This window comes from Muscardinus avellanarius, assembly GCF_963383645.1.
Source record: "Muscardinus avellanarius genome assembly, chromosome: 6".
Taxonomy (NCBI): domain Eukaryota; kingdom Metazoa; phylum Chordata; class Mammalia; order Rodentia; family Gliridae; genus Muscardinus; species Muscardinus avellanarius.
In genome coordinates this window covers 47,116,678-47,188,766 of record NC_137791.1, presented here as the reverse complement: position 1 = coordinate 47,188,766, position 72,089 = coordinate 47,116,678, and the positions used below count along the sequence as shown (strand labels likewise).

The following is a 72,089-nucleotide window of genomic DNA, read 5'->3' as shown; positions in this document are numbered from 1 at the left end:
AGGTCTGGGGATGGAACCCAGGGTCATTCTACCTCCGAGCTACACCCCCTGCCCTATTTTTTATTCTTTATTTTGAAACTGAGTCTCACCGAGTTGCAGAGGGCCTCACTAAGTAGCTGAAGCTGTCCGTGAACCACGATCCTCAGGTCTCAGCTTCCCAAATGCTGGGATTACAAGCGTGCGCCACTAGGCCCGGCTCCAAGATTTTATAAAATAATGGCTGTATTTATAACTTTAAGTCTCAAGGGAATGAATAAATATATCAATTGTTAATCAAGAATTATAAATAGTGCTGATAGACATTAAGCTTATTTATTTATTTATTTATTTATTTATTTATTTATTTATTTTTGTGGGGCTTGGGATGGAACCCAGGGGCATTCTACCTCTGAGCTACACCCCCAGCCCTATTTTTTAATATTTTGAAACAGGGTCTCACTGAGTTACACCAAGCCTCACTAAGTAGCTGAGGCTGTCTGCAAACCATGATCCTCTGGTCTTAGCCTCCCAAATGCTGGAATTATAAGAGTGAGCCACCATGACTGGCTAAACTATTTTATTAGAAAGGGACTGGGTGCAGATAATCAAAAGTTAACAATGTTTCAAAGGTCAGTGGGTCTGATTCACAAGCTCTAATCCCAATACTTGGGAGGCTCAACAGGAGGATTGCAGGTTCAGCAGCAGCCTCAGTAATTTAATGAGGCCTTTAGCAATTGAGTGGAACCATATTTCAAAATAAACCATAAAAAGGACTGAGGATGCATCTCAGTGGTCGAGCATGTGCCTAGCTTGTAGGAGGCCATAAGTTTGCTCCTATCACTACAAAAGAAAAGTTTTCAGCTAGGTGTGGTCATGCATGCCTATAATCCCAGTGCCTGAGAGGCTGAGAGGATTGCAGAGCTAAGCCTGTCAGCAATATGAAAGCTTTCTTTAGCAGGATAAGACACATAAAGTTCAAGATATATATCCAGAAACCATTTCTAAAACATGTTCTTCTAGCGTTGAATAATATGATTATTTTCTTATTTTAGTTGGAGTCTCCTACATAGTTACAATGATATATATATAATTTTTTTTTTTTGATGGTGGTGGTAATGGGGATGAAACCCAGGGAAATTCTACTTCTCAGCTACACCCCCAGCCTTATCTTATTATTTTATATTGAAACAGGGTCTCACTAAGTTGCAGTGGGCTGTTGCTGAGGCTGGCCATGAATCTGTGATTCTCTTGTCTCAGCCTCCCAAGTACTGGGATTACAAGCATGTACCACCATGCCTGGCTCAGTTTTCTGGTTTTATTCTGGGTCTTTTCCCTTAAGCAGGGTCCCTCCTCAAGGCAGGCCAGAAACCAAAATTACTTCACCAAGTTGGCTCTTAGATATTCCCACTTCAAGCATGGGGATGCAGGCTTGTAATCTCAGCATTTGGGAGGCTGAGACAGGAGGATCACTGTTCGCAGACAGCCTCGGCTACTTAGTGAGGCCCTTTGCAACTTAGCAAGACCCTGTTTCAAAAGAAAAAAAATAAAAAATAGGGCTGGGGGTGTAGCTCAGAGGTAGAATGACCCTGGGTTCCAACCTCAGTACTGGAAAAAAAAAAAAAAAGAAAGAAAGAAATTCCCACTTCCCTGGGGGAGGAATGTTGCATCCTGAGGTCTAGAAAAATGCTGAAGCTGATAGGCCTTTGGGCGCTCCCGCCTCCTAGTTCCCCTCCCACACTATCAGCATTAGATCTGCTCCAAAGTGTCCATAAACCACCACCCCCAAAGGACAGGGTTCTAGTCTAACCCGAGCTGACCATGAGGAGGTCCTTGGAGTGTGGCTCCCCAAGCAGGTAGGAAAGCCCAAGCCTCTTTCTCACACCTTCCTTATGCATCTCTTCCCGGGTCCTTCGTGATACCTTCAGGACAATAATGGCGGACTCAAGGAAGTGTTTCCCTGAATTCTGTGTGTTGGTACAGAGAGTCACAGGACCCACAGGAAGGGTAGTGGAACCCTGGCTTGTAGCAGGTCCATTGGAATCACAGTTGGGGTGGAGAGAGAGAGAAGCCCTGGCTGGTCACCCAGACCCTGGGATTGAATGCATTTTACAGGAATGGATGAGGTCAGGATTGTGCTTGCTGGCCAGTAGGGAAAAATTTGCACACCTTTGAGGTCACAGAAGCTTGTTGGTTGTGGTGTGAGCAGTAGTAAAGTAGACTGTTTTTGCAGTACAGATAATATTGTAGATTTGTTTAGTTATTTGCATTTCATTGAAGGAGGGCTAATTCACCTATGCCCACAAAGTGTAGCGTGATCTTAGAATGTTCTGAGCATTTTTTTACTGGGGGCATTTGGAACACTAGCACTGGGAAACTTGTAACTTATCTATTCAGAAGATTGCTTCAAAGCTGGGCGTGATGGCACATGTTTGTAATCCCAGCATTTGGGAGGCTGAGACCAGAGGATGGCAGTTTGTGGATAGCCTCAGCTACTACTTAATGAGGCCCTTCGCAACTCAGTGAGACCCGGTTTCAAAATAAAGAATAAAAAATAGGGCTGGGGGTATAGCTCAGAGGTAGAATGCCCCTGGGTTTTATCCCCAGGACCGCATAAAAAAAAGATTGCTTTAGAGATCAGTTTCTCTCTCTCTCCCTGCCCCTTTTTCTTCTCTTTCGTGTGTGTGTGTGTGTGTGTGTGTGTGTGTGTGTGTGTGTGTGTTTTACTGGGGATTGAACTTCGATCTATTTTATTTATTTTGAATCACTTTTTTGGTGGGGGACTGAGCCCAGAGGCATTCTACATCCAAGCTAACACCCCTAGCCTGATTTTATATCTTTGGAAACGGTCTCTCACTAGGTTGCTGCGAGCATTGCTAGATTGCTGAGGCTGGCTTTGGACCTATACTCCTAGTCTCAGTCCCCCCAAGTACTGGGATTACAAGCGTGCACCACCATGCCTGGCTTCTTTGCCCCCCTTCGATCTGTTTTACGTATTCTGGCCTCTGGAGTCCAACTAGGTTCATAATTTGGTGACACAAGATACTCTTTGTGCCTTAGCCTATCAAGCTGAGGAAGACCTCTCTGTCTCATTGAGACTTCTCCCTTTTTCCATGAGCCTACCTATGAAAAAAAAATTGGGTACACTTGTGAAAGTAAACCCACTGGGAATGAAGCTTCTGCAGCCACAGGCATGGGAGTCAGGTTTGTAGGAACTCATGTTCTTTCCCCACCACCGCTGCCCCAGGCTGCTCTGGTGGGATGAGACCTGCCTGTGTCTCCACAGCCTCTCCACCTTTGGCCCTTGTGGCTACACAGTAGGAGGGACCCTTTGGTTGGGCAAATAGCTCCCCAGTGGCTCGGCAAATGTGCCCCAAGAGCATGCCACCCAGAGATACACAGCAAGTGGTTGAGTGTCTCTATTTCCTCAGCACTGGTTCAGAGCTACTAGAGGGCTTTGACTGCACCCTCTGCTGTTTGTCAGTATCAGCTCCATATAAGAGATGATGGAGCTATCTGCCAGATTGTGTGTGTGTGTGTGTGTGTGTGTGTGAGAGAGAGAGCCCAGGGGCATTCTACCTCCAAGTTATACCCCCAGCCCTGCTTTTTATTTTTATTCTTTCTTTCTTTCTTTCTTTCTTTCTTTCTTTATTTATTTATTTATTTATTTATTTTTTGGTGGTACTGGGGTTCCTGGAAGCCCTTCTACCTCCGGACTATACTCCCAGACCTACTTTTACATTTTTATTTGGAAACAGGGTCTCCTAAGCTAGCGCGTGGCTGGCTTCGAACCTGCGAGATCCTCCTGTCTCTGCCTCCCAAGCGCGGGGATTACAAGCCTGCGCCACCACGCCCAGCTATTTGAAATTTTGAAACCTGGTCTCACTGAGTTGCAAAGGACCTCACTAAGTAGCTGAGGCTGTCCGGAACCACAATCCTCCAGTTTCAGCCTCCCAAATGCTGGGATTACCAGCAAGCCTCTCCAAGCCCGCCCTGCTTTTATTCTTTGTTTTCAAACAGGGGCTCACTGAGTTGCAAAGGCCTCACTAAGTACCTGAGGCTGTCCTCCACCCAGATCCTCCTGTCTCAGCCTCCCAAATGCTGGGATTACAAGCATGTGCTGCCACGCCCGGCTTTTTCTTGAAGTTCTTTAAACTTTCTCCCCCACAGCATTATTCCCTGGTATTGTATTGCTAATGTAGGATGCTTCTCAATTTTTGTTTTTCTTAGATTGCTTTATTTTTATTTATTTTGTGGTACTGGGAGTGGGTGGAACCACCTCCAGGCTATACCCCCAGCCCTATTTTATTTTTTATTTGGAAACAGCCTTGCTAATTTGCTGAGAGTACTGGAATTACAGGTATGCTTCACCATGTGGAGTTTGGATTGCTTTAATCTTTTCCTGGAAAGAGGGCCTTAATGCTCCCACTTCTCCCCAAGTCTTAATTTTATTAACATGATAAAAATTAGCTTAACTGAATTTAATATTGGATATTGATTGCTTTTAAGAAAATTTAAAATAGAAAGCAGGCTTTCAGGAAGAATATATTATCAGCCAGTCTCACTAAGACAAAAGCCAGGTCTTATTTAAAAATGAGATTAGAAAGCTGGACATGGTGTTGCACACTTGTAATCCCAGCATTTGGGAGGCTGAGACAGGAGGATCGCGGTTCGCGGACAGCCTCAGCTACTTAGTGAGGCCTTTTGCAACTTAGTGAGAGCCTGTTTCAAAATAAAGAATGAAAAATAGTGTAGGGGTTATAGCTGGAAGGTAGAATTTCCCTCGGTTTCATCCCCAGTACCACAAAAAAAAAAAAAAAAATAGGTTTGGAGCAAACTTCTAACCTTTCAAATTCAAGTTGAAATTCTAAAATAACACTGCAGAGGTATTTTTGTTTTGTTTTTGTTTTTGCGGGTCTGGGGATGGAACCCAGGAACATTCGACCTCCAAGCTACACCCCCTGCCCTATTTTTTATTCTCTGTTTTGAAACAAAGTCTCACTAAGTTGCAGAGGGCCTCACTAAGTAGCTGAGGCTATCCTCGAACTGGGATCCTCCAGTCTTAGCCTCCTGAATGCTAGGATTACAAGTGTGTACCACTATACCCAGCTGAGTTTTAAAATTTTTAACAGATAAAGGTTCCATTGAAATTTATAAATTTACTAGAAATTTTATATAAATTTTTCTAGAAGAGGACCAGTTTATTTCAAAAGATTCACAAAGAGTTCTCAAAGCTTAGGAACTATAAATAATGCAGAAGTTATGGGAAAAGTTTGTCATTTAGTTTTGAGTTTGGATAATTTATAAAAAATTGCTTCTTATAAATTATCCAAATATGAAAATTGTCTTTTTTTTTTTGCGGTACTGTGGATGGAACCAAGGGGCATTCTACCTCCAAGCTATACCCCCAGCCCTATTTTTTATTATCAGGTTTATTTTATTTTTGAAACAGGGTCTATTTTTTAATTTTATTTTTGAAACAGGGTCTCCGAGAACCCAGATCCTTTCGAATAATGGGATTACAAGCATGTGCCACCACACCTGGCCTCAAAAACTGTACTTTTAAAATAGAAAAGGAGAGTAAGGTGAAGAATTGAAACTGGAGGTTCAGAAAACTGGATTTGCTGTGGCATGAAGTACATTTAGAAAAGCTAACAGATAAAAAAAAAAAAAAAAAAGAAAAGCTAACAGATTTTTTTTTTTACTACTTTTTTTTTTTTTTTGAGGTATTGTGAATGGAACCCAGGGGCAATGTACCTCCGAGCTACACCCCAGCCCTATTTTATTTTTTTTTTTATATTTTTTTTTTTTTTTTTTTTTTGTGGGTCTGGGGATGAAACCCAGGGGCATTTGACCCCTGGTCTACAACCCCTGTCCTATTTTTTTATTCTTTATTTTGAAACAGGGCCTCACTAAGTAGCTGACACTGTGAACCACGATCATCTAGTCTCAGCCCCTGAATGCTGGGATTACAGGCGTGCACCACCACGTCTGGCTATTTTTTTGAAACAGGGTCTCACTAAGTTGCAGAGGGCCTCACTAAGTAGCTGAGGCTGTCTGCGAACCTCAATCCTCCTTTCTCAGCCTCCCAAATGCTGGGATTACAAGCAGGTACCACCATGCCTGGCCCTCCAACGGATTTTAAATAAGATTGCTTATTGCATGGTTACTTGGCACGCTGAGGGGGGCTTGTCTAAGTATTGCCTTCAGTATATTTAGGTTTTGGCCTCGGTCAGTGTCTGTATTAAGGAACCATATCGGGGAGCTGGAAGGGCTGGTGCTACTGGTGTCCAAGGTTCGGGAGCCCAGCTATTTGCCTCCCCCCCCCCCCATAATACTAGGGATTAAACCCAGGGATATTCTACCTTTTTGAGATATACCCCCAGCCCTATTTTTTTTTTCTCTATTTTGATACAGGGTTTCACTTAGTTGTGGAGGCTTCACTAGTACTGAAGTTGTACGTGAACCTGTGATCCTTCTGTCTCAGCCTCCCAAATTACAAGTGTGTGCCACCACACCAGGCTGTTAGGTCCCTCTTAACCAGCTTTGCTGTGGAAGTTGCTGTGAATACCTTGATTTATACAGTTAGGTTTTAGAAAAAAAAATTAAAAAGTCTAGGAATAATTTTTTTGTGTGTGTGTGGGTCTGGGAATGGGACCCAGAGGCATTTGACCTCCAAGTTATACCTCCCGCCCAATTTTTTTTTTTTTTTTTTTTTTTTGCGGGTCTTGAGATGGAACCCGGGGCATTTAACCTCCGAGCTACACCCCCTGCCCAATTTTTTATTCCTTATTTTGAAACAGAGTCTCACTGAGTTGCAGAGGGCCTCACTAAGTAGCTGAGGCTGTCCGCGAACCGCAATCGTGCGCCACCACGCCTGGCTCCGCCCAATTTTTTATACTCGAAACAGGGTCTCACCAAGTTTCAGAGGGCCTCACTAAGTAGTTGAGGCTGTCCGCAAACTGTGATTCTCCGGTCTCAGCCTCCTGAATGCTGGGATTACAAGCTTGTGCCACCACGCCCAGCAAAAAATTTTAATTCTCTTCTGATTTACTAAAATATTTTCATATGCTTTTTTTGTTTGGGTGGAAACTAGCAAAAGTCCATTTGTGAACAACCCCAGTGGCCAGCACTGAGCAAGACTTCCCAGAAATTTCCTCTAAACTACATTTTGAGTCCTGAAGAATCAGTGCCCCATGTTGGAAATCTCCAGGACTTTTTGTTTTGTTTTCATCCATTTTTATCTTCCAATTCTTGCCTTTCAGTGAAGTATAAGGGGACACAGAAGCTTGATTTTTTTTTTTAATGGACAATAAATTTAAAAACCTGATTAAGACATCTGTATTTTATTTATTTATTTTTTGGTGGTACTGGGGGTGGAACCCAGAGGCTTTCTACCTCCAGGCTATACTCCCAGACCTATTTTATACTTTATTTGGAAACAGGGTCTCACTAAGTTGCTGAGAGCCTCACTAAGTAGCTGAGGCTGGCTTCGAACCTGTGCCGATTCTCCTGTCTCAGCCTCCCAAGCGCGGGGATTACAAGCGTGCGCCACACACCCTCCTTTATGTTTCTTAAAACTTTTCCAATCATAGAAATTTGCTGAGCCTGTCTGACTCTCTACCAGTTTACAGTATCAAGAGTAAAACAGGAGTAGATAGGTAGTGTTTCCAATTAATCTCAAAGTTTGGGAGTAATTAGGCATGAATTCTAGACTTTGGTTTCTTGTACTTTTCGAACATGGTGACCCACCATAACAGGAAGCAGCAGGAAGCTTGGTGCCAATTAAATCTGTTTCCTTCCACCCAGGAAATGAACCTCAGTGATATAATCTCAGATTCCAAGAGTGACATGTTAAGAGTGGAATGGGAATGACAGGACAAAGCTATTAAATTTTAACATCTGCTAGGAAACAAAGTACACGCCAGTTTAAGTTTGGTATTTAATAAGTTACAACTTGCACAGCAGAAATACAAATAAATACCCTATGAGGTATATGTTTGGGTGAGGGTTTCTTCCAACTGAACTGAACACACGAGGGTAAGTGTCTACATGAGTTTTTCTTTGTTTTATTTTTACATTTGGTCTATTTACCATTGGTGTTTATTCCAGCTAGAAGTTTATTCCAGCTAGAAGTTATTCACTCAGGGTCATTAAGTTTTTAGTCTGATTAGCAATATTTAAAGTTTAAATTTGATCCAGGATGAGTCAAGTATAATAGGTTTCTGTATCCAAATGAGTCACCAGATAGGGAAGAAATCTAACGTTTCTGTTCCTAGGTTATCTGACTACTCTGAATGAGCCTAGGCAAGGAGTGAGCTAGGTTGGCTGCCAGGGCTAAGAGCGCCACATGGCCCATGCTTATTGATTCAAGTCTAGTGCTGACATGCAGTACATTTCTAACAACTTTCCTATATATAGTATAGGAACTTTCCATATATGCCACATAGGTTTGCCACAAAGGGAACCCAACAGAAATGGGACAGATCCCTCCCCTCTCTTTGGTTCATTTATTTCCCAGTGCACATTTTAAAAGGATAGAAATCCATGCTAAATTAATCCTAAACCTTGAGATTAATTAGAAATATGGTCTACTCATTGTGCCTGTGGGTCCCAGAGACAGTAAGAAGTAAAACCTATAGTATGTGGTGATTGATGGGGTGTTTTTGTAAGAGAGAAGAATTAAATATTCAAGAATTGAATCTTTTTTTTGGGGGGGGTGGTACTGGGGGTGGAACTCAGGGGCTTTCTACCTCTGGGCTATACTCCCAGACCTATTTTATATTTTATTTGAAAACAGGGTCTCACTAAATAGCTGAACCTGTGCGATCCTGTCTCAGCCTCCAAAGCACTAGGATTACAAGTGTGCCCCACCACGCCCAGCTCCCTTCTTAATTTTGAAACAGGGTTTCACTGGATTGTTTAGAGTCCTGCTAAATTGCCAAAGCTAGCTTAGAACCTGCCATCCTCCTGTCTTAGCCCCCCAAGTTCTGAGTTAAGATCTCCAATTTAAGTCATTTTTTCTGTGAAATTTTAAGCATTTTTTTTTTCACTTAGAGCCCTCTCCCGCTCTCTTGCTCTCTCTTTCTCTCTGTCTCTCCCTCTCCCTCCCTTCTCTCCCTCCCTTCCTCTCCCTCTCCCTTTCTCTCTCAATCTCTCTCTCTCCCTCTCTCCAGTACTGGGGATGAAATCCAAGGGCTTTCTACCTCTGAGTTACACCCTAGCCCTGTTTTTATTCTTTATTTGGAAATAGGGTCTCACTGAGTTGCAAAGGGTCTCTCTAAGTAGCTGAGGCTGTTCACAAACCATGCGCTATCCTCCGGTCTCAGCTTCGCAAATGCTCGGTTTACAAGCCTGTGCTGCCGTTGCCATGCCTAAGAATGGGTTACTTCAGTGTCATTTTGTCTATGATCACTTGCCAAACCATGAAATACATGTATTAGAGAATACATAAAAGAGCTGTTTTAATGTTGTGATATTTGACCTGCATTTATTGCTGAAAAGCCTGAATTCTTACTCTTTTTTTTTTTCTTTTTGTGGGTCTGGGGATGGAACCCAGGGGCATTCAACCTCCAAGCAAAACCCCTGCCCTATTTTTGTATTCTTTATTTTGAAACACGGTCTCACTAAGTTGCAGAGGGCCTCACTAAGTAGCTGAGGCTGTCCGAGAACCACGATATTCTGGTCTCAGCCTCCTAAATGCTGGGATTACAAGTGTGCACCACCACACCCAGCTGAGATTTCAATTCCTTAAAATTTAAACTATCAAGCTGGGCGTGGTGGTGCACGCTTGTAATCCCAGCATTTGGGAGGCTGAGACTGGAGGATCACGGTTCACAGACAGCCTCAGCTACTTAGGCCCTCTGCAACTCAGTGAGACTCTGTTTCAAAATAAAGAATAAAAAAAATGGGCAGGGGGAGTAGCTCAGAGGTCAAATGCCTCTGGGTTCCATCCCCAAGCCCGCAAAAAAAAAAAAAAGGGTCTGGGAGTATAGCCCGGAGGTAGAAAGCCTCTGGGTTCCACCCCCAGTACCACCAAAAAAAAAATAAAAAAATTTAAACTACCTAGAAGGTACTGTTAAATGTTTGTAAGAAGCCAGGCAGACACTTGTAATCCCAGCATTATAGAAGCAGAGACCTGGATTGCAGTTTGCAGACAGCTTCAGATACTTAGCCAGGCCCTTTGCAATTCAGTGAGTTGCTTGTTTCAAAAATTAAAGACTAAAATATAGGGCTGAGGAGGGGAACTTGGAGGTAGCCGTTCCCTGGGTTCCATCCCCAGTACTGCAAAAAAAAAAAAAAAAAAAAACACACACACACACATTTGTAAGATTGGTAGTTGTTGGCAGCATCCCATAGTAGGTTCTAAGAAAAGACTAGGAGTTTCAAAAGTGTTTTGAATGGAGAATACAGAGTTCCCCTAGCCCTGCTTCACCTCAGCGCTCCTGCCATGCAGATGAATGAGATCAGCCTGTCTTGATTTTCTTCAGCTGCAGTGACCTCACTGCATCTTGCCGCAAAAAAAACGAGCATTTAGACCTAAGGAATGAGTGTTAGTGCTTTTGTTTTTCTTTTTAATTGGGACTGGAATGCCAACTCAGTTCTGGGATTCCAACCCACAACCCCTTTTGGCTGAGCAGTGCTGAATTTTCATGCAGCACCATAAATGGGTGGCCTGAACTACACTGTAATGCGATACCTTTAACTAGAGATAGCTGAAAATTCAGACTTCTGTTTTCACTTGCTGAAGCTGAAGTTTCCCATTCAGAGATGAGCCATTTCTTTCTACTCTTTTTTTCTTCTCCAATGAAGTTCATTTAGCTTCAAAATTGTTTGTCTTTTTTTGTGTGTGTGGGTCTGGGGATGAAACCCAGGGGCATACTACCTCTGAGCTACCCCCCCCCCCCAGCCCTCATTTTTATTCTTTATTTTAAAACAGGGTCTCATTAAGTTGCAAATGGCCTCACTAAGTAACTGAGGCTGTCTGTGAACCATGATACTCCTATCTCAGCCTCCCAAATGCTGGGATTGCAAGCCTCACTAAGTAGCTGAGGCTGGCTTTGAACCTGTGTGATCCTCCTGTCTCAGCCTCCCAATCGCGGGGATTACAAGCGTGCACCACCACTCCCGGCTTGGAATTGGTAGTGATCTTGATGTGGTATGTGAGTCTATAGAGATCACAAAGACTATGTTTGTATGATAAAATTATAAAACTAAATTCTTAGCTGGGTGTGGTGGTGCACACTTGTAATCCAGTACTTGGGAGGCTGAGACAGGAGGATAGCAGGTTCAAAGCCAGCCTTGGCAATATATAGCAAGGGCTCTCAGCAATGTAGTAACACTTGGATTCCAAATAAGAAATAAAATCAGGCTGAGGATGTAGCTTGAAGGTAGAATGCCTCTGGATTCAATCCCCAATACCACAATATATAAACAAACAAACTTGGGAGGCTGAGACAGGAGAATCACACAGGTTTGAAGCCAGCCTCAGCTGCTACTTAGTGAGGCTCTCAGCAACTTAGTAGACCGACCCTGTTTCCAAATAAAGTATAAAATAGGTCTGGGGGTATAGCCTGGAGGTAGAAAAGCCCCTGGGTTCCACCCCCAGTACCACCACCAAAAAAAAAAAATAAGTCTCAGTCTCTTAAAATATATATAATGAAAATCACATTTGGAGGTAACCAAACAATTGGTACGTGTGTGTGTGTTGTGTGTGTGTGTGTTTGTGTGTGTGTGTGTGTGTGTGTGTGTGTGTGATATTGCGGATTGAACCCAGGGGCCTTCTATCTCTGAGCTATACCTCTACTTTTCTTTTTTTTTTTTTTTTTTTTTTTTGCGAGTCTGGGGATGAAACCCCATTCGATCTCTGAGCTACACTCCCTGCCCTATTTTTTATTCTTTATTTTGAAACCGGGTCTCACTGAGTTGCAGAGGGCCTCACTAAGTAGCTGAGTCTGGCTGCAAACTGTGATCCTCTGGTCTCAGCCTCCCTAATGCTGGGATTACAGGTATGTCACCACACCCGGCTCTATCTTTTTTTTGTTTTTTGTTCTTAAATAGGATTTCTAGGTTGCTTACATTGTTGAGACTGGTCTCAAACTTGGTATCCTCATATTTCCTGGAATTATGGGTGTGTGCTACCAGGCCTGGCTATGTTTAAGGTTTTCTAATCACTTTATTTTATTTTTGTAGCCCCGAGGATGGAACCCAGGGGCATTCTAACTCTGAGCTATACTCCTAGCCCTTTTTTTTTATTCTTTATTTTGAAACAGGGTCTCATTGAGTTGCAAAGGGCTTCACTAAGTAGCTAAGGCTGTCTGCGAACCGCGATTCTCCTGAGATTATAAACTTGTGCCACCATACCCAGCTTATAATCACTTTAAATATTTTCATCAAGACAGAGGAAACATTGGGCTAAAGGCAAGACACTTTGCTAAGGAAAAGTATGAATAGTTAGAACAGCAATACAATTGAAAGAAATAAGACAAGGAAGGAGTCCAGTTTTGAACAGTTTATTTTGAAGTTAAAGGGAGACTTGCATATGTACATGTCCATGTAGGTTCCAAGTAGAGATAAGAATTTCTCTTATAGTGCACTGGATCTTCTTGATACCCCAGGATTGATGCACTGTGAGAAATGCATATATCACTGCGTTCGTGTGGGTTGGGGTCTTCTAAGGTATCCACCACAAATCAAGTAGAATATTGATGTTGCTGAATACTTTATAACAGTGATTCTCTGCCCAACTATGTCTGAAAAAATGTCACAATTTATAGCACCTTTTTCTTGTTTCTTTCTCTCTCTCTCTCTCTCCTCTCTCTCTCTCTCTCTCTCTCTCTCTCTCTCTCTCTCTCTCTCTCTCTCTCTCTCTCTCTCTCGGTGGTACTGGGGATTGAAGCCAGAGATATTTTACCTCAGCTATATCCTCAATCTTAGTTTTTATTTATTTTGAAACAGGGTCTCATTAAGTCATGGAGGGCCTCACTAAGTAGCTGAGGCTGGCCACAAACATGTGATCCTCCTGTTTCAGCTTCCCAAATACTGGGATTAGAGGTGTGTGCCACCATTCCCGCCTTTCATGGCATGTTTTGGTAGACCCAATCATATTTAAGACTTTGAGAGCATTCATGCAAGAAAGCATTAAAAGCTGGGTGTGGTGGTGCACACTTGTAATCCCAGCATTTGGGAAGCTGAGACAGGAGGATTGTGGTTTGCAGACAGCCTCCGCTACTTAGGCCCTTTGCAAGTCAGTGAGACTGTTTCAAATAAAAAATAAAAGATAGGGCTGGGGATGTAGCTCAGAGGTAGAATGCCCCTGTGTTCCATCCTGAGTACTGTAAAAAATAAGCTTTAAATTTATTAATAAACAAAGTTTTTTTTTTACTTGAATGCTGAGCTTTATTGTACTTATTTTTATTTATACATATTTTTTTTTTGTGGTACCAGTAATTGAAACAGGCATTCTGCCTTTGAGCTACTATGTTGATGAGTCTATTTGCTGAGGCTGTCCTAGAACCTGCGATTCTCCTGTCTCAGCAATCCCAAATACAGGGATTGCAGGCATGCACCACCTAACATTGAACTTTTCTCCTTCAGTCTATCCTATCTCTTTTTATATTTTTCATGATTATGTATTTTTGTGGTACTGGGAATAGAACTCAGGGGAATTTATCTCTGAGCTATACTCTCAGCTCTATTTTTTATTCTTTTACTTAAATAGGGTCTGAGTTGCAAAGGACCTCACTAAGTAGCTGAGGCTGGCCGTGAACCATGAGCCTCCCAAATGTTGGGATTACAAGCATGCGCCACCACGCCTGGCTTGCTATTAATTAATTAATTAATTAATTAATTTACTTACTTTTGTACTGAGTCTTGAACCAAGGGTATTCTACCTCTGAGCTATACCCCCAGCCCTATTTATTATTTTGAAATAAGGTCTCAGTAAGTTGCTGAGCCTGGCTACAAACCTTCAATTCTGTCTTAGTCTCCTAAGTACTGGGATCACAGGCATGCATAACCACACCCCTGGATAATCAGAATTGTAGAAGTCAGATCTGAGATGTACTCCTGTTCACATCCCTCAGCGTACATCATTGGGAGGCTATGACTCACTATGCCCTATTTAGAACTAGAATTCAGGTGTGTATTTCAACTAGCTGTTCTTACATATGTATTTCTTTTCCCACTCCAATAAATAAAATGTTAGGCCATATTTTATACTACATCTGGATGCCATAGATTGTTACAGGAGAAAATTTGGTATATAAAAGGCTTTTATAGTCTTTTTGAAAGTTTCTATTTTGATACCAGCTAAAGTATGTACTATACTTTTGGACAATCTTAAAATGTTTGTCAGATATTTTAAGATAAAAACATGAGTAATCTTTATAATGAATATGAACTTTTTGACAAATATGTGGTTACATCATGTTCTGATGTGGTTAATGTTTATTTTCCTAGGATTTTACCCAGTAGAGAATTTTCTTTTTTCTTTTTTTTTTTTTTTTTTTGTACCTGGGATGGAACCCAGGGACCTTCTACCTCCAGGCTACACCTCCAGACCTACTTTATATTTTATTTGGAAACAGGGTCTCACCAAGTTGCTGAGAGCCTCATTAAGCTATTGAGGCTGGCTTCCAACCTAGATCCTCCTATCTCAGCCTCCCAAGTACTGGATTACAAGTGTGTGCTACCACACCAGGCTCTAGTGGAGAATTTTCTAAATGGACTAGAATAATTTTATTTGTATTATGAAATGTTGGCATTTTTCTTTAATATCTTACATTGACAGCCTGTTGATAGGCAACAAGTTTAGTGAATGTCCATTTTTAATCCTTAAAAATTAAGATGTTAGATTAACCCTTTTTTTTTTTTGCGGTTCTGGGGATGGATGGAACCCAGGGGCATTTGACCTCCGAGCTACACCCCCTGCCCTATTTTTTATTATTTATTTTGAAACCAGGTCTCACTGAGTTGCAGAGGGCCTCACTAAATAGCTGAGGCTGTCCGCGAACCGCGATCCTCCAGGTCTCAGCCTCCCGAATGCTGGGATTACAAGCGTGTGCCACCACGCCCGGCTTAACCCTTATTTTTGTGTGTGGTACTGGGGATTGAACCCAAGAAATTCTACCTCTGAGCTACATCTCCAGCCCTATTTTATTTTTGTTTTGAAACAGGGTCTTACTAGGTTAATGAAAGTCTCATCCAGCCAGGAGTGGTGGTGTACACTTGTAATCCCAGAATTAGGGAGGCTGAGACAGGAGGAAAAGTCTCATCTAGTGGTTGAGGCTGTCATCCTGTCTCAACCTCTGAGGTCCTGGGATTACTGGCCTGTGCCATCATGTCTGACTTAAAGATGAACCGTTAAGAATGCCTTTGTAACACCATACACGTTAATCAAAACATGATCAGTAATTGTTCCAAAATAAGAAAAATTACTAGGTTGTCATGGTAACTAGTTGATTAAAACTAGTTCAGTATAAAGATGGAGCTTTTCAAGTTTGCTCAACTTCTGGGAAACACAGATGGGGTGACTTGAGGCAGTGGTAGGGAACAAAACATCTTTGAGAAAAGAGCAGATTTTTTTTTTTTGTGGTACTGGGGGTGGAACTTGGGCTTTTCTACCTCTAGGCTATACTCTCAGACCTATTTTATACTTTGTTTGAAACAGGGTCTCATTAAATTGCTGAGAGTCTCACTAAGTAGCTGAGGCTGGCTTCGAACCTGTGCGATCCTCCTGTCTCAGCCTCACAAGTGTGCGCCATCACGCCCGGCTGCCCTTTCATTTCCTAATGTTTTCACTCAACATCTTACCGCACCACAATCATTTCCTCACTGCCTTTGTTTCCTCACTAGAATGTCAGATGCAAGCCTGGCGATGCTTGTTTATTTTGTTCAGTGCTGTATTATGGGCAGCCACACTAGTGTCCAACATAAAGGATCTGTTCAATAAGTACTTGTTGAATGGAAGAGTGAATGCCTTGGAAGACTGTTTATTGATAATTGCACTGTCATTGAATAAAGAATTTAAGTAATTGTGAACTCTCAAAATGATATGAAGCTCTAAATTATTACTAGAGACCATTTTATTTGACTTATATAATAGCCGGACATGGTGGCACACACCCATAATCTCAGGTGTGATTATAACTTGGGAGGCTGAGAAAGGAAGATTGCAAGTTGGAGTACAACTTGATGAAAGCTATAAAACAGAAAATAAAGCAGGGTTGGGGGTGTAGCTCAAAAGTAGAATGCCCTTGGGTTCTATCCCCAGTGCCAGACACACACACACACACACACACACACACACACACACACACACACACACTTAGAAAAAATCATACAAGGTAAAAAAGGTATATACCATCATCAAAATATTAGAACATATAATCAATTTTTTTCCTGTGGTACTGAGGGTGGAACCCAGGGGCTTTTCTACCTCCGGGCTATACTCCCAGACTCATTTTATACTTTATTTGGAAACAGGGTCTCACTAAGTTGCTGAGAGCCTCACTAGATAGCTGAGGCTGGCTTCGAACCTGCACGATCCTCCTGTCTCAGCCTCCCAAGCGCTGGGTTTACAAGCGTGCAACACCACGCCTGGCTTATAATCAATTTTAAGTAGAAAAGGTTACTACCTTTTAGTGTAACAACTCTACAATTTTTGTAAGTTGAGTCTTTTGTCCCTTAAAAAACAAACACAAGATTGAAATGTGTATTTTTTTTTTTTTTACTCTTAGAGCAGGAAAAGGCATACCAACTACAAAACGAAGGGGAAGATTCCTCTTCACAAATTTTGAGCGTCATGGAGAGCTTTATGTGATGAAAGATGCAGCTACCATCTGAGTGATTCAGAAAGAGTCAAATGGTGTTGAGCTAAATTACTACCCTAAATGCATATTGGTGAAATGAGATGCTGATCCATTTGCACACTAATGTGCTATTTTTAAGTCATGCATCATAGTTTCTTCAAAGAGGACTGTCATAATTATGATGGATTAGACTGCAGAGTCGGTCCTAGATGCAGTAATTGTTTCGCAGATGCTGCAGATGCGACTTGAATTTATAATAAATTATTGTCAGAGAGGCGGGAGAAGGCACAATTAAGTATTAGAGGAAAACTGCTGTGGCTAAAGCCTGGTTTGGTCTTAGGGAAACAAAATGTGAGCTACTAGTCAAATACCAGCATTTTCAGCTGCGATGAACATGCTTCATAAATCTGTACCTCTGACCCAGAAGATAAAGGTTGACATAATTGGCCTCTTCTCTCCCCCATCCCATGAAAAATTATTGTGGCATTAGCTGGAATGATGGAGCAGCCCTAAGATAATCATTGCACATTACGATTTATGTTAAATTATCTGGTTATAATTTGATCTTTATAATTTTTAAAACATGATGTTATTTTTATCATTCTTTTCTGCGGTATTGGGGATTGAACCTGGGGGCATTCTACCTCCAAGCTACACTCCAACCCTAGTTTTTATTCTTTCTTTTGAAATGGTCTCACTGAGTTGCAAAAGGGCCTCACTAAGTAGCTGAGGCTGGCTGGGAACCCAGATCTTCCTGTCTCAGCCTCCCAAATGCTGGGATTACAAGTATGTACTACCATGCCCGGCTTAAAACATGGTGTTTTTTGTTTGTTTGTTTGTTTGTTTGTTTTGTTTTGGCGGTTCTAGGGGTGGAACCCAGGGGCATTCGACCTCTGAGCTACACCCCCTGCTCTATTTTTTATTCTTTATTTTGAAATAGGGTCTCAGTAAGTTGCAGAGTGCCTCACTAAGTAGCAGAGGCTGTCCGAACTGCGATCCTCACATCTCAGCCTCCCAAATGCTAGGATTACGAACTAGTGTGCCACGACGCCCGGTTTACATGGTGTTATTAATAATAGAACTACTCTTTGGTGGCTTTATGAGGAATAGCAGATGATAAGAATAAAATGGTAAACAGAAATATGATAAATAGTATTTATCATCATAAATGATATTTATCATATTTTTCTCCAGTTTAATTAACATCAGTAATTTAAGTGAATAATAGTTATAAAACTGTCTTTTTAGCCTTTAAAAGAATGCCAAGTCCAGTTTTAGAATTTAAAGTTTATATTTCATTCTTAAATTTTAATTTACGTTGTTGCACTTTGGGAAAAGCTATAAAGAAACCTCATGCGGTGCCACATAATCCAAAACTGTATGTGTGTGTTATATATGAATGAGCTAATACATTTTGATTAGTAAAGGTAAATTTAACAGTAAAGCAAAAAAAAAATGCCATGTCTTTTTCTAGATTAAGTATTCATTAATCAAAAAAGTTTCCTTAAGTCATTTGTTAAATACTAGTACCTTTTTTTGAAATTACACTCCACTGAGTTTTTTATCTGGCACTTTCTGTCCCTGGTGATCACTACTGATACACTTTTCTACTCAGGTTACTGGTTCTTCTGCCTCAGGAATGTAAATAGATATCTTTGACTTGATTGGCAGCCTTACTTGTGTGTGTGTGGTACCTTGGGATTGAGCCCAGAGGCTTTCTACCTCTGATTTATACCTCCAGCCCTATTTTTTTTTATTATTTTTTAATTTTTTTCTTTTGGTGGTACCGGGGAGCTACACCTCAGCTATGTATGTATGTATGTATGTATGTATGTATGTATGTATATAATGTATGCATGCATGAATTGTGGTACTAGGGATTGATCCAGAGGAATTCTACTTCTGAGATACACTGGAACCTTATTTTTATTTATTTTATATTTGGGTACTAGGGATTGAACCCAGAGGCATTTACCTCCAAGTTAACACCCCTACCCCAATTTTATTTATTTGATCTTTGATTTAATTTATTTTATTTATTTGGACAGAGTCTCTTAAGTTGCTGAGAGCCTCGCTAAGTTGCCCAGGCTGGCTTTGTTTTTTGTTTTGTGGTACTGGGGGTGGACGCAAGGGTTTCTACCTCTGGGCTATACTCCCAGACCCATTTTATATTTTATTTGGAAACAGGGTCTCACTAAGTTGCTGAGAGCCTAAGTAGCTGAGGCTGGCTTCGAACCTGCGCGATTCTCCTGCCTCAGCCTTCCAAGTGCTGGGATTACAAGTGTGCGCCACCACGCCCTGCTCCCCAGGCTGGCTTTGAACCTGTGTGATCTGTCTCAGCCTCCCAAGTACTGGGATTACAGATGTGCACCACCATACCTCACCTGGCTTTATTTTCTTTATTTCTTCTTTTTTTTTAAATAGGATCTTAAGTTGTGGAGGGCCTCATTGAATTGCTGAGGCTGGTCTCGAACCTTCAATCCTCTTATCTCAAAATTCCAAGTACTAGGATTATAAGGATGCCAGTATGCCTGGCTACTTGGTTTTCTCAAGTATTAATTCTAAGCTTGGTGAAAAGCTTTAATGTTGGCAAAGTGTAAGTTTAATTACAAAATAAAACCACAGTTATGCATTTTTATTTTTATTACTTGATGGGAACACCTTTTTTCTTTTTATATTAGTGCATTATAATTATCTTTCAAGGGCTGCCAAAGAGCTTCGGCTTAGACCCATGGGAACTGCTATTTTTGTGCCTCCTAGCCTTAGGCAAATTCCTCAGTTTTCCCACATATAAAGTGGAAAATAAAACTTGATCCTTTCCAATACTTTGAAATGTTTGATATATTGTCAAACTCCTTTATTTGACTGTCATTTAAAAATTCCATAGCCTTTCAAAGGATTAAATGCTATCCCAATGATTCTATGAGCAAGAGCTCTTTGTCCAATAGAATCCTGAAAATAAGAAAGCCTACCAAAACTATATGGCGTGTATTTGATCCCATGGAATTTGCTTCCTATTTCAAAGAAGAAACAAAAAAGGAAAGACTGAAATGATTTGATAATATTTTAGTAGCCCTAACAGTGCTGTGGTCAGAACCAGCTTATAGTTCTCAGGATCACACTGTGACCTTTGCAAAAATTTTACGAGTTGGAATTTGGTATCTTGACATAGATTCTTAAAAGCTTCTTTTAAAGAATGTTTACAACCAGCTACTCATTTTTATATTGTAAGTAAGCATTCTAATGCCATGAAGAACGTCCCCTGGATGCTGAACTAATCAGCAAGCCCTTCCCCAACCCCAGCTTGTATATAAACATCACTGCAACTTTAAGAAAAACAGTAGCCCCCAGCTTTGATTAGCCAGCAGCCTCTTATGTGAGTCACAAGTCATTTAAAAGTTTCTTATTCTAAAATGAAATTTTTGGCTTTGTCTAGAGAACGTTTATTGTAGATATGACATAAGCTATTTTATAATGAATTACCAGCTACAAACCTCTGACGAGTATTAAAGTGTTTGAGGCAGGCATGGTGGTACACACCTGTAATCCCAGCTACTGGGGAAAGCTGGGGCAGAAGAAGCTAAAGTTAGAGGCCACCCAGCCTGGTAGCACATGCCTGTAACTCCAGTATTCAGAAGGCTGAGGCAGAAGAATTGCAGGTTTGAAGCCAGCCTTAGCAATTTAACCCCAGTTTCAAATAAAATATAAGATAGGGCTGGGGTGTAGCCCAGAGGTAGAACACCCCATGGGTTCCATCCCCATTACCATACACACACACACACACACACACACACACACACACACGCACGCGCACGCACACGCACACACACATGCATGCATACATACACAGTATTAAAAAAAAAACTAATTCCATTATCACAGTTGATCAGGTGAATGTCTACCAAACAACACCAGGAGATGTTTTTGTCTTATACAATGACTGACTTTGCATCAGCTTAAAATAACTAAGTCTGTAAAAAACAGTAGCATGTGATAGCTTTTTCATTATTTCTACAACGAGTGAAATGGAAGTTTCATTTTTTATTAAATTCTTTTGTCAGTTTAAAAGCACAAGGTACTAGAATGGATTATGGTATCATAATATCAGGGCATGCATACAAAAAGTGGCTTAGCTGGGCGTGGTGGTGCATGCTTGTAATCTCAGTACTTGGGAGGCTGAAGCTGGAGGATCACAGATTGTGGCCAGCCTCAACAACTTGTGAGGCTCTTCAATTTATCAGGACCCTGTTTCAAAAAGAATAAAATAGGGTTGGGGGTGTAGCTCAGAGGTAGAATGCCCCTGGGTTCAATTCATAGTACAAAGAAAAAAAAAGTGTGGCTTAGGACATATTGAAGCCATAGGAAGTATTTCCTTTTTCACTCTCAAAAATGACAGTTTACTTGTTAAATTTCCTGAATCAGATGAATAGACTTATGACAAACACCCCTCAATGACAAATTATCTTTATTCTAAAGTGAAAAATACAACGTGTAATTTTTGTGCCCTTCCTGAAAGTTAACCACTAACCTTTTGCATCCAATGACTTTACTCAGGAAAGAAATGGATGTCATAGACAGAATAGTTCTCTAGATAAGTTTAAATTGGTGTTTTAGAATGGCTATTGTGCTTAAAACTCCATATTAAAATAAGTTTCATCGAAGTCACCTTCATTTCTTATGAGCTATTATGCTCATAAAAGATTTGCAGATTTGCAAGCCCCATCTATTGTAACTTTGCCCTTGGCACTTTAAAGATGTCCAAAATTATGTGGACTGAGTCATACTAGAGATTAATGTATTAAATGCTTAGAATATTTTATATCTAGAAAATTAAGTAGGATGGTATGTATTGTATACTGAGCCTGCAAGTTTTATTTGTGTGACTTATCATAAATGTACACGTGTGTGTAGATATAAATACCTTTTGGTTTGGTTTGTGTATGAATAGTTGCCAAAATAACTTTTTTTGGTAGTTGGAAAGCTAAACAACCTAGTCTCAGGATTTATCTAGCCTTGTTTCTTTTCTTTCTTTTTTTGGGGGGGGTTACTGGGAATTGAGGGGCAGTCTACCTTTGACCTCTACACCCCAGCCTATTTTATTTTTGTTTTGAAACAGTTTCACCAAGTTGCTGACTGTCTCACTAAATTCCTGAGGCTGCCCTAGAACTGTGATCCTTATGTCTCAGCCTCCCAAGCAGTGGGATTACAGGCATGTACCACCACATCTGGCAGTGGCTATTTTATTTTACTTTTTTTAAGGTTTGCAGGTACTTATTTATAAATAAGTACACATTTAACACAATGAAATAAACACTGATATATCTGGTTAAGTATAGTGTAACAATATGCTTCATTTTGATGATTACATTATTTTAAACAAGAAACTACACTGAAGATTAATGCCAATAAAATTCTTGATCATATTTGAACATGAAAGTGAACTAATTTTGACACAGTTAGACTTTAACATAATCTGAAGAGGGATTGGGCTCTGACCCAAATGATATCTTTCACACCAACAGAAGAAAAAAGAAGCAGTTTATCTTAAAGAGTGATGGGCAGTTTGCTTCTTTAGGTAGAACAGACCCCAGTGCTCTCAGGTTCTGCAGCAGAAGTATTACATTACTGAGCAACAATGCCTATTTATTTATTTGTTTGTTTGTTTATTTATTATTTTTGTGGTACTAGGGATGGAACCCAGAAGCATTCTAACTTTGAACTATACGCCCAGGCCTATTTTTTTATTCTTTACTTGGAAACAGGGTCACACTAAGTTGTGAAGGGCTTCACTAAGTACCTGAGGCTGGCTGTGAACCTCGATTCTCCTGTCTCAGCCTCACAAATACAGGGATTACAAGCATGGGCCACCACATCTATCTTAACAATGGCTATTTTTGGGGGGGCGTGGTACTGGGGTTCCTGGAAGCCCTTCTACCTCCAGGCTACACTCCCATACCTTTTTTTTTTATATTTGGAAACAGGGTCTCTTAAGCCAGTGCAGCTGGCTTCGAACCTGCGTGATCCTCCTGTCATCATGCCCCCTCTGTTTACATTTTTAATTAATCTAATGAAAAAGACTTGGGAAATAAAAGCCACATCATGAACAGGGAAACAGGCAACTTTTATAGTGGATTCAGTTTTTAAATGCCCATTTCACCTATCTTTCACTATTATTTGGACTTTGGAATCATCAGTCTCAAATGTTTGAAGAACTTACAATGATCCTAAGTTAAACATGTCTTGTAAGACCACATTAGATTTTAACTCTATGTATTTATTTATTTAATTTTTTTTGTGTGTGTGTGTGTGTGGTACTGGGGGTAGAACCCAGGGGTTTTCTACCTCTGGGGTATATTCCCAGACCTATTTTATATTTTATTTGGAAATAGGGTCTCACTAAGAGAGCCTCCCTAAGTAGCTGAGGCTGGCTTCGAACCTGTGCAATCCTCCTGTCTCAGCCTCCCAAGAGCAGGGATTACAAGTGTGCGCCACCACGCCCAGCTTATCACTCTATTTAAACACACACACAAATGAATAAAGTAGCTCTAGTCCAGTGAGAGAAGCCAAGGAGCACTGACAAGGAAGCCCAGGGGAGAGAGCTGAGGTAGTGGCAAGAGCTACACAGAAGCCATTCGGCAAACAGTGTGACCAAGGAAGTCTCTAGACAGACAGCAGCACAGAAGCATGGGGGCCTGAAACCACTTTCCATGTTTGGGGTTTTGCAAACTTAATGTTGGACTATGAACTGTGAGTGGGATTAGGAAGACAGAAATCTGCATATTAAAAGTCATGTAGTATGTAGTGCCAACCCTTGGGAAAGAACTCACTCAGAAAGGGCATGTTTTTATTTTGATGCCACAGATTTAACTCCCATGTGCTAAGCAGCCATCTACCACTGAGCTACATCTCTCGCCTTCAAAGTGCATTTTATTAAGCAGTTATTTCCATCAGTCTGCTAAGATAATAACAGCTAAAGTAGTGGGCCTTATCAGTGTGTTTAAGATTGTGGAAGCCGGGGCGTGGTGGCACACACTTGTAATTCAGCATTTGGGAGGCTGAGACAGGCGGTTTGCAGGCAGCCTTATTTACTTGGTGAGGCTCTTTGCAACTCAGTGAGACCTTGTTTCAAAGTAATGAATAAAAAATAGGGCTGGGGGTGTGTCTTGGAGGTAGAATGTCCCTGGGTTCCATCCCCAGTACCACAAAAAATAAAAAGTTTGGAAACCACTGAAATGTGCAAAGTGGAGCCAGGAAAGTGGGACAAGCAGGTTAAGACACCAGAGACAGACAGACAGACAGACAGACAGACAGACAGACAGACAGAGACAGAGAGAGACAGAGATAGAGACAGACACTGGGGATTGAAACAGTCTCACTGAGCTTCTGAGTGTCTTGCTAAGTTGATAAGGCAGTCCTGGAACCTGCCATCTTTCTCAGCCTCCTAAGTACTGGAATCATAGGCAGGTACCACCCCACTCAGCTCCTGAACTGTATTTTAGAACATTCACTTTTTAACAAATTGAAAGGAGGCTTGGCATGCTCTGTATGTGGGTGGGGTAGAGGGTACGGCAGAAACCAAGGAAAAAACCATTAAAAAAAACTTATACATCACATGACAGATTGGAGCTGTGAACTGGCAGTAAACATTCAAGAGCATATAGAAACCAGGCATGATAGCACTCAGCAAATCATTGTATAAATGAAATGCTAGGGAAAAAGAAAGGTTATCTTTCTCTATTAGCATTTTGACCAGAAAGAATTACTTCAGATATGCCTATAATTCCAGCTACTTAGAAGGCTGAGGTAGGAGAAATGAAGTTTGAGGCCAGCCTGGGCAACCGGGCAAGATACCCTGCCTCATACAAACAAGGCTGGAGACCGCACAGCGGTAGAGTACCTTTACTACAGAAGAGCAAAAGTCCTGGTTTTTTTAATTTTTATTTTTATTTATTTATTGTGTGTGTGTGTGTGTGTGTGTGTGTGTGTGTGTGTGTGTGTTACTGAGAATGGAACCCAGGGACATTCTACCTCTGATCTACAGCCCCAGCCCTATTTTTTATTCTTTACTTTGAAACAGGGTCTCAGTGAATTGCAGAGGGCCTCTCTAAGTAGCTGTGGCTGTCTGTGAACCACGACCCTCCTGTCTCAGCCTCCCTAATGCTGGGATTACAAGCATACGCCACCACGCCTGACTAGATTCCTCAATTATTTATGCAACAATATTCCTGTAAGATAATATTGGTGTTAAATACATATACTAATACATTTTAATTTTTGTCTTTGTGCTCCTTAGAATTCACTCAAAGGGCAGCCTTGTGGATGGCCCCGAAGCAAGCCAGATGGAACAGGACAGAACCAACCATGCTGATGGCAACACACTAAGTCCATTCCTAATACCACCACCTTCTCCCACCTGCCAGACAGAACCTCTGGCTACAAAGCTCCAGAATGGAAGCCCAGAAGTAAATGGAGACACCAAGTGTCAGTCCTTTAAAAGTTGCTATGGAATCCCCCCTATGAAGGGGAACCAGAGCAGTCGTGTGAGTCCAGACTTGACACAAGAAGACAGAGGGGATTCCAAGAACTTGCAGAATGGAGGAATAAAACGCACATTAAGCGAACCATCTCTATCCGGGCTCCATCAAAACAAAATACGTAAACTAGACCAAAACACAAAGGGAGAAGGAGAAAGCTTCGGGGAAAGCCAAGAAAGACATCCAGGTGAAAGCAGCAGTCAACCAAATGTCTCCGATTTCAGTGATAAGAGGGAATCTGCAAGCTCAGTGGCCCAGGAGAATGCAGTGAAAGATAACATCAGTTTTACCCCACAGCACTGCAATGGGTCTGAAAATTCAGAGCTTCAGATTCCAAATGAGCAGAAGGGGAAAAGTGCTAACTACCATGAAGAGAACATTGTATTGCTTCTTAAAAACAAGGCAGCGCTAATGCCTAATGGTGCTACAGTTTCTGCCTCTTCCATGGAAAACACACATGGTGAACTCCTGGAAAAGACGCTGTCTCAATACTATCCAGATTGTGTTTCCATTGCGGTGCAGAAAACCACATCTCACATAAATGCCATTAACAGTCAGGCTACTAATGAGTTGTCCTGTGAAATCACTCACCCATCACATACCTCAGGGCAGATCAATTCCCCACAGTCCTCCTGCTCCCAGCGGCCTCCAGAGCCAGCTGCAGCGGTGCCCGAGGCCTGTGAGGCTGATAATGCCAGTGGACCAGTTGCAGTGCGAGGTACCTGTCCCTTCCAGAAGCCAGAACAACCACAGCCACAAAAACCAGGCTTTGAGATATGCCCATCTCCTGCAGAGGACAGTACCGTCCAAGGAAACACGGAGCTAGTATCTGAAGAATTCTGTTCAGGTTCCAGCAACAGTTTGCAAGCTCCTAGTGGCAGCTCTGAACAGTATTTAAAGCAAAATGAAATGAATGGTGCTTACTTCAAGCGAAGCTCAGTGTTCACTAAGAATTCCTTTCCTGCCTCTACCACACCACCACCACCATCACAGTTGCTTCTTTCTCCCCCTCCTGCTCTTTCTCCTCCTCAGCTTCCTTCAGAAGGAAGAAGCACTCTGAATGATGGAGTTACAGAAGAACAGCATCACCACCCCAACCAGAATAACACAGCTCTTCTAAAGGAGGTGAAAATAGAGGGTCGATCTGAGACACCAACATCCCAGAGTCCTAATCTGTCTATACATGTATCCAACCCTTCCCTGATGCTTCCAGAAGGGCCTCAAAATAATTGTGTTAATAATATGCATGGCTTACAGATGCAAGAGCCAATGGCTGCCCCATTGTGTCCTGAGAAAACAAGACCAGTATCAGAACATCTCAAGCATGACCTGCCAGTGCTTCGAAGCAGTGGAGATTCACAGGACCATCAGTTGATGGGGCACAATGAGCAAGGGGTCCTGCATGAGGGCAACAAGGAACAAACACAGGACCTGGTGCTCCCAGCGCAGCACTACCCCAAACCAGGCTGGATCGAATTGAAGGCCCCTCATTTCCGTCAAGCAGGATCCCATCCAAAGTGCATTGAGGCCTCACTGCGCTCAATTCTGCAGTATCAGTCCAATCCCTCCAAACAGTACACTGGAAATTCCAACATGCCTGGAGGGCTCTCCAGGCAAGCTTACATCCAGAAGTCAATGCAGCCAGCCCAGAAGTCACAAATGTGCCAACCTGGGATGAATCAAGGGCAGTCTCAAGGTGTGGTGGACCAACAGCTCCAGTTCCAAAAACCCTCTCACCAGGTAGCTGTCTCCAAGACAGATGCTTCACCTGAAGCTGGTGTGGCGGCACTGTGTGCCCCTAGATTTCACTTTCAACAAAGAGTGGATTCCCCAGCAGAGAAACTCCTGTCCCCATTGTTAAAACAGCACTTGAATCAACAGGCTTCAGAGACTGAGCCGTTTTCAAACTCACACCTTTTGCAACACAAGCCTCATAAACAGGCGGCGCAAACACCACCATCCCAAAATACACGGTTTCCTCCAAACCAACAACAGCAGCCCAAATTACAAATGAAGAATAATGAACAAATGCCTCAGGCTTATCCTTATCCCCCAGGTCACAATAATCAGCAAAGAGAAGGATCATTCTTTGGCCAGATTAAAATGGAAGAAGGCTTTAGTGGTGAAAATCAGTATTCAAAGTCAAGTGAGTTCCAAACTCAAAATGCCCCAGCAGGATTGGAGCAAGTACAGAATATGAACAGTAGAAATTCCCCTTATGGTCAGATCTTGAAATCAAGTGCAAGCAAAGTACAGATTTCCTGTTCAAACAATACACACCTAGTTCCAGAGAATAAAGAACAAAATATAAGTTCTGAACTCTTTGAAGTAAACAAGACTCAAAATGTGCATCACATGCAATATTTTCCAAACAATGTGACCCCAAAGCAAGATATTCTTCACAGGTGCTTTCAAGAACAAGAACAGAAGCCTGAACAAGCTTCAGTTCTACAGGGATATAAAAGCAGTAACCAAGATGTGTCTGGACAACAAGCTTCACAACTAGCTCAGCAAAGGTACTTAACACATAACCAAGGAAAGGCTTTCCTCGTGCCTGACCAGGGAGGGAGTCACATTCAGACACCTCCCCAGAAAGACCTCCAAAAGCATGCTGCTCTAAGGTGGCACCTTCTACAGAAACAAGAACAGCAGCAAACTCAGCAGCCCCAAGCTGATTCTTGCCACAATCAAGTGTACAGGCCAATTAAGATTGAACCTGGATCCAAGCCCTATGCCTGTATGCGCCCCATTGCAGCACAGCAGGAAAACAAAACATGGAAAAAGATAACGAAGCAAGAGATTGTACCACCAAGCTGTGATAATGTGCAGCGGAAGAGCATCATTGAGACCATGGAGCAGCATCTGAAGCAATTTCAGGTCAAATCCTTATTTGACCATAAGGCTCTTACACTCAAGTCACAGAAACAAGTAAAAGTTGAAACGTCAGGGCCAGTTACGGTTTTAAGCAGAGAAATTAATGCTGCAGAACCTGATAGCCACATCCCAGCTTCAGAGCTGCAAGCAGCTCCTTCAGAAAAGACACCCACCAAAAGAACAGCTGGTTCTGTTCTCAATAATTTTTTAGAGTCACCTTTGAAATTACTTGATACTCCTATAAAAAATTTATTGGATACACCTGTCAAGACTCAATATGATTTCCCATCATGCAGATGTGTAGGTAAGTGCCAGAAATGTACTGAAGCACATGGTGTTTATCCACAATTAGCAAATTGATCTTTCAGATATGGAATTTTTCTTTTTTAAAAAAATATTGAGTGTGGGAGCAGTTTGCAAAGGCTCATAAAAATCTGGAGCTTACTTTTTGTCTTTAAATTCTAGATACTTGTGCCATGCAGGAGAAAACATCACTTACACCGCAGTTTTTTCCCAAAATATTGTGCATACCCATTTTTTTCTTTCAGAACCTTTAAAATATAAATGTATCTGTTTTAAATTAATCTACCCACTTTTTGAATATCTGCTCTTGAAGAGACATAAGCAGGAAAAAATATTAACATGAGAAAATAGCTGCCACAGGCAAACTCATGTAGAACCTTAGTTTAAAACAAGTTTAAGGTTGAATATATTAGTAGCTTCATAGGACTTCTAGATAATAATGAATTTATTATCTTTAGTCCTGGTGAGTTGGGGAATTAAGTGATAAAACTCTGAGTACTTTCTAAGTTATCCCTTTTTCCATTTATATGCTTGAAACATTGTGATTTATACTGGTTTTGATTTTATTTTCACATTAACATTTTATATTTTTGATAAAAATGATATATATTTAAAACAGTTACCTAGTTCAAATTCAGGATGGGTGATAGATCTGTGGAAATAAGATTTTTTTGCAAATGGATACAGATACAGATGTGGGCATGGAAGATTACAATTTTAGTTATTAAGCATGAATATGGTGGAACACGTTGGGAAAAGCAAATGTTAAATTAGTATGGTCAAGCCGGGCGTGGTGGTGCACGCTTGTAATCCCAGCATTTAGGAGGCTGAGACCAGAGGATCGCAGTTTGCAGACAGCCTCAGCTACTTAGGCCCTCAGGCCCTCTGCAACTCAGTGAGACGGGTTTCAAAATAAAATAATAAAAAATAGGGCAGGGGCTGTAACTCAGAGGTCGAATGCCCCTGGGTTCCATCCCCAGACCCACTCACACACACAATAAAAAATTAGTATGGCCAACGGCCCATGTGCCCATGTTATTCCTCTTCCTGTGAGTTTGCCCAAACCTTGTAGGATGATGTCAGGAAACCCCATACTGCCCCTCTTTGTGTGGTTATTAAGTTGCACTAAGATGGCACACCTGTCATAGATAACAGGTATAATTTTCACTCTCTTATCACCATTACCCTATTGTTCCACTCTTTGATTTTTGCTGATTTACAACCACCTCTCCTAGGCTTTGCAGGGTTTTTCTCTTATCATAAATTTCTCTAAAGTGCATACAAATATGGGTCTGGATTGAGTATCCTCATTTTCCAAACAGTAATAAAATGAGGGGAAACAATTGCACAAAATAGATCCATGACAGTGAAATGAATACTGTTCTGGGGATGGGAGAAGACAGGAAATTTTATTTTTTATTTTTTTTATCTTTTCATACCCAAATGGTAGGCAGGCTTTTGTAGGTAGCTTTGAAATTTTTCTTTTCAGTTTAAAGTTTAAGTTGCAGTTGGTATTACATATAATATAGTCTAATTTCTTTACTATTCTGTTGGATTTAAAATCATTTCTTAAAACATCTAAAATGTAAGTTAACAATATTTTCCAACAGCCACATGTACATATACTTAATTATTTGGCACATCTTCTAACAGATCAGTCCATCAATTTATTCATTTTAAAGAAAAAATCTTAAGTCACACAGAGCCCTTACTGTGCAGCTGGGGGATAATCTTTGTGGATGTAGCCTTTTTATTTAGTATAATTGAGGTCTAAAATAATAATCTTCTATTATCTCAACAGAGCAAATTATTGAAAAAGATGAAGGTCCTTTTTATACCCATCTAGGAGCAGGTCCTAATGTGGCAGCTATTAGAGAAATCATGGAAGAAAGGTAATTAACGCAAAGGCACAGGGCAGATTAACGTTTATCCTTTTGTATATGTCAGATTTCTCCAGCCTTCACACACAAAGCAGTAAACAATTGTAAATTGAGTAATTATTAGTAGGCTCAGCTCTTCCAGGGTTGCCAACACTACACACTGTGCTATTCACCAGAGAGTCACAATATTTGACAGGGCTAATAGTCTGCTAGCTGGCACAGGCTGCCCGCTTGGAGATGGATGCCAGAAAACCCAGGCACGACCTAGAATGATCCAGCCAGCCTTTCAGGCACAAGGTGATTGGCCCCGGCTGCAGAGAGGGGCACCACTGTGATGTCCCCACTAGATGAGAAAGTGTCAAAGAGGAAAGAGGGGAAGGAATCCTTGTGTTAGTGCTGAAAGTGCTTAATTATCGCTAAGGACATTTTCTCTTAAGATCAGAGCAATTGTGATATGTTGAACAGGAAGAGACAGATTCTATCTACAGCTGCCTTTTTTCCTGTCAATCACAGGTATGCAGTATTTGCCTGTATGCACAGTTAACTCCTGCTCGCAGAAAACTCTTAGCAACAGATGTAGGGAGGGCCTTTCCTATAGCTATCTACAGCTCTGAGCTGCTACTCTGCTAGGGTGTTTTCCAGGAAGAGGTAGGCAGAGTTAACCCAATACTCTGGATACATTTGGGCAGCAAGGGTATATTCAGTATCATTCTTGCTCTGTTTCCAAATTATACATTTCTAATTAACATGTGGAAATTCACTAGCTATTCACCCAGTGTCCTGGCAGAAGCGATGAATTTCTCAAAGTGCCTTTTTTCATTATTATTATTATTATTTTGACTAGTAAGCAATACATGGCACTTTGGTCCTAAAGGGAAATATAGTTGTCTATTTTAGAAATATCTTAATTTTGAAAATGGCTGGATGGTAGGTATTTGACAGGTCCATTTTTTAAAATGAGAAAACAGCAGCTAAATTCTTATGATTCCCCAAGTTATAAAATAGTTAAATTTAGCAAAAATGGAAAGCAAAATATTATATGCTTTAGAAGACTGAATTTAGCTACCTAACTTAAATTTTGTGCTTTGTGAACTTATATATAAAAATATGCTTTCCCACTTTTTACCAAACATGTTAAAAATAGTTTATTATAATTTTATTATATTTTGATATGGAAGAAAATAACCCAGTCTGCTTGGTTTAGACCTGTTTTGTTAAAAAATAAGTTAAATTTTCTCAGGATATGGTCATAATGTTCAGATATTTTGATTGCCTCTTGAAGTCATTTGCTAACTGTATGTACATGTATTTCTGTGGGTTTCTTCAAGGTTTGGACATAAGGGTAAAGCTATTAGGATTGAAAGAGTCATCTATACTGGTAAAGAAGGCAAAAGTTCTCAGGGATGTCCTATTGCTAAATGGGTAAGTATGACTGACAGTGCCTTTGGCCTTCACTCCTGGGTACTGAGAGAGAGAGAGAGAGAGAGAGAGAGAGAGAGAGAGAGAGAGATTGTGTGTGTGTGTGTGTGTGTGTGTGTGTGTGTGTTGTACTGGGGGTGGAACCCAGGGGCTTTTCTACCTCTGGGCTACCCTCCCAGATCTAGTTTTTTTTTTTTTGCAGGTCTGAGGGTGGAACCCAGGGGCATTTGACCTCCGAGCTATACCCCGTGCCCTAATTTTTATTTTGAAACCGGGTCTTGCTGAGTTGCAGAGGGCCTCACTAAGTAGCTGAGGCTGTCTGCGAACCGCCATCCTCCAGGTCTCAGTCTCCCGAATACTGGGATTACAAGCGTGTGCCACCACGCTCGGCCTATATTTTCTAATTTATTTGAAAACAGGGTCTCACTAAGTTGCTGAGAGCCTCACTAAGCAGCTGAGGCTGGCTTCAAACCTGTGTGATCCTCCTGTCTCAGCCTCCGGAGCTAGGGGATTACAAACCACCATACCCGACAATCCTGGACACTTTGTTTCATTAACCTTGAGAATTGAGCTATACAAATTAAAGTCATGCCAGTTGAAAGGAGTGCTGCCTATATTTATTGTTTCATGTTATCTCTTGAGATGACAGATTAGTTTTAAATTTATAAGCAAACTATTTACTTGAAAGAAGTTAGTGGTGAGGTAGACTGCTTTGCTTTTACCTGCCTTTAAAAAAGTCTTGCTTTAGGGGCCGGGCATGGTGGCGCACACTTGTAATCTCCGAGCTTGACGAGTGACTCTGTTCTGTTTGGGCTGGGTTGGGGGATGTCTGGCTGACACCACGATCCACGCAGGTGATTCGCAGAAGCAGCAAGGAGGAGAAGCTGCTGTGTCTGGTGCGCGAGCGAGCTGGCCACACGTGCGAGGCGGCGGTCATCGTGATTCTCATCCTCGTGTGGGAAGGGATCCCGCTGCCCCTGGCCAACAGGCTCTACAAGGAGCTGACCGAGACGCTGCCGAAGTATGGCGCGCTCACCAACAGGCGCTGTGCCCTCAACGAAGAGTAAGTGCGCGGCTGGCGGGGAGAGCGTGGGGCCTGAAGTTTCACGGTGTGAAAGTGGGCGCCAAAAAGCTCATTTCATAGGCAGTGTGACTGTTTGCTAACACGAATGAGTGAGGTGATTTCACCACTCGTTTATACTCGAGGTAGCCATCATTGAGGATTTTCCTGGTTGTCCAAGGATCTATACCCACATGGCCTCAGTTGTACCATAAATTTGGAATTATTTATGTCTTTGTGTGACAACTGACCACTCTTGTGCCTGGCCACATTCGGAAGCAGTGACACCACTGCCTTATTCTGCATCTGAAACAATGAATGTTTGATGAGAACTTTGGGATTCTCAGGTCAGGGACTTTTAATAGATATCTCATATACATAGATGTATGTATGATATGTGTATATGTATGTGTGTATATATATATATATTTGTTATATACAAAAAAAGATTTATAGAAGTTCTGTAGAAAAAAACTACTTTTACTTTACTTCCATTCAGTCTAGTTCATGATTTCCTCAGTAGTAATCAAATTGCTTCCTTTTTTTTTTTTTTTTTTTTGGTGGTACTGGGGTTGAACCCAGGGCCATTCTCTCCAGCCATACATTTTATTATTTAATCTGAAACAAGGTCTCACTAAGTTGCAGAGGGCCTCACTAAGTAGCTGGGGCTGCCTGTGACCCTGCAATCCTTGTTACTCAGTCTCCCAAGTACTGGGATTATAAGCATGTGCCACCTGGCCTGGCTTTCTTTCTTTCTTTTTTTTTTTTTTTGCTGCTAAATAATTGAAAGATAATTAGCTATGGACATACATTATTTCCTAGGAATATAAAAATTAGAAATAAGGTAGCAAGGGCAAGGGTATGCAGTTAAATATAGTGAATCTAATTGTTAATACTGGTTTTTTTGTTTAATTTTCTCTACTTTGCAAGAAGCCAAGCTTATAATTTGCTATTCCTTTTTGCTATTCTCTGCTGTGCCATTCCTGCCTAATACTAAAAATGTTACACTGAAATAATCAGTAGTTACTTTGCTCACAGTTGGTTCAAAGATAATTCTAGATTTTTGTCTTTGGTTTACCTAGCTGCATCCACAAAACTACAAGATAATTTGCTCAGCAGAAATAGTCATGGTACTTTTTGTAACAACTATTGCTAACCAAATTTGTTCTTTTGCTGACTCTATGTATGGTTTTATTATCTTTAACACAGGTTCTCTTTCTAAGTGGGGTGGGAGAAAATCAGTAATCAGCGGTGGCCCACGCTTGTAATCAGCTTGTAATCCCCACGCTTGGGAGGAGGAGACAGTAGGATCACGCAGGTTCAAAGCCAGCCGTGCTGGTTTAAGAGACCCTGTTTCTAATTTAAAAATATATATAGGTCTGGGAGTATAGCCCGAAGGTAGAAGGGTTTCCAGGAACCCCAGTACCACCAAAAAAAGGTTAGGCAGGCCACACTTAATAATCCCAGTATTTGGGAGGCTGAGACATGAGGATTAAACGTTCTTGGCTAGCCTCGGTTAACTTAGGCCCTTTGCAACTTAGTGAGATCCTGTTTTAAAATACAAAATAAAATAGGGCTGGTGGTATAGCTCAGAGGTTTAATTCTCCTGGGTTCAATCCCAAGTACCCCCCCCCACACACACACACAAAAGGAGGAAGGAAGGGAAGGAAGAGGAAAAAGTTATCATAATTACTATTATTATTTTGCAGCACTGTGGATGGGACACAGGGGCATTCTACCACCCCAGCCCTATTTTTTTTTAAATTTTTTTATTTTGAAACAGGGTCTCTGAGTTGCAAAAAGCATCACTAAGTAGCTGAGGCTGTCCTAGAATCGCGATCCAACTGTCTCAGCCTTCCAAATTTTGGGATTACAAGTGTGTGCCACCACGCCCATCTTGCAAGTTATTCTTTATATATGAAAGTGTGACTTGGATTTCTATGATAGTTGCAATCCAAAAATTCAATTGCATGTGCTTGGCTGCTGTCAATTCATTTTTGCAAATGATTAACTGGAGGCAGAAGTTGCCAGTTCGTAACATGACTTGCAAAGTGATGAACTGCTTTAGGCATAAAATACCTTTTTTTTTTTTTTTTTTTTGGTGGTACTGGGGGTAGGGAGCCCAGAGGCTTTCTACCTCTAGGCTATACTCCCAGACCCATTTTATATTTTATTTGGGAACAGGGTCTCACTAAGTTGCTGAAAGCCTCACTAAGTAGCTGAGGCTGGCTTCGAACCTGTGCGATCCTCCTGTGTCAGCCTCCCAAGCGCGGGGATTACAAGCGGGGATTACAAGCGTGTGCCACCACGCCTGGCTTGCATTGTTTTTGAAGTAGTATTCCTCTTAACCTGATGTCTTGAAGTTCCAAATCAGAAACCTTTATGAAAAGTGAGTTTATACAAACTTTCACATTCATTGTTCACTAATTCCATGTATCCTCCGGTATTTTCCCTTAATATCCTATCAATGTTTATACTTGAAATCTGACATATATTTTTTGATGGTACTGGGGTTCCTGGAAATCCTTCTACCTCCGGGCTACACTCCTAGACCCATTTTTATATTTTTATTTGGAAACAGGGTCTCTTAAGCCAGCGCGGCTGGCTTCAAACATGCGTGATTCTGTCTCAGCCTCCCAAGCGCAGGGATTACAAGCGTGCGCCACCACGCTTGGCTATATAGAGAAATTTTATAAGAAAGTCTTTAAATTTTGTTACTTTGAATTTAAAAACTACGAACAATAATTGTATTGGAGTCAAAAAAAGGTTTTAATTCGTCCAACTGGCCCAAATGCACAAAATAATACATAAAAGATAAATTTCAAATACACTTTAAAGACCGAGCTGTACACTTTTGATTTTTTTTCTAGAATTTCAGAGTAAGCATCTCTAATTATTTAGATAATATTGAAGCTAGAATCTCTGCTTACTTAGAACAATTTTCCAAAATACTTTTTTAAACATTTAGGAAATAGATGTTTAAAACAGTTATCCAATGGCAATAGAGACTTCACCCAGAAATAGCTTTAAAGTTTCTCTTCTATACCATAAATAAGTTTTATTTTATGGCTGTTAGAAGTTATGACTTCCTGCCAAGAATAGAGAATAATGTGATACTGGGGCTGCTGACTTAGTTTTGGATAAGGTTGTGTAAGCCTCATCCCGAGTTTTAGTTTTGGATAAGGTTGTGTAAGCCTCATCCCAAGTTCCTCCACGCTCCCCTAACTCCCTGTCGCCACCCACTTTGTGCTCGGGCAAGAACTAAGAGCATCGTACAGTGAGAGTCAGAGGCTGGATTTTTACATTTCTTTGAGTCAGTTCTGCTGATTCTCCTTTAAAGATTTCCCTTCCAAGATTTCTTTTCTTTTTTTTTTTTTTTTGTGGTACTGGGGGTGGAACCCAGGGGCTTTCTACCTCCAGGCTATACTCCCAGACCTATTTTATACTTTATTTGGAAACAGGGTCTCACTAGGTTGCTGAGAGCCTCACTAAGTAGCTGAGGCTGGCTTCGAACCTGTGCGATCCTCCTGTCTCAGCCTCCCAAGCGCGGGGATTACAAGCGTGCGCCACCACGCCCGGCTTCCAAGATTTCAGTTGTATGACTGAGACTAACCAATACTTTTCTGGCAAGTAGGAGTTGTGGGAGCAAATCTGCAACCAAAAGGAAGTCAAAGCCAGAAAGCCTTCTGCTGTTGTGGATGATGTTAAACACATTAATAAATTTTACAGTATAAAAATGGTCAAACATTCCTAAAAGGAAGAATTCAGTACAATGAATCCCATGACTCACCTATAACTTCAGCATTATTCAAGATTTTTACCAATGTTTTATGAAATTTCTCCAACCCTCCTCTCCCACTTTAAAGAAAAGCAAAGAGACCACATTGTCTCCCCTGTAAACATGTTAGCATATATCTCTAAAATCTAGCGATGTTGTCATCATTTATCTCAATTTGGCAATACTTTTTTAACAATAATCTGACTCTAAGCCAGACACAGTGGCACACACCTGTAATCCCAGTTCTTGGATGGCTGAGATAGGACTCCAAGTTTGAGGCCAACCTCAGCAATTTAAGAAGATTCTATCTCAAAAAATAAATTAAAAATAAAACATTTCTGTGAAAATTCACTTAAATAAAATTTACCCATTTAAATTATATGATTCAGCAGTCTAGCATATTCACAAAGTTATGTAGCCCTCATCTTCATAGGTGAAAATATTTCTGGGATATTTCAATCACTCCCCGAAGTCAACCCCAAATCCAGGCAGTTACTTCTGTACTTTGAAGTGGCAACCACAAGTAACTTTGTGTGTGTGTGTGTGTGTGTGTGTGTGTGTGTGTGTGTGTGTGTAGTACTAGGGATGGAACCCTGGGGCATTCTTTCTCTGAGCTGTACCCCAGCCCTATTTTATATTTATTTTGAAACAGGGTCTCACTAAGTAGCTGAGGCTGTCTGCAAACCACAATCTTCAGGTCTCAGCCTCTCAAGTACTAGGATTACAAACCTGTGCCACCACACGCAGTTTACCAGTAACATTTTGATCTTCATGGTGGCTAGAATAGGTCTTTGCCTGTTGGGAGCTTTTCATATTAGTAGACTAATGTAATACCTCACCTTTCTGAGTTCTTTCATGTACTTCAGTGTTGTCTTTTTTTAATGGCTGATTAATATTTCAAGGTGTGTATTTGTGTGTGTGTTTTGTGATTATGTGTATATATCATATTTCCTTTATCCATAGATCAGTTAGTGGACATTTTAGTTTAGTTTTTAAACTATTATAAGTAACGCTTCAATGAACACCAATGTACAAGTTTTTATGTGGACATATGTTTTCAATTCTATTGGGTATATATTAGGAGTAACATTGTTCTTCATATGGTAATTTTGTATTTAACTTGAAGAATTGCTCAGTTGGTTTCCAAAGCAGCTGCACTATTTTACATTTTTAACAATAATGTATCCACATCCTGAGGAAAACTAGTTACTTTCCCTTTTTTTTTTTAGTACTGGGGTTGGAACCCAGGGACTTTCTACCTCTGAGCTTTACCTCCAGCCTTATTCTTTATTCTTTATTTTGAAACAGGGTCTCACTGAGTTTCAAAGGGCCTAACCAAGTAACTGAGGCTGGCCACAAACCGTGATCCTCCTGTCTCAGCCTCACAAGTGCTGGGATTACAAGCGTTCACCACCACACCTGGCTTAGTTAATTGTCTATTTAAAACATAATCATCCCAGTGTGTGCTACTTATGTCACAAGGTTTTGATTTGCATTTCCCTCATGTCCAGTGATGTTGGGCATCTTTTTTATATATGCATTGACTATTCATATAGCTTCTTTGTAGAAGAGCCTAATTAAATCTTTGCCCATTTTTAAGTTGTGCTCTGTTTTGAATTATCAAGTCCTTTATGTATTCTGGATATTAGTATTCTTTGTAGATTTTTCTTCTATATAAGAGGTTGTATGTTCAGCTGATAGTGTCCTTATAGCACAAATGTTTTAGTCTTGATTAAAGCAAGGTCTATTTTTAGGTGGTTACTTGCAGTTTGCTTTTTTTTTTTTTTTAAATTTTTCTTACAGTTGATCCCAGGGGCATTCTACTTCAAAGCTACACTCCCAGCCTTTTTAATTTTTTATTTTGAAAGCGAGCCCTGCTAATTAGCTGAGGCTGACCTTGAGCCTGTGATCCTCCTGTCAAGTATACTGGGTCATATATCACCATGCTCAATGCTCCTTTTTATTTTTTTATTTTTATTTTTTTTTGGGGGGGTGGTATTGGGGGTGGAACCCAGAGGCTTTCTACCTCCAGGCTATACTTCCAGACGTTTTTTTATATTTTATTTGGAAACAGGGTCTCACTAAGTTGCTGAGAGCCTCAATAAGTAGCTGAGGCTGGCTTCGAACCCGTGCGACCCTCCTGTCTCAGCCTCCCAAGGGCTAGGATTACAAGTGTGTGCCACCACACCCGGCTGGATTCAGTCTTTTAATTGTAGATTCAGAGTCAGTTCTGTCATTTGTACCTTTCTAGAATTTTTTAATTTTTGCTTAGATCATTTCATAATTTTTATAGTGTTCTCTTTTAATTTTTTTATTTGCATAAAGTCAGGAGTATCTCCTAATTAGCCCTCCTCCTCTTTCCCATTTGTTGTACTGGAAATTGAACCCAGGGCCATTCAACCTCCAAGCCTACATCTCCAGACCCCCTGTTTTTTAATTTAAAAAAAAAATTTTTTTTTTGGTGGTACTGGGGGTGGAACCCAGAGGCTTTCTACCTCAGGGCTATACTCCCAGACCTATTTATAATTTTTATTTGGAAATGGGGTCTCACTAAGTTGCTGAGAGCCTCACTAAGTAGTTGAGGCTGGCTTCGAACCCGTGCGATCTTCACCACGCCCGGCTTTTCAATTTATTTTGAAATGGTCTCACTAAGTTGTGATGGGCCTAAATCCTGAGGCTTGCCACAAACCTGTGATCCTCCTATCTCCACCTCTCAAGTACTGGGATTACAAGTGTGTGTCACCACACCCAGCCCTACAAAAATGTTTTCTAATTTTCTGACACATAATTATGTAATAATATGCCATTTTATTTCCACATATTAGTTATCCAAATTTTGTCACAACTTTAATTTCATTGTCATTAGAGAACACTGCATACAGTTTGTCCTGGAGAACGGCTCATGTTCACTGGAAGAATGTGCTTCTTCTGTAATTTGATGGAGTGTTGTAGAAGACCATGAGCCGGGCGGTGGCACACGCTTGTAATCCCCGCGCTTGGCAGGGTGAGACCACGGGTTCAAAGCCAGCCTCAGCTACTTAGTGAGGCTCTCAGCAACTAAGTGGGACCCTATTTTCAAATAAAATGTAAAATAGGTCTGGGAGTATAGCTGGAGGTAGAAAAGCCCCTGGGTTCCATCCCCAGTACCACACACACAAAAAAAGACTATGTCTCTACTTGGTTTAGTGTTTAAAATTGAATTTTAATTTGTCTTTAATTCCTTTTTTATATATTTTGGTGCTGCCGTTAGGTATATGTATGTTACCTCAGTATTCAATTAGTGGTATCGGGGATGGAACCTAGGAGAATTCTGCCTTTAAAGTGTCTAAGTTGGCCGGGTGTGGTGGCGCACGCTTGTAATCCCCGCGCTTGGGAGGCGGAGACAGGAGGATCGCGCAGGTTCGAAGCCAGCCGCGCTGGCGTAAGAGACCCTGTTTCAAAAATATAAAATAGGTCTGGGAGTGTTGCCCGGAGGAAGAAGGGCTTCCAGGAACCCCAGTACCACAAAAAAAAAAAAAAAAGTGTCTAAGTTGCTGAGGGTAGGGTCTTGCTTGGTTGCTAAGGCTGTCCTCAAAGCTGTCATTCTCTTCTCCGTAGTCCTTGTCGCATTTTATTATTTATTTTTTGAAAGATACATAGAAACAAATTTTAATTGGATATCATTTGATATTTCAGTTTCAATACATATTGTGCAATGGTTAAATCAGGTTGAACATATATGTTATATGTTATATATGTATATACATATATATGTCTATGTATTATACACACACGTGTGCGCACACACACACACACGTGTATCATTTCCTTCTATTGTTTTGCTGTTGGTACTGAGGATTGAATCCAAGGGCATTTCACTAAATTGCTAAGGCTGGCCTCAAATCTGTAATCCTCTTGTTTTGGCCTCCCAAGTACTGGGATTATAGGCTTGTACCACCACACTGGCTTATCATTTCTTTATGGTGAAAACTCAAATCTTTTCTAGCTTTTTGAACTTTACAGTACATAATTGTTATCTATAATTGTCCTACTGAGCATAAAACACCAGAATTTCTTAATCCTATGTAAAGTTCTAGCACTTAAACGTGCAATCCCACTGTCTTGGTCTCCATTATTGCTGAGGACACATCAGCTGCTAATCATATTGAGAATTCCTGGTCTATGATGTGTTATTTTTGCAACTTCCTCTTTCATATTCATTTACTTATTGCATTTCAACCTCCAAGCAACTCCCCCAGCCCTTTTTATTTTTTGTTTTGAAACAGGGTCTTGCTGGGTTGCTGAGAGTGCCTAAGTTGCTGAGGCTAGTCTCGAACGTGTGATCTTCCTTTCTCCCAAGAACTGGAATTACAGGCATCTCTGCCGTGCCCAGCCTTTCTTACAGCTTCCAGGGTTTCTCGTTGCTCTTAGCTTTCAGCAGTTTAGTTATGATGTGAGTAGGCATGCTTGTCTTTGAGTTTATGCTAGGAGGAATAGTTGAGCTTGAACATAGAGATGAATGAATGATCATCAGTCTTTGTTTTCATTCTGTGTTCACTTTTACTCCTGCTCCTTCTCTTTGGGACTCCATGATACATATTTTGGCGGTGGATTTTCTGCTATCCCAGAGCTCTCTAAGGCTCTGTTTAATTTTATTTATTTAGGCTGAGAAAACCAAAAGAAAAAAGATTTTAATTGACCTATATTCAGTCTTTCCCCGCCTGCTCAAGTCTGCTGCTTACTCTAATGATTTTTTTCACTTCATTACACTTTCATCTCCAGAATTCAGTTTGTTCCCTTATAATTTTTTTCTGTTTGAGACACTGCTTTCCTAACTTTTAGTTATTTAAGCACAGTTTTCTCTACTTCTTTGCACATGATTGAAATAGCAGACTTAACATGTTTGTCAGGTGGTCTAATTAACATCAGGACTTCCTCAGGGATAGCTTGTATTGATGAATTTTTCTTCCTTTATATGGGCCATACCTAGTTTCTGTGTATGTGTATTGTTAAAATTTGAGTATTTTAGCTAGATGTAGTGGCACCTGTCTGTAATCTCAGTAACTGGGAGGCTCAGATAGGAGGATCACAGGTTCAAAGCCAAATGCAGCAACTTTGCAAAGGCCTTTTCCAAAATAAAAACATAAAAAGAGCTGGGATTGTAGCTTGAAGGTAGAATGCCCCTGAGTTCAATCCCTACTATTAAAAAAACTAGGTATTCATTTACTTATTTATTTAGTATGTGCATAAAGTGGTACTGGGGATCAAACCCAGGGACACTCTACCTCTGAACTATACTCAGCCGTTTTCTAAATTTTTTGGAAAAAGTCTCGCTAAATTGTTGTGTCAGCCTTTCAAATACTGAGATTACAGGATTACAAGCATGTACCACCATGTCCCACACAACTGGCTTGGGAAAATGTGATTTCCCAAGCCAGGCATGGTGGCGCATGCTTGTAATCCCTGCGTTTGGAAGGTGGAGACAGGATCGCGCAGGTTCAAAGCCAGCCGCGATGGCTTAAGAGACCCTGTTTTCAAATTTTAAAAAAATATAAAAAATAGGTCTGGGAGTGTAGCCCGGCAGTAGAAGGGCTTCCAGGAACCCCAGTACCACCTAAATAAATAAATAAATACTCATAAGACTACTTTTCTAGGTTGTATTGTTTCTTGACTTTACTTTTGATTATTGGCATTACAATGTATCTGGATAGAGGTATTATAATCACACTATTCTGTTTTAATCCAAAAACTAGAAAGCACTCTAATGCCCATCAATGGTAGAATGGCTAATTTGTAGAATAGTCACAATGCAATGTGATATTCAATGAAAATTAATAACCACAACTACATGAAAAATATAGATACTCCAAACAGTGTTTTAGAAGAAGCCAAAAAGAAATATGCTCATAATTTTATATACATGTGTGTACGTCAAGTATAAAAATAGGTAAATCTAACCTATTCTCAGAGATCTCAATCTCTTCTGAGCGAAATTACAATGGGAGTAATGGAAGGAATAGACAGTTACTGAAAGAAAGAGGAAATTCTAGGATGCTGGTAACTCTTGTATATTGTTTGGTGCTGCCCACCCAGGTACACTATTTGTGAACATTTCAAGGTGTTACATTTATGTGTTCTTTTATGCATATATGTTATGCCACAACACAAAGGGTGTTTTTTTTTTTTTTTTTTTGGTGGTACTGGGGTTCCTGGAAGCCCTTCTACCTTCAGGATACATTTCCACGGGCCACACTCCCAGACCTACTTTTTTTTTTTTTTTAAATGTGGAAACGGAGTCTCTTAAGCCAGCAAGGCTGGCTCCGAACCAGCGCGATCCTCCTGTCTCTGTCTCTCAAGTGCGGGGATTACAAGCGTGCGCCACCACGCCCGGCAAACACAAAAGTTTTGATTAATTATTTTTGCGCTGCAGCTGATCACGCTCTCACACGCTTAGGCCGGTATCAATCACTGAGCTACATACTTTGCCTCCAGAAGGTTTTTTTTTTTTTAAGTTGTGTTTTAACGTTGATTGAAATAGTTCTGTATATGGTATGGTACATCTCAGCATAATACCGATTATGTTTGAATTCCTTTCAAATTAATGTTGGACGCAGATATCCAGAATATGAGAGCAGCAACCTAGGTAATGCCTCCACAGTCTTAAACTTGGTCCCTTTAATTTCTCAGGAGAACCTGTGCCTGTCAGGGGCTGCATCCAGAGACCTGTGGTGCCTCCTTTTCTTTTGGTTGTTCGTGGAGCATGTACTATAATGGATGTAAGTTTGCCAGAAGCAAGGTTCCCAGGAAGTTTAAGCTGCTCGGGGATGATCCAAAAGAGGTTGGTTTGTTTTCTGATTTATACATATTTTTTAATGGAGAATTGATAAGCATGGATGAAGTAGACCATTCTATATGACCTATTGTTATGCTTTCTGTAGCAGAGGGAATTTTATCTCCACTAAATCAACAAAATTTTGGCTAATGTATGGACACATAAGAAACAGATAAAATAGATACTGAAGTAACAGATAAAACTTGAATAACAAATTCTAGCTATGGCCTTTTCTATTAGTTTATATATATATTTATGTTAATTCCAGAGTCTTCAGTATTAAAACAAATGAGGATTGGTGGTATATGACTGCTACATTTTTTTTTCTTTTGGTGGTACCGGGGATGGAACCCAGAGGCTTTCTACCTCTGGGCTATACTCCCAGACCTTTTTTATATTTTCTTTGGAAACAGGGTCTCACTAAGTTGCTGAGAGCCTCACTAAGTAGGTGAGGCTGGCTTCAAACCCGTGCGATCCTCCTGTGCAGGGATACAAGCGTGTGCCACCACACCCGGCGACTGCTACATTTTAAAAAGACTTCTTCTAGTCATTTACACATTATGAGCTTTAGTTTCACATTATGCATATACAATTAAGTAAACTTATTTAGATTTTAATATGAATATCTTTTGTCTTTTCTCCAGAATATATTATTTCTTACAATATAATTTTTAAGTTGTGAATTTTTATAATATTTGAGCCAGCATGTAGTCTTAGAGTATGACAATTGAAAGATCAGAAACTCTCACTATATTTAGCACATGAATATTACTAAATTTTCAGTCACTTTATCTTATATTTTTCTTTGAATTTCAAGTACAATTAAAATAATATACTGTTATTTTGTGTGTGTTGTGCAGGGGATTGATTCTACCTCCAAACTATACCACTAGACCTATTTTAAACATTTTGACAGTTGCTCATCACCAGGTTGATGAGTCTGACTGTTTGCTGAGGATATGCTCGAACCTGTGATACTTTTGTCTTAGCTTCCCAGGCTCTAAAGATGGTATTATGCTATTAACACTTGTGTTCCGAGACAAGTGTGGTACTACAATTGTAGCGATTGGAAGCTGAGATAGGAGGATTGCAAGTTGGAGGCCAGCCTAAGCAACCTAGTGACTTATTTATTTGTTTGTTTATTTATTTATTTTTGGTGGTACTGGGGTTCCTGGAAACCCTTCTATCTCCAGGCTACACTCCCAGAACTATTTTTATATTTTTATTTGGAAACAGGGTCACTTAGGCCAGTGCGGCTGGCTTCAAACCTGTGCGATCCTCCCGTCTCTGCCTCCCAAGCGTGGGGATTACATGTGTGCACCACCACGCCTGGCACCTCGTGACTCTTTTAAACTAAAAAATAAGATAGAGCTGGAGGTATAGCTCACAGGTAGAACACTGTTGGATTCAGCCCCCAGTACCAAAATAAGTGTTTCTCTAATGATTGAAAATTTATTTTTTAATATGTGATATTAATAGTAAATGAAAATATAATAAAGTACAAGCACCCTTGAGATCATGTAACTTTTCAAAGGATGATTTCAATAGTAAATATATTGCATGTAGGTCCTAGGCATTCTCAGAAGATATTTAATCTTTTTTTTGGTGGTGGTACTGGGGTTCCTGGAAGCCCTTCTACCTCCGGGCTACACTCCCAGACCTATTTTATATTTTTATTTGGAAACAGGGTCTCTTAAGCCAGTGGCTGGCTTTGATCCTCCTGTCTCTGCCTCCCAAGTGCAGGGATTACTGGTGTGCTCCACCACGCCCGGCTTTAATAATCTTTTAAAGTAGCAATTAGTTTGAATTTCTTTTCATCACCTCTTCTTTTTCATTCAAATCCAGAAAAGTTAGTCCCCTTGTACTGCCTCCACTGAGCACAGGGAACTACAGAGACCTGCTTACCTTCTAACCTTTGTCTATATATCAGGTCGTCAGAGCTAACAGCTGTTTTTTTTATTTTTTGAGTCATAATCTGAGATAAATGTTTGAATAACTTATCTTTTTTAAAATCATATTATTTAAGTCAGTTCTTTCTGAGCAGGTCCAGTAGAAGTGTAACTGAGCATTTCATCCTTCAAGTCAACTTTGCAAAGTTTTTCATACATACCACAGTCTAGTTCTAAAAAGCTTATCCACAGCCCGGGAGGCCGAGACAGGAGGATCGCACCGGTTCAAAGCCAACCTCAGCTACTGAGTGAGGCTCTCAGCAACTTAGTGAGACCCTGTTTCCAAATAAAACAGAAAAAAGGTCTTGGAGCATAACCCGGAGGTAGAAAGCCTCTGTGTTCCACCCCCAGTACCACCAAAGAAATAGTTTATCCACTTTTAAAGTGGTTAATAATTTTTATTTGTTCTAAAGAAAGATTGTTTCAAGTGCATGTGTGCGTGCGTGCGTACATGTGTGTGTGTGTGTTTGATCTCAGGGGCTTTCTTCCACCTTGGAGTTACACACCTAGCCTTTATTTTTTATTTTGAAATGGGGTATCACAAGATTGCTGAAGCTGTACTCATACCTGTGGTTCTCCTATATGTGCCCCAGGAGCACATATACATTATATACATTTCAACTTTTGAAATGCTATCGCTATAAACATTACAAAAAATAAAGATCAGAAACTGGAAATACACAATTAAACCATAATCACCCCCACCCTTTGTGGTACTAGGGACTCAACCCAGGGCATTCTACCTCCAAGCTAAACCCCCAGCCCTATTTTATTTTGAAACTCAGTCTCACTAAGTTGCTAAGGCTCTTGCTAAAAGTTACTGAGGCTAAACTGGAACCCATGATCCTCCTGTTTCAGCCTTCCCAATTCTTGAATCACGTGCACGCACCACCACACCCCAGCCAATCAAATCCTTTTCATAGTTCATCTTCCTTGGCAGGTACTTGGACAGTGAAAGCGTTTGCATATAAAGAACTGTCTGGCTTCATTAACCCAACCCTAAGTTTAGCATACGCTTATATTTATAAATTTAAATATAATTTATAATGACAAATATCTACCTGCAAACTAGAAACTCGAGTTAATATTACTTAAAAATTGCTTAAGAGGTAAAATTAAATGTAGTCATTAAGTCAAGCATGATGGTACATGCCTATAATCCAAGTATTTGGGAGGCTGAGACAGGAGGATCACGATTTCAGGACAGTCGAATGCCCTTGGGCTCAATTGTCAGCAACACACACACACACACACACGGTCATTTTCTTATTTAATAGGCAAGCCATCACACATGTGTCTAGCATTTACGATAATAATAGTCTTCTTGTATATAAAACATATTTGTTTTTATGGCACTGGGGTTTGAATTCAGGAGCATTTTACTCCGAGCTACATCCCCAGACCTATTTTATTTTTATTTTGAAACAGGGTCTTACTAGGTTGAAGGAAGTTTCACTGTTTGCTGAGACTGGCCTTGAACCTGCAATCCTCCTGTCTCAGCCTCCCAAGTACGGGGATTATAAGGGTGCGCCACCATGCCCAGAGCAGATTTAGAATTTAATTATTTAGAGCAGATTTAGAATTTAATGTGTCTACTTACTCATTTTATACAGGAAGAGAAACTAGAGTCTAATTTGCAAAATCTGGCCACTCTCATTGCACCAATATACAAGAGACTTGCACCGGATGCATACAATAATCAAGTAAGTCCAAATAATTGTCTCTAGGGGAGTTTAATGTTTATTTATGCATTATCGATAAACTCACGAAGTACAAAAAAATCTTGAAACAATGAATTTTCTTTGTTTTTTTTTAATCTTTATTTAATTGTTGAAACTGCTGTAGTGTTCTGTTTCTATTGAAATTGGTCCATCCCAAAGAGCACAGTTTTAGTCTTCTTAGCTTTACATACAATGAACTCTTAAGGCTAGCATTGTTCTCACATGGATACTCTTTCACCAACAGTGATTGTGGGTTCCCCTGTAGCCACACTCCCCATTTGTTGTTGTCTTTTCCACCATGTGTGTTCTAACTAGAGAACTTGGGCTTGTGTTTCTCTGATTGTTGACATTGAGCATTTTGGCATTTATTTGTTAGCATTTAAAAATTTCCCCCTGTGCTTTTTTTTTTGCGCGCATGTGTGTGTGTGTGTGTGTGTTACTGAGGGTGGAACCCAGGGGCTTTTCTACCTCCGGGCTTTACTCCCAGACCTATTTTATATTTTATTTGTTAACAGGGTCTCACTTAAGTTGCTGAGAGCCTCACTAAGTAGCTGAGGCTGGCTTCGAACCTGTGCGATCTTCCTGTCCCAGCCTCCCGAGCGCTGGGATTACAAGTGTGCACCACCACATCTGGCTTATGCTTTTTTAATCAGCTGTTGATATTCTGCATATATTTGGGAAATTCTTTGTCACAAGAGTAGTTTGGAAAAGCTTTCTCCCATGCCATAGGCTGTCTCTTTACTTCATTTCCTTTGATATACTGACATTTTAGCTTGTACCATTTGTTGATTTTTTTTGTTTTTGCTTTGGTTGCCCATATGTTGGGTTCCTACTTACAAACTTGTCTTTCCTACTATTCTGAAGCATTTCCCCTATATTTCATGTCTTACAGTTAAGTCTTTGGTTGATTGTTGAGATTTGGGTTTTTTGTTTTATTTGGTTGTACTTGGGATTTAACTCCAGAGGCATTCTATCTAGGAGCTACACCCCTTCCCTGATTCCATTTCTTGTTTGGAAACAATGTCATGCTATATTGCTGAGAGCCTCAGTAAATTGCTGAGGCTGAATTCAAACCCATGATCTTCCTGTCTCAGCCCCCCAAGCACTGCATTACAAGCATGTATGTAGCCCCCATGCCCAGCTGTGTGCATGCGTTTATGCCAGTACCCCGTGCTTTACCCAATCTGTTCTGGTTACTGTGAGCTTTGCACTTTATTTTGAAGTCAGATACTATACCATCTCCAGGTTTGTTCTTTTTGCCCAAGATTGTTTTGTCTATTTAGGCTGTCTTTTCTAATTCTATACAGAACATTGTCTTGTACCTCTGTCACCGTGGTATAGTTGCCCCCTTAGATGGGGCAGGCTCCCCGAGACTCTGGGCATGGGACTTCTGTGTGTTTCTCTCCATCATGTGAGGGTGGAGTCACCTCTGAGAACATGGCAGCTTGCCTGGTAGTGTGTCAGGCTTCTGAAAGTAACTGAGCTGCACAGGGGCTTGCACAGCCTCTGAGGCCAGCTACGAGGTGGTGATGCTGCCGCTTCATCACTCGGCTCCCACACTGAGCTACAGGCCAGTGTTGCAAGACATTTCAGGTGCCTGAGGTGTGAGTGGGGACCAGGGGCCTCCTCTGAAATGCTTCCCCACCAGTTGAGGTACCTTTCAGCTTGGGCTTGATATCTGAAGATGGACAGCAGGCACTGTGCTTATTTCCCTTTGTAAGGCCATCGTCTATCTCCATACCCGCCCGGTAGCCTCCCTATGTACCCTGTTACCACCTGAAACGTGACTTCAGGACTGGTTGGTCCCTGTTTGCATCCTTTGTTATGAAAGGAAGTGTACCAAGTCCTTGTAGTCAGCCTGCTTGGTGATGTCCCCCATCAACAATTTAATTCTGGTCTTTTTATAAGTTGCTTTATGTCATACTTATGTTTTTAGAAATGTGTGTGAATTTTTTCGTCATACTGGGGATTGAACCCAGGGGTATTCTATCTCTGAGCTATACCCCTAGCCATATTTTTATTTTTACTTTGAAATAGAGTCTTGCTAGGTTGATAAGAATCTCACTACTTGCTGAGGCTGTCCTCGAACCTGTGATCCTTCTGTCTCAACCTGCCAAGTACTGGGATTACAGACATGTACCACCACACCCAGCAATCTTAAAATTTTTAAAATGGTATGAGTAAAAAGTATTTGGAGTAATAGTTATTTTAGGACTACATATTTTAGTCACTATCACAGAAAAGTACTATAAGGAATGCTTTGGTACTTTTGTTAGAAGTTTAATTCTGGGCAAGAAATAATAAATCAAGCTACTAAAAGAAGAAAATTTAGCCTATGTGTAAGATTTAAAGTTTGGCCATGATCTGGTGATTTTTTTTATGGGTGCTATTAATCAAGTAGCTTTACTTGGGAGAGAGAATAACAAGCATTGTTTTTACTCCTTTGATCTTATTATAGACTGCCTTGTATGCACTTGGCCTTCTACATACTCATATTCTACCATATTCTATTTTGTTTTGGAGTACTCCAAACTATTTTATACCTTCCCTGAACCTGGAATACTCAAAATATGAAGGTACTCAAAATTGTTTTTAAGTTACAATAAAACCTTAATTCTCAAAGATGTTTTTTTTTTAATATTTCTACATAAATATGTGCTCACATAATATATAACTGAAGCCAATTAGTGGCTATGAACAAATGTTTTTCATATCACATGGTAGTTTCTATTGGCAATGGTCATCAGTATGTGTTCACGTGCTACAGAGAGAAGTAGCCCTGCGATCTTTCCACACTGTATATGTGAAGATCATTTGAAATGATGGATCATGCCATAAACCTTGCCAACTCTTCCCAATTGAATTATCTCTACTTCCCATATCTGCATGTATGTTCTTCCTTGCTTTTTTCCTTTAAATCAGAACATCTATTGCCAAGGTTAAGCTTTATTAGGGTTTATCATTTCCTATTTCAATTCATGGAATTAGAGCCTATTTTATTTTTCATATCCACATGGTAGATTCATGTTTGCTCTACTTTTTCTTTGGTTGTCTTGTTTTTATTTGTTTTTGTTTTTGCTGGTACTCAGGATAGAACTCAAGGGCATTCTACCTGCAAGGTATGCTCCCAGCCCAACTTTATTCTTTATTTGGAAACAGGGTCTCACTAAGTTGCAGAGGGCCTAACAAGTTGTTAAGGCTGTTAGTGAACCTGTGATCCTCCCATCTAAGCCTCCTAGGTACTGGGATTACAAGTGTGTACCACCACACCCAGCTTCTATGGTTGTCTTAAATATGCTAGATGAAATTAACCATAGACGATTAGTAAACTTAAAGACAGGGCAATAGACATTTTTCAATATTAGAAAACGAGCAAAATTAGAAAAATATTCTGACTAGACCAGAGACTTTATGCTAATATATGTACGAATGGAATCCCAGAAGGGGACAGAGACAGAAAAATACTTTCAAAAGTAATGGCCAGCCGGGCGTGGTGGCACACACTTGTAATCTTCACGCTTGGGAGGCAGAGACTGGAGGATCACACAGGTTCGAAGTCAGCCGTGCTGGCTGAAGAGAGACCCTGTTTCCAAATAAAAATATAAAATACCTCTAGGAGTGTAGCCCAGAGGTAGAAGGGTTTCCAGGAACTCCAGTACCACCAAAAAAAAAAAAAAAAAGAAGAAGAAGAAGAAGTAATGGCCAAAATGTTTTCACATTTGTCCAAAAAGATAGAGCTGTAGACCCAAGGATCTCATCAATGCCACTAAAAAAATCCATAAATAGCCAGGCACGGTGGTGCGTACTTACAATCCCAGCATTTGGGAGACTGAGACTGGAGGATCACAGTTCATGGGCAGCAAAGAATAAAAAATAGGGTGATGGTGTAGCTTGAAGGTAGAATGCCCTTGGGTTCCATCCCCAGTACCGGAAAAAAAAATCCACAAATAAAAAAACTATAAAATCACATAAATTTTCCTATAATTAGTAATAGAGAAAACCTGAAAATCAAACAGAAAAGGACATAATTAGTAGGGAAAGTGATCAAAAAGATACTTGACATCAGAAAATGCAAGAAAGATAAGAGGAAAAAATTTTTAAAGTAATGAGAGAAAATAAAATCCTATCAACCCAGAAAATGTATAACCAGTTCAGACAACTCACAAAAGACAAAATCACTATTCTAAGGCATATAAAAAGTAAGAGTTCACCAACAGCAAACTAGTATTTAGAACTGTTAAGGGAAGACCTTTAGCAGAAAGAAAATGGAACAAGATTAAAAACAAAAGCATCAGACATAGTGTACATGTGGTTAAAAAAAAAAAGGCTTTCTTTTTTTTTGGGGGGTGGGTACGGGGATGGAACCCAGGAGCATTTCACCTCCAAGCTAAAACCCCTGCCCTATTTTTTTATTATTATTCTTTAGTTTGAAACAGGGTCTCACTGAGTTGCAGAGGGCCTCACTAAGTAGCTGAGGCTGTCCTCGAACCGCGATCCTCCGGTCTCAGCCTCCCAAACGCTGGGATTACAAGCTTGCGCCACCACACCAGGCTCAAAAAAGGCTTTCTTATATTCTTTTTTATTTTTTATTTTATTGGTACACTATAGTTTCACATCATAATGTGGACATATTGACAATGGCATACATTCACACAGTTCTCTCCCTCCCATCAGTGAGTGCCCAGGTTAACCATGCTACATTCACACTTATACACATATTTGAATGTAGATGTCTTTAAAAGATAACTTGCTATTTAAAATCTGTTCACCATATATAGTGAGGTTTACAGCATGTAGGAGCACTGTATCTTAGGAATCGGACCTGTACTATTGTAAAGTCTTTGTACTTACTACAGGTAGACTGAGAAAGAGTACACTGCAAGCCTCAGGCACCATTAAAAAGTGGATAGCTTGTCAGCCAGTACTGAGAGGTAAACTGGAAACAACCCTGCTGCTTATTTTGTTATTGTTAATGCGGAACAATAACAGACAAAACAAATGGAAAATGAATAGCAAGATGGCATATTTAAATCCAAACATATTAATAACCTTATCACATGTAAATGGAATTAAAACACCAGTTAATAGGCAAAACTAAGCCAGGCATAGTGGTGGAAACCTGTAATCCCAATACTTGGGAGGTGGAGACAGGATTGTTGGTTTGAGGCCAATCTCAGCAATTTAAGGAATCCCCTCAATTCAGCAAGACACTGTTTGAACCCTTTGGTTTTCACCTTCTTTTCCCTCCTCTATTCCGATTATTCTTAGGTTAGCTCTCTTAAAATGGGCCCATATTTCTTCAATGTCAGATTCCTGCCATCTAATTTTTTTCTAAGTTATAAATTATGTGTTCATTTTTGGAGTGATCTTCTAGGAGCGAGATTCTATTCTCCATGTGGTCTAATCGATTGTTTATAGTTTGAATTGATGCCTTTACTTCAATGATCACATCCTTTATTTCTTTTAGACTCTCTCTCTGAATTCTTTTCAAAGGTCCTTTATTATTTCTACAGTTATATCCCTGATTTGATCTTCTGGAGATCACTGAATTTCTGTGTTATTAAGTTTTGATATTATGGGGTTTGGGGCATTCATTGCTCTATTGTTCTTTCCCATGATTTTAGAAGTTTGTGCCTGCTCTGGGTTCTTCCCTGGGTCTCCAACTTCACTTAGGGTGCTCTGGATTTGAATTTTGTGGTAATTTCAGTCACCACCACTCCTTTACTGGGTTGTATTGTAAAGTCTCAGACCCAGGGAGTTAGTCAAGATTGTGCGAGACTGTGGGGGTGCCGAGCTGTGCGTTTTCCCACAGGGAGCTGCAACTAGGGTGTGGTATCTTTCCCACCACTACTCCTTCAATGGGTTGGACTGCAAAAAAATCAGTGCTGCGCAAGTCCCTGGGCATGCAGTTCTGAGATTTCTCCTATAGGGGCCGCAGTTTCACTTACAGTTATTGTGCGTGCTGATCTGGAGCTATCGCAGGCGTGGTGAACTCTCTGCCACTGCTGGCAATATGGCGCCACTGCTATGCTTTCAGCCCTGAGGCTGGCGTGTTCCTTTTGTGGATTTGAGCCCCCTTCTGAGTCCCTGGAAGGTGTGATGAGATTGGCCACTGGGAGTTTTAGATGTTCTTTGCACTGACAGAACTGCTGAATTACACCTGAATGATCAGCAGCTGCTCACTTCAGCTCCTTGTTTACCTTTCCTCTCTGGAGCCTGGTGCTGTGAGGCATGATGACACCGGTGTGACTCCGCAATGCGGGCTGGTTTCTTTTCTGGTCTCTGGTTGTTCTTCTAGTCTTCTTTTTCTCTGTCCCTTGTGTTTACATTTTTTATTTCTCTGCTGATAGTATTTTCTGGCAATGAAAAGCGCTGATTTTGTGGTGATAGAGATTGAGTGTTAGCAGGACTCATAAAAGCTGCTTTTCTGGGTCGCCATCTTCCCAGAAGTCCTAAAAGCCTTCGCATAAAGAAACTTCAAAGCCCAGATGATGACCTTCATGGCAAATTTTAACCTAATACTTACAGAGTAAATAGTGCCAATCCTATGAAACTCTTCCAGAAATTATGGAAATATAAATTCTTTCCAATTCATTCTGTACAGTTGGAAATATCACGACTAGAGCCAGACAAAGACACTCATGCCTAGTCATTGAGTTTAAGTTGCATAATATAAAGGGGGTAATGAGTAAACTTTGTTGTTGTTGTTGTTGTTGTTGTTGTTATTATTATTATTATTATTATTATTATTATTATTATTATAATGGGGATGGAACCCATTCTATCTCCAAGCAACACTCCCAGCCCTATTTTTTATTCTTTATTTTGAAAGAGTCTCACTGAGTTGCAAAGGGCCTCACTAAGTAGCTGAGGCTGCCTGCGAACCTGGATTCTCCTATCTCAGCCTCCCAAATGCTGGGATTACAAGTATGTGCCACCATGTCTGGCATGAGTAAACTTTTGAGAAGGGTAAATATGTACTTTATTTTGTTTGTGACAATGGTTACATAGTGCATACACACACCATCCAATAACCAGGCACAGTGGCATATGCCTGTAATCTCAGTAATTGGGATTTTGAGACAGGGTCATGGGTTCGAGGCCAGCCTCAGCCACTTTTTGAGACCCTCAGCATCTTAGCAAGATCCAGTTTCACAATAGAAAACTTTTTTAAAAAGGGCTGGGTCAGTGGCACAGAGATAGAATGTCCTTGGTTCTATCCCCTATACTACCCCAAAAAGGATATATACACACACATACAAATATATGCTGCTTCAGATATGTTCATTGGGAGGCAGGGAATACAGCTCAGTAATTTGGCAGTTGCCTTGCATTAATCGTGCCCTGGGTTCAATATTCAGCACAGCAAAAAATAATATTTACATTAATTGTACCTCAATAACACTATAAAATAAGAATTTTACCATGCCATGGTATTTGCTTTGTGTCATTTTGCTTTGTTTCAGGGTGTAAATCACAAAACTCTAAGTTGTAAATTCTAAGTAGCCTAAATATTAAAGAATGCTTTTGTCTCAGAAAAACTGTCTTCGTAAAGCTCAGTGAGTCCCCATTCACACTCACTTTTCTTTTTCCCAGATTGAATATGAACAGAGAGCTCCAGAGTGCCGCTTGGGTCTGAAGGAAGGCCGTCCGTTCTCAGGGGTCACTGCGTGCCTGGACTTCTGTGCTCACGCCCATAGAGATTTGCACAACATGCAGAATGGCAGCACCTTGGTAAGTGTTGCCATGAGAGTCAGAGGTAGTGTTTTCATGAACAAATTTTTGTTGCAAGGTGACCTTCCTTGGAATAACTAGCACTCTCTAAACAGGGTGACACCTTAGCGGAACATGGTGTTAACAAGCTCATGAGAATTTTGGAAGTTTTTAGTGCTAATCTACGGCAGTATCCATACCTGGCCATTTCCAATTCACTTTCAGAGAACATTTACAAACCAAGGCACCAGCTCACCTCACAGAGACAAGTACAAATAAGAAACGCATTGGCACCATCAGAGCACCTACCATACCAAAACTGAGAGCGAGGAAAAGCTCTTTGCAACTCCCTGGCATGCCGGGTGGGACAGGCTCTTGTACTAGGGGCTGTGATGGAGCTTGGATAAGGTTTAGGGTGAGCCCTGTTCCATACTGACAAAGGCCAGGGGTTTGCCGTGCCTATGAGAGAATGATCCAAAGCAGAGGCAAAGAGATAAAGAAGCAGGTGAGGAAACTTAACTAAATCCACCTAATGTGTCAGCCACATGCATGTAGATACAGTTGAGAAAGATAACCAGTGAGACTTCAGATAAAATAGAGGTGCCAGGCATTAAATACATTTTAAGGTGGAGGAAAATTCAAGGAAGTAATAAATGGCAGCTTAGGTCATTGAAAGAAGCCAGTGTGGAGTTTTTGTTGAAGAAGAAAAAGTACAGGTATAAAGGTCTAGATCAGGGTTTGGAAAACTAGTTTATAAAGGACGAGATAGTAAATACCATAGGCTTTCCAGGCCACATAGTATGTTATATTTTTATTTAACCCTTTGAAAAAGTAACAACCTTCTTTATATTTATTTTATTTTATATATTATGTATTTACTTATTTTGTGTGAGTAGTACTAGGGACTGAACCCAGGGGCATTCTACCTCTGAGTTATACCCCCAGCCCTACTTTATTTTACTTTGAAATGGGGTCTTGCTAGACTGATGAGTCTCACTAATTGCTGAGGCTGGCCATGAAGCTGCAATCCTCTTTTCTCAGCCTCTCAAGTACTGAGATTGCAAGAGTTCACTACCATGAACATTATCAACCATTTAGTCACATAAGAATGGGCCCTAGAGTGCTGAGTGTTGGCTCAGAAGAACAGACAGGCCTACAGCCACCCTGATATTCAGTCATCCTTCATCATGTATTGGGAATCTGCTCATTTGTAGGAGGCTGTGCTAGGTTCTCAGAAATGGAAGAAATGACTGCTCAGCTGTGTCAGTTCCTGAGGATAGCCACTTGTTGCATGCCAGCACACTTCTGTGTAGGAAGTGATAAACTTGTCAAACCATTCATTTTAAATTTATTTATAAAGATTAAACTCTAAGAAGAACCACACTCTTTTCAAGGGTATTTTCCAATGATTTCATATTACCTTGTCCTTTAGGATTTTTTCTCCATGGATTAAAAACACTAAATACTAAAACCTAGTATTTAAAAAACAATCTTTTGCCCCGAGTGGGTGGCTCATGCTTTTAATCCCAGCATTTGGGAAGCTGAGACAGGATTGTGGTTCAAGGACAGCCCCAGCTATTTAGTGAGGCCCTCTGCAGCTTAGTGAGACCCTGTTTCAAAAAAAGAAATAAAAAATGGGACTGGGCATGTAGCTCATAGATAGAATGCCCCTGGGTTCCATCCCCAGTACTGCAAAGGGAAGAAAATCTTTCTGCCAGGGGTGGTATCACACACTTGTAATCCCAATACTTGTTGGGAGGCTAAGACAGTATGATCACAGGTTCAAAGACAACCTCAGCAAGTAGTGAGACTCATCAACCTAGTGAGATCCTCTATCCAAATAAAAAAATAAATAGGTCTGAGGACATAGCTTGGAGGTATAATACCTCTGGGCTCAATCTCCAGTAACCCCTCAAAAATAAACAATCTTTCATCAAAACCATATGACTAGCCAGGCATTGTAGGGTAACACATGCCTGTAATCCTAACACTTGGTGTCTGAGACAGGAGGATTTAAGTTCAAGAACAACCTCAGTACGTAGTGAGATGCACTGACCTAGCAAGACCCTGTTTGAAAAAAAGAATAGTGTTGGGGTGTAGATCATATGTAGACTTCCCCTGGTTCAATCTTCAGTCCAAAAAGAACTATGTGACTAGGACTAACATAACAAAAATATCATTAAATGATCAAAGCAAAATAGTTTCCCCTTTTCAGAGTACCCACTTGTATTCACTATTTCAGAAAAGCAATGAGATAAGAAAAACAAGTTAGTTTAACAGAATCGAGAAAATAGCCCAAAGTGTTAGCAAATCTTCAACTTTTCATTTAGCTTCACTTTGGTATCTTGTGGAGGTTTTTGAACACCGTAAATTTTTTTTTTTTTTTGGTGGTACTGGGGGTGGAACCCAGAGGCTTTCTACCACCGGGCTATACTCCCAGACCATATGAAAACAGGGTCTCACTAAGTTGCTGAAAGTCTCACTAAGTTGCTGAGGCTGGCTTCGACCCCATGCGATCCTCCTGTCTCAGCCTTCCAAGCATGGGGACAGTGAATTTCTTAAGCACAGCACTAGGAGTCAGGTGTGAGGAAAGATGTGGAATTTCTTTGTGTATATGTCTGCGATGAGCCACATGGAGAGTACTAGCATCAGAGGCGCTCATTTGGTAGAAGAAACTTTGGTTTTGAAAGAAGCTTCACATTGCATCTTTTTGAGGTGGGAACAGCAGGAGATTGCTTCATTCTACCTTAGAGTCAGGAGTACCTAAAGAACAAAGTACCACTTTTGAGAACAAAGTCTCAAGGCGGGGGAGGGGAGCAATGTGACCTAGAATAGCAGACAACAAATAGGCATGCACTTAGGGTACCAGGCATCTCACCATTTCATCACAAAGCAGATACTGAGGGAGAAACACACACGTGCTTCCTTTTGGACCTGTAACTGAGTCCTGTCTTTCTTCCCTACCAGGTGTGCACCCTCACTAAAGAAGACAATCGAGAAATTGGAGAAAAACCTGAGGACGAGCAGCTCCACGTGTTGCCTTTGTACAGAATCTCTGATGTGGATGAGTTTGGGAGTGTGGAAGGTCAGGAGGAGAAAAAACGAAGTGGTGCCATTGAGGTCCTGACTTCTTTCCGACGGAAAGTCAGGATGTTAGCAGAGCCAGTCAAGACTTGCCGGCAAAAGAAACTAGAAGCCAAGAAGGCTGCGGCCGAAAAGCTTTCCTCTCTAGAGAGTGGCTCAAATAAGAATGAAAAGGAGAAGTCGTCCTCATCTCGTACAAAACAGGCTGAAAACACAGGCCAGGCTAAACAGTTGACAGGTAAACTCCAGGGGGAGTTTTGTGGGGATCTATGCTTCATGATGCTTGCATTGCATAGAAGACAGTCAAATTTGGAAGACCCTATTCGTCATGGTCTTGGTTCAGTAGCAAGAGCCAGGCTGTGAGGCCATGCACCATCAACTTCTTGATGGCGATGTTTGCTTGTTTGTTTGTTTGTGTGGTACTGGGGGTTGAACCCAGGGACACTCTACCACTGGGCTATAACGTCAGCCTTATTTCTTTCTTTCTTTCTTTCTTTCTTTCTTTCTTTCTTTCTTTCATTCTTTCTTCCCTCCTTCCTTCCTTCCTTCCTTTCTTTTTTGCGGGTCTGGGGATGGAACCCAGGGGCATTCAACCTCCTAGCTACATCCCCTGCCCTATTTTTTATTCTTTATTTTGAAACCAGGTCTCAGAGTTGCAGAGGGCCTCACTAAGTAGCTGAGGCTGTCCGCGAACCACGATCCTCCCGTGTCAGCCTCCCAAATGCTGGGATTGATTAAAAGCCTGCGCCACCACTCCCGGCTTCCTATTTTTATTCTTTATTTTAAAATAGGTTCTCACTTAGTTGCAGAGGGCCTAAGTAGCTGAGGCTGGCCGCGAACTTGCAATCCTCTTGTTTTAGCCTCCCAAGTACTGGGATTACATGCATGCACCACCATGCCTGGCTAGGAGTTTATAATTTATTATCATCATTATTATTAAATGTTATTAATTATTTAGTTTGTATGTGTGGTACTAGGTACTAGGGATTGGGCCAGGGGCATTCTTAGCACTATACCCCTAGCCCTATTTTTTTGTTTGTTTTGTTTTGAAACAGGGTCTTGCAATCTATCCTGTTGGCTACCTAATACCTGCTTTAGGTTCTCTGTGAAGTACAATCAGAAGTTTGTCTCTGGGCCCTTCTAACTGGTTTCTGCAATAATGAGTTCAGTTTACAGAACTGTTGTGATCATTCCATTTATTTGTTCTTGACTCATTTTTTAGAATGAGGTCATGAAACAAGTATGACTTCTCAGAAGTTTCATTTCCAAAGCCAAAAGCTTCTTTATAAATTTTCTCTGGAATGCCTGTTCATGAAGTAGGGTTTGCTCATTATGTAAGATGCTATTTATGTTTAAATAAATGTCATTGTCTCATAACACTGCTGAATCCTCCTTAACAATTTTACAGTTATGATATATTCTCAGGCATGATAGGCAGGAGGGAAATGTAATAAAACCTCTTCCTTCCTCTCGAGGAACTTAGCAGTAGATGTGAGGAGAGAGGGGGATAAAAAAAGAGATGGCCCTTGCCGGGCGTGGCGGCGCACGCTTGTAATCCCCGCACTTGGGAGGCGGAGACAGGAGGATCAAGTCAGCCGTGCTGGCTTAAGAGACCCTGTTTCAAAAATATAAAATAGGTCTGGGAGTGTAGCCCGGAGGTAGACAGGCTTCCAGGAACCACAGTACCACAAAAATAAATAAATAAATAAAAACAGATGGCCCATAATACATTGACTATGCTTTATCAGACCCATGTTGGCAGTGGGATGACTAAGTCAAGGAAGGGTGGCAAGGATTTGAGGTGGAGGGAGGAGAGCACCTCAGGCAGATGTGGGCTCAAAATCCCCAAGGGGCATGCTATTCAACATTGAATACCTTTAGATGCTTATTGCTCTTGTTTCCTTTTCTTTTTGCTTGTTTCTTTCTTCTTTTTGTGCTAGAAATTGAATGTATTTTACCTCTCATTTATACTCCTGGTCCTTTTTTATTCTTTATTTTGAAACAGTCATCTTTCTAGATTGCTGAGACTAACCTCGAACTTGCAGTTTCTCTGTCTCAGCCTCCCAAGTACTGAGCTTATAGAAATGTGCCACCCATCCGGCTTATCTTTTTCTTCACTCAGATCGTACTATTCAAGTCCTGCATTTTATTTCTTTTTTTGGAGGAGTGGTGCAGGGTACAAGGGATGGAACCCAGGGGCCTTCTACCTCCAGGCTATCCTCATAGCCCTATTTTCTTTATTTCAAAGAGGGTCTCGCTAAGTTGCTGAGGCTGGCTTCGAACTCGAGATCCTTGTGTCTCAGCCTCCCATGTGCTGGGATTGCAGGTGGGTACCACCACACCTGGCTCCTGTGTTTTTATTTCTAATGCTTCACACACAAATATTGTCCCAGCAGTGATCAGTGACCTGGCTTTCCTCTAGCCCTTGCTTAGCAGGAGTACTCTAGCCCTGAGGTCTTTCTCAGAAATGTCTAAGTATTCTCACACCAGCATTCATAAAACAATAATCAAACACACTTGTTTCTACTCTTTTACCTTCTTTACAGAACTTTTGAGACTTTCAGGACCAGTCACACAGCAGTCCCAGCAGTCCCAGCAGCCGCAGCCCCAGCCGCAGCCCCAGCCACAACTACAGAGGCAGCCACAGCAGCTGCAGAGACCCCAGCAGTCGCCACATCAGGCCTTGACCCCACACCCACAGTCAGAGTCTGCGGGCTCTCACTCTGCTTCTGGATCCACCAATGTGTACATGAGACAGCCCAACTCCAACACCCCTTATCCAAGCTCTTCACACGCCTCAGATATTTATGGAGGTGCCAACCCCATGAACCTCTATCCCACCTCATCCCAAGCTCCAGGTTCATATTTGAGCTCTTCTAATCCCATGAACCCCTACCCGGGGCTTTTAAATCAGAACAACCAATATCCATCGTACCAGTGCAATGGAAACATGTCAGTAGAGAACCGCTCTCCATATCTGGGTTCCTATTCTTCCCAGTCTCAGTCTATGGATCTCTATAGGTATCCAAGCCAAGACCATCTCTCTAAGCTAAATCTACCATCCATCCATACACTTTACCAGCAGAGATTTGGAAATAGCCAGGGTTTTACCTCTAAGTACTTAGGGTATGGAAACCAAAATATGCAGGGAGACGCCTTCAGCAGTTGTACTATCAGACCAAACATGCACCACGTAGGGACCTTTTCTTCGTATCCCACGCATGAGATGGACAGCCACTTCATGGGAGCTGCTTCCAGATTAGCACCCAATTTGAGCAATCCAAACCTAGACTATAAAAGTAGTGAGCATCACCCGCCGTCTCACATCATCCCTAACTTCAGCGCATCTCCAGGCATGATCAACAGCTCTCTCCATGCCCTGCATCTCCAGAACAAGGAGAATGCTGGGCTCTCCCACATGGCTAATGGGCTGTCTAAGATGCTGCCAGGGCTGCCTCATGATAGAACTGCTTCTGTTCAAGGTGTCTTACCCAAGTTAGATGAGGCTGCCAGCCAGGAAAAGCTGCCTATACCACAGGTCCAGGGTGCAGCTCCCCCTGCAGAGGACAATGACGAGGTCTGGTCAGACAGCGAGCAGGTCTTTCTGGATCCTGATATCGGGGGAGTGGCCGTGGCTCCCACTCATGGGTCACTTCTCATTGAGTGTGCGAAGCGGGAGCTCCACGCCACAACCCCCTTAAAGGATCCCAATAGGAATATCCCCACCAGGATCTCGCTCGTCTTTTACCAACACAAGAACATGAACGAGCCAAAGCATGGCTTGGCTCTCTGGGAAGCCAAAATGGCCGAAAAGGCCCGAGAGAAGGAGGAAGAGTGTGAAAAGTATGGGCCTGACTACGTGCCTCAGAAAACTCATGGCAAAAAAGGGAAACGGGAGCCCCCGGAGCCTCACGAACCTTCAGAGCCCACCTACCTGCGCTTCTTCAAGTCCCTGGCCGAAAGGACCTCCTCGGCGACCACAGACTCCACCGTGACTACATCTCCGTATGCCTTCACGCGGGTCACAGGACCGTACAACCGCTACATGTGAGAGTGTCCCTTCCAGTTAACCTCATGAACAGACTGCAGCCAACCTGTCAGTAGCGTAGCTCCAGGGACATGCGCAGTGGGGAAAGGTCACAGTATCCATCACAGATGCAGTGGGAGAACCCTCAGTGCACCAGCAAAAAAAAAAAAGAGGTGATCTTACCATAGAACTTGGTTCCCTCTGACTCCCAAGTGGTCACAGGATGGCATCCAGGAAAAAGACCAAAGCATTCTATGCAAAAAGGTGGGAAAGAAAATGTTCCACAATTTACATTCTTAAACACTGGTTCTTGTATTGGATGATATGATATGTAAATGTGATTTTTTTTTTCCTCCTTACAACTCTACATCTGTGACCACTTAATACCAAGTTTGCATAGTCATGGAACACAGATCAAACAAGTACTGTAATATTACAGTTGCAGGAATCTTAAATTACCATCTGGTGCTGAATATATGATGTACTGAAATACTGGAATTAAGGCTTTTAACATGCAGTTTTTACTGTAATCTTAATTATTAACTTTTATTTATCAAAATAGCTACAGAAAGCATAACTGAATAGCAGCAGCAAAACACTGAATTTGTTTGGATGTTTTACGAAATGGTGCTAAGAAAATGGTGTCTTTAATTGTTGACAATTTAATGCCTTTATATCATCAAGATGCTATCAGTGTACTCCAGTGCCCTCAAAGAAGGGGGTACCTTTTCATTCAAGTTTTTACCATAATTACTTGTTCTTACACAAGCTTAGTTTTTAAGATGTGGACATCAAAGGCCTCTGGATTTTGCTCATCCAGTGACGTCCTTGTAGGACAATAAACGTATATATGTACATATATACACACGCATTTGTATATGTGCACATACATGTATATGTATAAATGTTTTTAATGGTGTTTTAGAAGCACTTTGTCTACCTAAGCTTTGGCAACTTGAACAATGCTAAGGTACTGAGACATTTTTTAAGAAATGGTTTACTTTCATTTTAGAATGAAAAGTTGATTTTTATTTTAAGGAAAGCTTTTAAAACATTTGTGCTTTTAGCCACGCCTCTGCTGATGAGCAATGTGTCCATTTTTAACACAGCCAGTAAAATCCATAGTGAGGCTTCGTGGATTCAAGGGAATAAGTCAGTCCACAAAACACATGTCTTCTGGTGCTCACCTCACATGCTATACTGTAAAACAGTTTTATACAAAATTGTGTGACAAGTTCATTGCTCAAATATGTACAGTTTTCAGGATTTTCTGTTAAGAGCAGGTAATCATTAGCCACCTGCTACAGACTCAGCAAAGCTTGTTCACTTAAACCTAAGCTATTTGATGGCTCTGTATTCTCTTCAGAGAACTGAATGGCAGTCTGGCTCTGTGTTGATGATGATTATGTACCTTGTGATGTTGTCATTAGCTTAAGTGTCCTCCTTCCCAGGAAGATCGGGCGGACTGACGCCTGCATAAGATGAATAAACAGGGTTAGTTCCATGTGAATCTGTTAATTAAAAAGAAAAATGAAAGAAAAACAAAACAGGCAGCTGGTTTGCTGTGGTGGTTTTAAATCATTCATTTGTATAAAGACGTGAAAGAGTTGTATAGTAAATTAAATTGTAAACAAAACTTTTTTAACACATGCTTTAGTATTTTAGTACTGTAAAAGATTTAAATATATACATATATATGTGTGTATATATAAATATATATATATGCGATTAAAGCAAAATTCACATCAAGATGGTGCTACTCAGCCTGCTACAAATATTATCATAATGTGAGCTAAGATTCGTTAACGGTTTGAGTGATGTTCCTACTTGTCATATACCTCAACACTAGTTTGGCAATAGGATATTGAACTGAGTGAAAGCTTATAGCATCGTGTACCATCATTTTTTCCAAGTCTTTTTTTAATTATTAGAAAAGCATACCTTTTTTTCAATACTTGATTTCTTAGCAAGTATGACTTGAACTTCAACCCTTTTGTTCTAAGAATTCAGGGATATTTCAGCTCATGTTCTCCTTCTGCCAACATGTCACCTGTGTTTATGTAAAATTGTTGTAGGTTAATAAATATATTCCTTTTCAGGGATTTAACTCTTATTTTGAATCCCTCCTATTTTACTTGTATATGTACTGATGTAAGTAACTAAACTTAATTTTGTAAATCTGTTCGCTCTTAATTGTAAAGAAAAGCGTTTAAAAAAGATTGGGGATTCTTTTGACTGTTTCAAGAAGGAAAATAAAATTCCATGAAAACAGAATGCACTGAATTGATAAAGGGAAATCTGTAAGGCAGGAGTTTGGCAAGTGACTTAACTCTCAAAGCTTTTTTGATCCAATAATCGATACAGGTACATACTCCATGGAGGACTTCCAAAAAAAGGCCTAACTTCTAAAGGTATGATGTGCAGTAGCACTGTACAATTACGTTTATGTAATTGTACATAAATGTATTTTTGCTTACTAGCTCTTCAAAGAAACTTTTAATGACTTGCTGGGCACAGTGGCACAAACCTAATCCCAGCAAACTGGGAGTCTGAGGCAGGATTGCAATTTTGAGGCCAGTCCAGGAAACTTAGACCCTCGGTTGATGCCTGGCACTGCAAAACCAAAATAATGAAAATTTAAGACTTAATGATTTTTATCTTTAAAAAGCTTCGAGTTTTGGACTCTATCCAATTTTACAAGCATTTAAGCAATGTTTGTTTTGCACACAAGCCACACGATTTTATGTGTTACACACACCCATTTGGTGATTTTTGAGTTGGCTGTCTGTCCCTAATAAATATGTGGTTACTGTGTCATCTACTGTCATTTGTCAAACTGCTGGCCAAAAAAGACCAGGGAGCATAGTGTGGGCAGGTAGGGAAAAGTTATGTAGAAAGAAAGGACATTGAGTGACATATTGTAAATATCAGATCTATAATTGTAAATATCAAACCTGCCTCAGTTAGAATGAATGGAAAGCAGATGTAAAATTTGCTTGTATAGGAATATCAGGTTGACTATATAGCCATACTTGAAAATGCTTTTGAGTGGTGTCAACTTTACTTGAATGAATTTTTCATCCTGATTGATGCACAGTGATATACAGTTCACTTTTAAAGCTAGTGGTTAACTTGTATAGGAAACTTTTGCAGTTTGACACTAAGATAATGAACTTCTGTGTGCATTTTTCTATGCTTTATTTTTTTAACTTAGTTTCATTTCATTTTCATGAGATACTTGGTTTGTTTATAAAATCTGAGGATGGTTATAAATACTGTAAGTATTGTAATGTTATGAATGCAGGTTATTTGAAAGCTGTTTATTATTATATCATTCCTGATAACGCTATGTGAGTGTTTTTAATAAAATTTATATTTATTTAATGCACTCTTAAGCGTTGTGTTGCTGGCATTTATGTTTATTTCCTGGACTGCCACCTCACTAAGGTAAAAGGAATGAAAACAATTTTTTGGGGGGTTGTACTGGGGTTCCTCAAAGCCCGTCTACCTCCGGGCTACACTCCCAGACCTATTTTATATTTTTGAAACGGGGTCTCAAAGCAAAGTGCGGCTGGCTTTGAACCTGCGCGATCCTCCTGTCTCCGCCTCCCAAGCGTGGGGATTATAAGCGTGCGCCACCACGCCTGGCACAAATTTTTTTTTTTTTACGGTACTGGGGATGGAATCCAGAGGCATTCTACCTCTGAGCTATACCCCAGCCCTGTTTTTTATTCTTTATTTTGAAAGAGGGTCTCACTGAGTTGCAAAGGGCCTCACTAAGTAGCTGAGGGTGTCCGCAAACCACAATTCTCCCATTTCAACCTCTTGAATGGTGGGATTACAAGTGTGTGCCACCACACCCAGCTCAATTTTTAAGAAGACAGTCATCAGATTATTCTTAATGTTAAACTATCTCTAAATCAGTCACATGAGGCCAAAGTATTTTTCTGGTTACACGGTCTAGCTGTTTGTTCACTCCCCCCACCAACTTACCTTTTCCCCATTTTTTCATGTGTAGACAGTGTAAATTAGGAACAGAGTAGTAACATACTCACGTTCCATTGTATGAACCCCATAGGAGGGCCTTGGTGCTGAAAGGTACAGTAGGGTTAAGTTCTTAACTGTTCTTGCCTAAAGCTGAATCTCTAGACTCTCAGCTTCCTGTCTATAGTTTATGTCCACTATTCTTAGGGAAAATTTCTTCATCATGCCCATCAGAAAAGCTGACAAGTGTCAGGTGCAGCGGTGCACACCTGTAATCCCAGCACTTGTGAAGCTGGATCATAGGTTCAAGGCCTGCAGTTTAGCAAGGCCCTCAAACAACTTAGCAAGACTCTGTTTCAAAATATTTAAGAGCTATCCGTAGGTGTTGAATGCCCCTGAGTCCAATCCCCAATACTAATAAATACATAAATAAGGCGGGCACAATTTAGGCATGAAGAAAGGCTTCAATAGGATGTACGGGTCCTCCCATCTTACACAGCCTCAAGGACCATGAGGCAAATGCCCGTCTCCTTGCTCCGTGGCCCCTTCCCCACACAATACGAAGTCTGATAGCCCTCCATCCCTCAAATCAGCAGAGAAATCATTTGCATCATGCATAAAGTAAGGGAGTTCTCTTTCCCGTATTTCTCTTTATATCCAGCCAGGTCCAGATTTATTCTAATGGTGTAACCCAGAAAATTACTACCATTTAGGAACCACTGAGCTCATTGACCAGGGAGACTCCCCGGGGACTGTGCCCTAAGCCAGGCTATTATGAAAAGAAGTAACATCACTGGTAAAGAGCAGGGATCTGACGCCTTTACTCTTTTTGCTTTTAACTTCAACCCCCCTGGGCCTGATGTCAGCCCTCATTTCACCATCTATCATCTGGCTGAACCTTGGAAACTTCTTGTTCTTCACATTTACAAGTCTCCTCTGCCCATGGCGGGGCAGGGAAGATTTAAGCCTCCTAGCTCAAAGGCATTTCCTGCCAGGAGCCCCTCCTGATCAGCCTGACCAGCAGAGGCTGGGATGATAGCAGACCGTAAAGTGGAGCTGCAGGTCCTTCCCTGCTTAGAAGCCCGCAGTGGACCTGAATGGGGAAACAGTTGGAAATGACAGAGAAGCCAGCATTCACCAAGCTTTTTTGGCCCCCTGCCTCCCTTAGAAAGAATTGCCAGGAACAGGCATACACACAGCTTCCAGGTCGCACAGTGCCGCTGGCTTCCCTCAGCTCTGGTTGCTGATTGTGCTAACTCCCCACTTTGGGTTAATTCCAGCGGAGCTCTCCTAATTCCACTGCTCTGCACTCAGCTGCCTGGGAACCGGGCTCCAGGAGAAAAGTTGTCTTTCAACTGGCATCTTAAGTAACTCGCTGAGAATTTTAAGTTAGTGCTCTTGGTTTAAAACTCATCTATAAGCCAGGCATGATTGTGCACACTTGTAATCCCAGTACTTGAGAGGCTGAGACAGGAGGATCGCGGTTCGCGGACAGCCTCAGGTATTTAATGAGGCCCTCTACAACTTAGTGAGAGCCTGTTTCAAAATAAAGAATAAAAAATAGGGCTGTGGGTGTAGCTTAGAGGTAGAATGCCCCCTGGGTTTAATCCTCAGCACCACAAAAAAAAAAAAAAAAACTGAAAGTGGGTATCCAAAAACCAGTGCTGGTGGAGCACCCCTGCCTTCCATAAACAAGTCCAGGACGTGCTTGTGGCAAGAAGCCTGTCCTTCGTAGCTGCAGTCCCTCAGTAGTCAACCATAAACCTTCCTGCTTCCTCCCCCTGGAAAACTGCACTCTGGTTGTTGAAATAAGAAAATAGTCCTAAAAACTGCTTAGGGAAGAACTAATTGCAATTCACATTATTTCAGTTTTACCAGATTATTTCAGTTTCAAAGAACACTCATACTTTTGCATTTATACAGTCAAAGCCACTTTGCTTAAATACTCCTTTCTCTTACAGGAAATTTCTTATAAATTTCCTTGGTTGTCTATTTCAACATTTGGTCTTTAAGAAGCTTCTCATTCTTGTACATATATTTGATGAATTCACTTTCTTTGAGAATTTCCTTTTAGGCTTTTTCAATTGGGGTTTAGTCTACTCAATTTAACACTAACCTCTCTAATCACTTTTTAATTCAAGTCAAAATAACATCGCTACTTAATTATTAGGTGAAAGAGTAGTTACAAAGATACCCTATAAGCAACCTCCCTCCCTTCCCCCTAAGAATGATAATTAAACTTTTAGAATTAAAGACTTAAAGACATATTCTATTGAGCACTTGTGTTTATTCCTTCCATAACCATGTTAGTAGAAATCAAGGCATTGGTTGAAACTTGTACTGGCCAGGCTGCCCTGAGGCTTCTTGTGGGGAGCCTCTTGAAAGGAGCTTTGAGAAGAAGCCGGGCGTGGTGGCACACACTCTAATCCCAGCATTTGGGAGGCTGAGACAGGAGGATCATGATTCACAGACAGTCTCAGCTACTTAGTAATGCCCTTTGCAACTCAGTGAGACCCTTTTATTTATTTCAAAATAAAGAATAAAAAGTAGGGCTGGGTGTCACTCAGAGGTAGAATGCCCCCGGGTTCCATCCCCAGTACTGCAAAAAGAAAAAAAGAAATGAGCTTTGGGGAGTAGGATGAAGATGAGGCAGCAGTGAGAGAAGGCGTCTTGTTTGGAACTCAGCACTACAGCGTCACTAGCTGACTACCACTGGGCCTCATCAGAACAATCAATACACTAGGCCCTCATCACAGGGTTAGGGGAGGATTAAATAAGAATGTAAATGTTTTAGTAGAATAAGTGGTAGTTTTTAGGAAGAACTGTTCATCTCTCTCCCTCCCTTTTGTTTTATACTTCTACTGACTCCATCTCAAGAGTCCTACTGTCTGACTCCTGCAGCCATGTGAGCAGGGCTCACATAAAAACATATGATCAGCTGGGTGTGGTGGTGCATGCCTGTAATGTACTGTAATCACAGTACTTGGCAGGCAAAGGCAGGAGGATCACAGGTTCTAGGGCAGCCTCAGCAAGTAGTGAGACTCAGCAACCTAGCAAGAGAGTTTGAATGCCCAAAAGCTCAACCCCCAGTACCACAAACAAAAAATTATCATGAAGCATCACTAAGATATCAAAGCCAGAGAGAAAAACAGTCACACAAAAAGTAATAGTTTCTTGTCCATAATCTTCTTTCAAATTACTCTAGGATGAGTTAACAACCCCCTGGTGACCTTGACCTTGGCAACTCCAATAGTTAGAATGAGATCACAGTTTCTAACAAATCATATATGCATCAAAAATAAGCTTAAACTATGAGCCTAAAGCAGGAGAGAAAAATCAATGTTAAAGTCAATCACTAAGCCAAACATGAGAAGGAGCAGGAGGAGGGAATGGGGTGGGAATTGGGTAAAGGCTAATTGGGTGATGTGTGCATGTATGCCTCCACCATCTTGTACCCCATTAAGATGTATGACTACAATGCACGAATAAAAATTAAATAAGTAAATAAGTAAAAGAAGAGAAGAAGAGCCAGGTGTGGTGGCGCACACGTGTATTCCCAGCATTGGGAAACAGGAGGATCGCAGTTCACAGACAGACTCAGCTATTTAGGCCCTTGTCAGCTCAGTGAGAGAAAAATCAAAAAAGGAAAAAATACCAGAGAATTAAACCTACTTTTTTTCTTGTTGTTTATTTGCTTGCTTGTTCTGGGGATTGAACCCAGGGGCATTCTTCTGACCTACATCCCTACTCCCTTTTTGTTTTTATTTGGCAACAAGGTCTCACTAAGTTGCTGAGGCTGGCCTCAAACCCAGGACCCTCCAGTTTTAGCTTCCTAAGCACTGGGATTATAAACATGTGCCACCAGGCCCTGCACCTATTTTTGTTTCTATTATTTACAATGTCATCTAACTGGTTATATTTTATAAAATTAGTGTTCAAAATGCCCATGTCTAAAACATGTATTAGAATACATTTTTAAGACAAAATGGGTTAAAAGAATATAGAGACATTATATTTCAGATGTATCATCATCTTTAAGAGAATTTCATTTTTTTATTACATAGGAGAGGACATACTATAGAAATATATCTGGAGCCTGACTGTATGGTTTCAAGTCCCAGGATTCCAGTTACTCTGTGCCCTCAGCTAGGTGCTAATCTTCCCCATCCCCATTTCTGCCTCTAGAGACTAGAGAAATAATACCTACCTCAGAAAGGTATTAGAAGTAATACTTATCTCTCAAAGATGTTGCCAGGAATAATTTAGCATATTTATAGAACATGAGAAGAACTAAAAAAGAAATCCCAGTTATAATTATGTTGGTCAGTTTAGTTGAGGCTATTTCTTACCGAAATGATTCTATCTGATGCTTTTCATTTAATGAGAAAGAATAAGTACTTATTAACTGCACCCAATCACAAAGAAGCAGACTTGAGTGAAATTGTAGAGATCACCTTTCCCAACACTCTACCATTCCTTCATTCATAGATGTTTTTAGGCACTCACTTTGTGCCAGGTACATTTCTTGAAGTTCAGTATCTAGCAGTGAACAAAAACAGCATCTTTCTCTTTCTCTTGAAGTTTAAGTTGTAGTTCGGAGAGCTAGACAAAACACCACATAAATATGGCATTAAGTTCCATGGGAAGAAGTAAGTAAGGACAAGACATATGGAGACTTCTGGCTATTTACAAAGATAGAGAATTTTATTTTATTATTATTATTTTTTTTTTGGGTGGTACTGGGGGTGGAACCCAGAGGCTTTCTACCTCTGGGCTATACTCCCAGATCTATTTTATATTTTATTTGGAAACAGGGTCTCATTAGCTTGCTGAGAGCCTCACTAAGAAGCCCAGGCTGGCTTCGAACCCGTGCAGTCCTCCTGTCTCAGCCTCCAAAGCGCGAGGATTACAAGCGTGCACCACCATGCACGGCCTGAGATAGAGAATTTTTGAAACAGGTTTTTGACAGCTGGGCATGGTAGTGCACACATGTAATCCTAGTACTTGGGAGGCTGAGACAGGAGAATTACAGGTTCACAGACAGCCTCAGCTACTTAGTGAGGCCCTTCACAACTTAGTGAGACCCTGTTTCAAAACATGAAGAATTAAAAATAGAGCTGTGGGTGAAAGCTCAGAGGTAGTACTATAAACAAACAAAAACAGATTATTCAAGGAAGTCTTCACTGATTAGGTAACATTCAAAAACAATAAAAGCTGGGCGTGGTGGTGCACTCTTGTAATCCCAGCATTCGGGAGGCTGAGACCGGAGGATGGCAGTTTGAGGACAGCCTCAGCTACTTAGTGAGGTCCTCTGCAACTCAGTGAGACCCGGTTTCAAAATAAAGAATAAAAAATAGGGCAGGGGGTGTAGCTGGAGGTCAAATGCCCCTGGCTTCCATCCCCAGACCCCCCCAAAAAAAATTAAAAATTAAAAAGATACCAGTCATGTGGATATCTGAAAATAGAGTATATCAAGTAGGGAAACATCAAGTAAAAAGTCATGAAGCAGGATCATAAACACAGAAAGACTGTGGCTGGAATTGGCTGGAGCAGAGTGAAGAGTGGTGAAGAGTGTGGTGGGTGCTAAGGTCAGAACAGTGAGGGCCTTGTTACAGCATTGTAATTCCTTTGGCCCTTAAGTAAATTGATGATTTTGGTGAATTTTCAGAGAAAGAACATGAGCTAATTTATATTTTAAAAAGTAATTCTGCAGGATACAAAATCAATAACACAAAAATCAATAGCTTTTCGATATACCAATAATGAATCCTCTGAAAAAGAAATCAGAAATACAATTCCACTCAAAATAGCCTCAAGAAATATGTAGAAGCTGGGTGTGGTGGCGCACGCGCTTGTAATCCCCGTGCTTGGGAGGATCATGCAGGTTCGAAGCCAGCCTCAGCTGGCTTAAGAGACCCTGTTTCCAAATAAAATATAAAATAGGTCAGGGAGTGTAGCCTGGGAGTAAAAGGCCCCTGGGTACCACCCCCCAAAAAAATGCATAGAAATATGTAGAAGGTGAAAGACCTCTATAATGAGGAGTATAGTATACTAAAGAAATAAATTGAAAAAGACATTAGAAGATGGAAATATCTCCCGTATCACAGAATAAATAAGATGTCCATACTACCAAAAGTGATTTACAGATTCAATGCACTCCCCATA

At 40.9% G+C, this 72,089-nt stretch overlaps 1 protein-coding gene across 1 annotated transcript; it reads left to right on the top strand.

Annotated features, from left to right (window-relative positions):
* Positions 1-25,126: 25,126 nt before the first annotated feature.
* On the top strand, positions 25,127-61,964 carry TET2 (tet methylcytosine dioxygenase 2; the record flags this gene model as incomplete). The annotated part of the gene is made up of 9 exons (XM_080698006.1): positions 25,127-28,499; positions 30,300-30,390; positions 31,707-31,800; positions 32,652-32,860; positions 43,302-43,452; positions 47,009-47,098; positions 54,713-54,850; positions 57,797-58,151; positions 60,460-61,964. The coding sequence occupies 9 exons, from the start codon at positions 25,127-25,129 to the stop codon at positions 61,962-61,964; spliced, it is 6,006 nt and encodes a 2,001-aa protein (XP_080554132.1).
* Between the last annotated feature and the right edge of the window lie 10,125 nt (positions 61,965-72,089).